This window comes from Porites lutea, chromosome 8 (genome assembly GCF_958299795.1).
Source record: "Porites lutea chromosome 8, jaPorLute2.1, whole genome shotgun sequence".
Lineage (NCBI taxonomy): Eukaryota > Metazoa > Cnidaria > Anthozoa > Scleractinia > Poritidae > Porites > Porites lutea.
Window position 1 is genome coordinate 26,894,980 of NC_133208.1, and position 60,948 is coordinate 26,955,927.

At 38.9% G+C, this 60,948-nt stretch overlaps 1 protein-coding gene and 1 pseudogene across 1 annotated transcript; both read left to right on the forward strand.

Moving 5' to 3' along the window:
- The first annotated feature begins 17,344 nt into the window (after positions 1–17,344).
- On the forward strand, positions 17,345–36,526 carry LOC140945449 (zinc finger MYM-type protein 1-like; annotated as a pseudogene).
- Positions 36,527–40,389: 3,863 nt separating this feature from the next.
- Positions 40,390–56,372, forward strand: LOC140945450 (uncharacterized). The gene is made up of 6 exons (XM_073394473.1): positions 40,390–41,925; positions 42,028–42,403; positions 53,714–53,903; positions 54,947–55,293; positions 55,580–55,815; positions 56,079–56,372. The coding sequence occupies exons 1-6, from the start codon at positions 40,390–40,392 to the stop codon at positions 56,370–56,372; spliced, it is 2,979 nt and encodes a 992-aa protein (XP_073250574.1).
- Positions 56,373–60,948: the final 4,576 nt, after the last annotated feature.

Genomic DNA, 60,948 nt, shown 5'->3' on the forward strand with positions numbered 1-60,948 from the left:
TTTTTTGCAGTCTTGCAGTTACTATTAGGCCCCAATGCCCCCTTTCTCACAGGCTTATTATGTGAACTACCTCCTCCGGGCATTAACATTAATACACAATCAAGAGAATAGGTTGTGAGAATTAATACTATAACACCTGAGGGAAAATTCTCTGATCTTTTATCAAATTCTCTCAACTTATTCTTCATAGAAATGTATGGAGATCAGTTTGGAGAATTTGTATGTGAATATTGGGGCTTAAAGGGGTCATGACCTTAGTACAGTAACACAAGACAGATGAAATGGTGACAAATGAAATTAATCAGGAAATTGAGTAATTTTAATTTTCAGAGGACAAAAACCTTGTACCAGAATAATTTAAAGTGTATTGCATTCTTTTTTACATTTTCACAATTAGTCATCTTTAATAACACCAAAGAAAATTTCTCACGGGAGCCCGGGAAAATAAATGTCAAATATTCACAAAATGACATCTTGAAGATGAAATTTTACAATTATTTTACCTGTGTTTTCACAATTCTTGTGAAATTTGGCATTCTTTAGTCCTTGAAAAATGTAAAAAAGAACGCAATATTCTTTAAATTATTCTGGTACAAAGTTTTTGTCCACTGAAAAATTAAATTATTCAATTTCCTGATGGATTTTGTCTTAAGATGGGTTGAAACTGCGACAGCGATGAGGAAAATATCAAAAACAATAGTAGAATATAAACAGGAAATGGTCTCCTCCTCAATAAGTGAAACGATGGATTTTGACATTCAGGGACGGGACGTGCATACCCCCTATTAAAGAGGGCCTCAATAATGGGCTCTCGGTGTTACATAACAAAGTTGCTGGTGACTCCCTCCTTTTCAAATGAAAAAGGAATACTGAATAGGATGAACAAGACAACTTTTATTGTTACACATTGTTCTGCCTTTTCATTACAACACCAACTTCCTCAATCTCCCATCTCCCCCCCCCCCCCTCCCCACTTGAGGAAAAATTATTTAACTTTTACACAGGCTATCCTGTAAAAGTTTGGGAGTGTCTTCAATTAATTCAGTGGCTTTAATTCTGCACAATCCCATGATATTCCTCCACACCAGTATGGCACTCGTCCTATGATCTCCACGCGTACTTTACACAAAGCAGTGACATTGAATTCTCCTATGGTGTATAAGAACCATTTTTGAGTTCCATGGCGACGTTCTGCTCGTCTAAAGTCATTCTCCGACCACTTTGAACAGAGTTCGTTTCCACAGCCTTGCTCTGGCCTTGCTCGAAATTCGATGACCTTCCCATTTCCATTCACATACACCTCATCGAATTTCATGCGCCACTTCAACGCATATTTTCCCGGAAGTACGCCTGAGAAGAACTGATCAATTTGCAACCAACAAACTGTGTTGAGTTGGATGACTTCTCCAAATTCGCTCTCATCATCTTTGACTTTTTCCAGGTAGCGATCACCCAAATGCTCTACTGCAAAAGCAGTTGCAGGTTTCCTGCTTGTTGCCAGTTTAAAATAGAGCTTTTTGAAATCCACGGGCGAACTTGACCCGGCTTCGAGATCTGCTTGCTTCCCAAACCTTTTCTCGACAAGTAATTTCCACACGAAGTTCTTTCGAGATACATCGTTCCAGAATTTACAAGTTTTCCCCAGATTTATAAGATCTTTCCCGTGTAAAAACGTGGCGATGCGTTCTGCTGCAACGTCTGGAAGAGTCGCGCCATCAAATGGGATAGACTGAGATCTTGCAAGCTTTTTTCCATTTCCTTCACATTTGAATGCTGTTCCAGTAAAAGCCATTGCCGAAGAAGCTTGCTTCACCAGAAAGGGTTCCACTCATTTCATTTCCACGACGAATGGAGTGAAACGCTTTTTTCAGGAAATGCCATGTTTCAGTTTCGGTGCGTGACTCGAAAATTGTACTCGAGGATGTAATACTCGCAATAGTCCTTAGCCTGCGCCACAGACGAACCTCTGGGGTCCCTAGCTGTGTACCAGTTTGTACACACGAATGACCACGAATGATCTGGAGTGACCACGAGTGAGAATACATCAAAATATTTTTCTAACGTCACGATCACGTGAGTATTTTAACAAAAGCCCCTTTTTCTATGAACCACTAAGGGCCTGTTTACATGGAGTGGGGGACCCCGGTCTAGTGGGGTTGGTTTCCACGCTCTGGGGGACACAAAACAAAAGAAACTTACCCCACTAGACCGGGGTCCCCCACTCCATGTAAACAGGGTCTAAGTACTAAACTGATAGCTACGGTGGCTCACAACTGTCACGGCAAAAACAAAATACCTCACGGCAAAACCGAAAACCTCACGGCAAAAACAAAAACGTCACGGCAAAACCAAAAACCTCACTGCTGTGAGGTTTTTGGTTTTGCCGTGATGTTTTTGTTTTTGCCGTGAGGTTTTCGGTTTTGACAGTTGTGGGCCACCGTAGATAGCCACAAAAATATGTAAATAAGTTATTTTTCCCCGGACAGCTTGGAATATGCTACGCCAAACGTGACAAAATATCAAAGATGCAACTTTATCATTCAAATTCACCAATTCACTATCAAGATCGATAAAATTAACACCAATTTGCTTTTTGAATGTGTCAAGATTGTAGAATTTAATTTCAATTCCCACGTGTTTCATGTCATGTATCAAGAGACACGTTTTCTAAATCAAGATGCATGTTTTTTAAATCAAGAAGGGAGACTACAATTTTTGATCAGTTTTGTTTCCGAGAGGGACTGAAACCGAAAAATCTGCCATGCTCCATGGACTGCTCCATGAAGAATCCCGCCCATTCTTGCCCATTCCCGCCCTCCCGCGTTAGACACGGTGGAGGAAGGAATCGAAGAACTTGTCAGAAGAATCATTCGAGCAGCACAAGGAGTTAACACATCTCTAACACATCTCAAACGAGTCAACACCTGACGAAGAACTGAGGCGGCGATTTAAGAACGAGATAGGCTCGATCAGAAAGAAAGCGGGAACAGGCTCTCGTAGAAGCGCTGGTGAAATATCACTACAGGCGCGCAGAACGATTAACAAACAAGCTTCGTAAACTCGAACAATATAAATCTTGCAGGAATACTGTAAGGAATAATATAGGAATACTAAGCAGACGTCTCACCGGAAAACGCAATCACCAGCCAGAAAGAAAACTGCCAACAAAGATGACAATGTAAATTGAAGACCAAGATTAGCGAAGTCGATGTATTCAGTAGAACAAATGAGATCACAAGTGTGTGCGAATAAACAAAGTGAATCTTACTCTTGTCTCTTATCAGACTCCTTAGAAGTAAGGGGAAAGGGAAAGCAAACCGCAGAGATAACAAAGCGGCCAAAAACCGCAAAAGAAAAGAGCGGAGAAGAATCAAAGACAAAAAGCGCTTTTTTAACGCCATTGAGTCACGCAAACAGTATATCAAAAAGCTGTCAAATGAACAACTGACAGATAAGCAAATTACTCTACTATTGCGTGGTCTAAAGTTTATCCCTACACCTGTGACAAAAGAAAATCTTATCAGGCGCCAGCTTCTCGCTGATTTCAATCAATTTGCGAGACGAATGAGACTACAATATATTTTTCAAGAGGAAGAAAACGAACCTCATCCTTTCCATGTGAAGTCGGACTGTGAACCACCAGTCCAGCTATCTGTAGCTCTGGAGACCTTCCTAGAGGAGGTAAAATTAGAGCTCGCAAGTATTGAATTTGACAAGCCAGAAGATAATATATCTACGGGAGAGCGCCAAGCTGTCAAAGAGTTATCGCGCAACAAAAGCATTATTCTTAAGAAATCTGATAAAGGTAAACACCACCGTATTGATGAGCAGACAGGACAAACTAACGAACGTCAGGTTCTGCTTGATGGTTTAAATAACTACCGACCTCTAGACAAACCAATGGTTGAAACTACGACCAAAAAAGCTCAACCACTTATTAAAACACTGCTCTCAGAAGGCCACGTTGATAAAACGACGGCTAAATGGCTCTCCCTTACGCCCTGTCCTCCGCGAATCCCCGTGTTTTACACACTTAGTAAAATCCACAAACCGACACCTGTCGGAAGACCTATTATATCAGGGTGTTCCGGACCTACAGAACGGATCTCAGCATTTGTTGACCACCTTATTCAGCCTATAGCACAACTACAAGCTTCGTATCTTAAAGCTACGACAGACTTTATTAACTTCATCGAGAGGATTAAACTGCTTAAAGTGCCATACATGTTTCAATGGACGTCACAATTAAAAAAAAAAACCACAACGAGAGGGTATTACCACTGTATGCCTTGCATACGAAGAATTTCACCAAGGAAACCCTCCAGTCCCTACCAGGTTTTTAAGCCAAACGCTTAGTCTGATACTACAAGAAACTGACTCGTTCCAATTTAACTTGAAAGATTATCTTCAAACCCATGGAACAGCCATGGGCACGAAAATGGCCGTAGCCTTTGGAATTGCTAACATCTTCATGGCCAAAATAGAAAAAGAAATACTCAGACAGAGCAGCATTGATTTTATCTTCATGGCTTTCATGCCACCGTCAAACTGGTAGTTTGGCTGGAAAAGTATTTTACTATTAGCTAAACAGCACTGGCCATTGAAAAAAAAGGCCATTGTCACTTAGAATTATTAACCAAAGAAAATTTGTGCTCAGTACTGCTTTACTGTGCTCTTACGAGAATATTTTTTGTTGTTACGGGGGACAAGAGGAGCCCGCAATCCTAATCTCCAAGTTGTTATAACGCACGCCTGGCATGTATGTAGTCAGCTTTCGTTTGGACTTCCACTAAGAATGAATGGAATGCACAGAACGCAATTTGATCACGTGCATTTGGACCTTCTATCACTCGTAATCTTATCACGTGTGTTTTGACCATCTGTCACGTGAAACGTACGCAAAGCACAGCACTGGAGCAAAAGCGTTTTGACCTTCGATCATTGTCGCCCGCACTCCGTAGCCTTTGGTTATTACTACTTATAACGATCGATCATGATTTAATTAAGGAAATTCTCAATTTTTTAAAGCTATATAATTTGTATCCAGCAACAGCATATGCTTTATTAGATTTCACTAATGTATACGAAACAATTTTGAATCAAAGGTACTCCTTTTCAGTACAAGTACAGAAAGTCATGAAATCCTGTAAGTAAAATTCAGCCGTAAGTGAAATACTGAAAATGACAAGAAGACAGAGGGGGAAAATAATAACAGATTCCACTGGGCTGAAAACTGTTTAGCCTGACATTTTATATAAGCGAACGCGAATGACATATTCATTTGTTCTGGAGTGATGAATTTTTTTAAAAGCACGTTTCATAGCCAGTTATAAATTTGCCAAAACTTAAACCGAGAGCCATTGCTAGATTCTGTGCTATTTTTTCCCGTTCATTTTTTCCTCGTTCCGTTGGTCACATGACCCTTGATGTCAGCCTTGTAAGTTAAGATAACCATGACTGATGTATAGACTGTTGTGGACATGTTTCATATTAATTCAGTCATAACAAATAAGATCTTTATTACACTTGGGTCCAAATGTTGTTACAGATAGGACCTATATTATGCTTGGGTCTAAATGTTATTAAAGATGGGACCTTTATTACACTTGGATCCAGTTATTACACTTGTGCCTTCTACACATCCCCCATCCCGGGCTTTTGTCATTTTTTTTGGCCAGGCAGTTCATACAAAAACCCATGGTGTGGCTTAAAAAAGTGTGCAAATGTCCCACCCACCTAAAGTCCATTTTCCAATAAATAAGCTGCAAATGCCATATTTATTTTATTCAAAAGGGACTCTATAGACTGTTTCACATGACGTCACGGCGGCCATATTGGTGTCCCAAAACAATGAAACGGCGGCCATGTTGGTGTACCAAACCAGTCCTGTGGGAGTTTAACTCTTTTTCTTATGCAAACGCTTTCTTTTAATTGTTCCAATAAATTTGCACAGTTGTTGGCCACGTGAGTAAAAACGCTCTATAATGACATTCAAGTGCATTACTGGACTTGCACCTGATTACCTTGCCTGTAATTTTCTTAAGCGATCAGATACCCACACTCAAAACACCAGGTCTTGCAATAACCTAAACATCCCCAAGTATAGAACAACCAGTGGCCAGCGCTCCTTCACTAGACTCTGACCTCAAAGGCAAAGACATATCTTAGTAAATTCAAGAAAGACATCAAACTAGGTTGCCTAGCAACCTGAGGCATATTACACTGCAGCACCCGCTACACTGTTGTTATGTTGCTTTCCTTATCATATTTATCATTTAGTCAGTCAATCGCATAACTGTTCGTTAGTATTAGCATTAATATTTTTATCCTTTATAGCGGAGCTCCACGCGCACGCGAAGCGCGCGCGTGGGCGAAGCCCCATTGCTAAGGAAATCTACCCATCCCAGAAAATTTGGTAATCACGTGACCGACCGACCCACCGTCCGTCCGCACCACAGGCATACCAATGTTTACTCTCACACTTTCTAGCTACTTTGGGAGCCCAGGAGAAAGCTGATTGCACATCAATGTTGTCATCAATTGACAGCTGTCAAAACAGGGTATCCGCTGACCACTATCACCTGACCGAATCGCGGGCTCAGGTGTCGACCCATCGAGGTCGAGTATTTTTTGAAGTTATCCGCTGACAATTTACTCGTTTTCAAATGATCGCAGGCTCACGTTTACTTTTGTTTTAAATTCATATCAAATATGTTGTGTTTATGTCAGTATCGCCCCGCACTATTACGATTTTGATTTCAAACTGACTTCAGACGCAAAAATTCAGCCAGTGTTTGTAAAATACAGGCGGGGAAGACCTTTTCTTACCATGGGCACGTGTTGGTCACGCTCCACGTCCAATTTTTATGCTCTGATTGGTTAAAATTTGACAGGTGAGTTCATGCGTAAAATTTATGCAGCATCTTGAAAGTTGTTTACTTTGACAGCTGAAGCTGACAGAGTTTTGAGTCAACTTGTGATGTTTTTAACTGTCTTTTTCCACTGGATGTACAAAATGAAATACAGCTGCTATCAAGAGTGTTCTCTTATTCATGGCTGGTTTGTTTATTGGGTTTTTGGTTGAAAAATGCGTCGCTTGTCAAAGCCGATAATCCGCTTTCGGATGGTATCGTTTTTGTTTCTCACCTTGCTGGATGCGTACGAGAATTATAAAGGCTCAAGCGATCCTTGCCTTACTTGATAGCTTTCAGGAGCTGCATCTCGAAATATGGTAAGCCTGAGTAATTATTGTATTTAAATCTAATTTCATGAAGTCCAGCGGCGCAGTTTATGAAGCTAGTTTATGCACGTTTGTATTAAGATTTGACTGAGACACTGATCTGACCTCGTATGAGGTTTGATATAAGCTTAAGCCTACAGAACTTTAAAAAGCCTTTAGTCGATATTAATTCACCTTAAATAGAAAGAAAAAACTTTCCGAAGAATATTTAGTTATAATTTTGGCTGTAGAAAGAAAGCTTTGAAGGATTTTCTTTTCGTGAGTTCATCTTTGAAAACAGCCAACACCGGGAAACGTTGGCTTAAAACATACACTTTAAGCTTACTAGTAAAGACTTGAGGATTCTTAGACACACTTAAATACTCATTTGTTTTCGTGAATGAAAATTGTTGTCTCTGTAAATGTTCTATCGAATTATTTTTCTTTATTGATTTTTGGTAGTCTCAAAAGTGTAATTTTCATCGCTTTGCCGTTTGTTTTCAGGCGTTCATAAACATCGCTTGCAGGAATACTCAAAATGCCAAGCGTATCAAACGCTTTTTAAGATTACACATCGTTATAAAACCGTTAATAAAAAATAGACTCAGTAAATTCTTTATCACGTTGAAGCGTAACTCTTTTAAAATTTCTTCGCAAATTTGGCGCTTGTCAAAAGTTAGAACCGGCTGGCCGTATAGGTGATTTTGGAAATTTTTTGAACGGTTTCGCTAATTAAAAGTCCATGCGTGCCTCTATGGTCCTGAATATTGAATGAATGCAATTTGTCTTGAAAAATTGTGAAATACTGCATTTTGTACGAGGTCTGTATGATAAAAACAGCGCCTCATAGTACTCTTTCTCCTCAGATGTGGTGTATAAAAAAAAATAAAAGATTGGTGTGCACGCACCCAGATTTATTGGCAAGAATTTGTAAACTTGTCGAACGCAAAAAAATCGGTCTGATTTGTTTTCCAAGAATTTGTTTTCCACGCCTTATCTACTGTGATCAAGAGCCATCATTGCTCTTAAATGTGACCGAAGACTATTTTTTGGGTGTACATATAAGGCTATATCAACTCGATACAAAATTTGTTAAACACTCCAAAATCACTTAGCTTTTCCCTCAAAAGTCACATGAATGTGCCCCTAAGTTAACTGATTTGTGGAATACAAAATTATTGTTTGATTTAAGTCATGAATTTATCAATGGGAGCTTCGCTTTTAGCTGTGGCTAAATATATATATTATTTGTAAATAGTCGTTGAATTAGCCCTCTTGGGATCGGAACTTCTATTATGTATAGGAAATCTGTGATAATCTGATCAGAATGTTTTTCTAGGCCTTCTGTCTCAACCATTCGCTTACAAAGAAAGTTTCTTTTCCTTTAAACTCTTCAAATGATGCTTTGATTGGTTTTCCTCCATGCGCGAACTGATCATGATGGCGGGAAGCAATTTTTTTAGATGGATACAAAAAAAGGTGTGGGGTATATATATATATATAGAAAGTAAACTTCTGAAGTGAATGAAGATCCTAAAAATAATGAAAAACGAAAGTCTTCTTTGCTTTTGCGCTACGCGTTTCACCGCTGTTGCGGCTCTTCAGGCATAGCAAAGTGTTTTTATTAACTTATTACGTCACATGCGTAATTGTAATTACAATTATAATGGCTCTTGTAATTCGTAGCACGCGCGAGCAATTAGCGTAATTTCAAATCATTAAGAACGGGTTTATATTTCAAAATAAAAAACCTCTCCTTGTTTTTTCTCATGCCCTGGGAGGGGCTGAGAATCTTGTAAAACGGAAAGATAGTAAACTGAGGAGTCAATCCCGCCGCACATTCATCGATATGCTTACTGACTCCCAGCATACGTGTGTGCGGGTCTCTGATTTGTTGTTTATGAACTGTCACTCTATTTCTCAGGACATCACCCGTTTCTCCTATATAATTATGTCCACATCCTGCACATGTTATTACGTAAATCAAGTTCGTTGAGGTGCAGTTCATCGAGTGTTATATATATATATATATATATATATATATATATATATATATATATATATAGAAAGTAAACTTCTGTGTCGAATGAAGATACTAAAAATAATGAAAAACGAAAGTCTTCTTTGCTTTTGCGCTACGCGTTTCACCGCTGTTGCGGCTCTTCAGGCATAGCAAAGTGTTTTTATTAACTTATTACGTCACAGACGTAATTGTAATTACAATTATAATGGCTCTTGTAATTCGTAGCACGCGCGAGCAATTAGCGTAATTTCAAATCATTAAGAACGGGTTTATATTTCAAAATAAAAAACCTCTCCTTGTTTTTTCTCATGCCCTCTCATTTTCTCATGTAAAAAAACCACATGTATCTCTTTAAAGCATCTGTATTAAAAATATTCTTTATGGAAATATCTATAGCAATGTAAATGGGCATATTTTTTAAGTGAAATATTCAAAAAGGAATAATGTTAACCAATTCTAGAAGAATTGACACAAATGGCCTACCCCCGGACAGACTTTTTCTGACAAATTCCCCACTGCCCGACCAACAAGATTACAAATGCCAGACAAAATTTAATGCTCAGGGGTAGGGGGGGGGGGGGTAGGTACGCTTGGAATTTACCGAGGCATGGTAATTAAGCTAAATTTTGAACAATTATATCAGATTTGGCAGTTGTAAAATTACTCAAGTTAGAGGACAAATTGGAGTTCATTTTCATTTATTAGGACTTGGATACAAGGCATATAAATTTCATTCGATACATATATATTTCCCCAGTCTGCATGGATGAAATGTTTTTCCGAATTTCCTCTATGAGTTAAGTCCGTCAGCATATTTTCTTGCATCCTGCTGGGAATGTTTTCCACTTACAAAGTTAAACAAATTTTTATCTGTTAATGTGCAATGTAATAATAATTGCTTTCAAACTCAAGCAAAACAGTTATATGTGAATAAGAGTTATAAACTTCCCAACACAACAAGAGCAAGAGAAGGTCGAGGTTGGAATGGATGGATTCAGAAGGAAGAAAGAACCATGAGAATGAGCTTGAACAATAGATACCTTGTCACTTTTAATTTTCATCACATTCATCTCTTCTCCTCCTTGCACATGTGTTTAATAAGATACCCACAGATCCTTATGGGAACTATATGGCTGCCATCTTTGGTTCTCAATTCCCTTGATTTATGCAACTGGGTTAGTCTTTCTCAGCTTCCATTCTAAAATGGTATCCCTGGTCAGAGAAAATTCAACGTCGATCCGATCCCAGCAATTGGCGATAGTCAAAAGTCTCAACCACATGCTGACTTCCTTTATGTTAAATCCCCCAGATGTGCCTCTGGCTTTCCCCCATCCAGATAAACATTCATAGCTAGGTGCATTACTTCTGTAACCATGTAATATGAAGGATTAAACCATATTTAGACAGTAATTCTTGTAAATCACACTCTTGCTTTAAACATTTATCAGTAATTTATTACTAGAACCACTTTCATTATAACTGAATGGTAGATGTGTGTGTGAATTATTAACATAGCACTACAGAGGAAATCGCCATGGAATCATGAACATGGAAATTGAATTGAACAACACAGTATAAATAGCATACTTGAGGGTGATTAAGACATTTAAAAATAAGAAGTCATCTACACAGAGAGCATGTATAATTCAGTAGAAAAAATGTTTTTTTTTTCAAATTTCATGACCTTTACCCTATTTCAAAATAATACTCAACAGTGAATCTAAGGAAACTTGAATGCACTCACTATTTGCTGCGGAGCGACCGAAGGGAGCGAGCAGCAACATAATCAGGATTTAAAGGAAATATATAAGGGGCGACGAATTCACGAATTCATCACTTTTTACCACAATGCATTGCATTTAACCACATTTTTTTACTACAATGCATTGCATTTAACCAGAGTGCATGGCGCCACGAACAACTCAAATAAAAACACGGGGAAGTTCGGTGGGTGAGAGACTGCATCGTTCGCTGCCCAGACTTAGAGTTTCCTTTCTGTCAAATTTTCTACAGCACGGTTAGAGGTCTTACCAAATTTTAAGACACGCAGGAGTCTTTCAGATGAGTACGATGGTTAACTTGGGGATTGGATTTCAATTCAAGAGCCTTTGACTCGTCCAGGTGTTAAACCTGACGAGAAGATGAGCATTTGCTCTTCGACTCCGCAACACGGGGGATATACAAATTCCAGCTTGCTAGAAGGTGATGTGAAAGTGAGAAAATGTCATGCAATGCTATTCTTAAGAAACTGTATGAGCCGAAACGGATGTGATTTTGACCATTCGCTTCAAAATAACAGCGGAAATCGATATAACAAAACATATGTTTTGTTTCCTACTTTGCAGACGAGGACGTGTATCGGCGTTTTGAAAAGCATAATTATGTTCTTTCATTCATTCATTGCCGTGGAATATGCATTTACGTTGTTTTTTTCACTGTGAATAGCTCGGTTAATGCGGCTGGCGATCATCTTGCCGGCGGAAGTTTCATGGAAAAGGAATAAAATAAAAGACTTTTCTTAAGGATACGCCATCAGCCTCTGTGGTGTAGTGGTTAGGTGTAGTCGCGTCGAGTCGATGGTGCCGGGTTCGAGTCCTACCGACTTATTTATTCCTACTTCCTTTTTTTTCCTTTTTTTGTGTTGTTGTTTTCTATAAATATATAGCTAAATAACTGTTACTTAATAAAGTGCAACAAACAGCAAGAAAAGTATTGTGTTTCCAGAGAAAATATCATGCACCGTATATTAAATATATGGATAAACAATCTGAATTTACATTATTTCCTACAATTTACTGTGGGAAAACCAGAGTTGATAACCACTTGATCATTTTCTAAACAACGTTCCCACGAGTTCTTTGTATAGACTGATAGTAATTATTCTAGTACTTTCCAACATGTAAATAGGACATTCAATGTCATTTTTTATTCTTTTAAGTCTCACTGCCTAACTAATGCCAGTATCAACAGAATGTGCCGCAGCATTACTATCTTTTAGATACCCTAGTCTATGATTACTTAATTAGCTAGTACTTATTACCTTAAATGGAGCAAATCACTGATACTCCACCTGGGACATTCTACCCAGTGGTTAACTGTTGCATTCGACGAAGGGGATGCACACTTTTCGACTCGTTTTTCGTCACAGGATTACAATGTCAGTGTAGTTATCATTTTGGATGCCGTATGATTTCATAGTTTGGAGGCAATCTTGGGCTGACTGGCTGGGTTTCACATCATGTCGGTCATGACAAAATAACATTGACCTACAGGAGGTCATCTTCATAGAGTTGATCGAGTTGAATTATAAAAATAATTCACGATGAATGCCTGATGGGACTGGATGTGCGTTCGCAGTTTACTCATTAACTGGATACTCTTCAGTTGTTGTGTGAAAATGGTGGTAAACTTTGATTTCAACTTGTCAGAAACTTACAGTGCGACTACTATAACTGGGGCCACATTAGACAAATATGTTGACCAATCGGATTTTATTACAGAGAAAAAAAATACAATCCGAGAAAGTTAGTTATCAATCATAATTACCATGAAACAAAATTAACAACATGGATCCAAATCAACCAATTACAACCTACAGATGTGACCTTTTGAACCTGCTGAAGAAAGCACGTGTTTCCCCATGCCAGAGCTAAGTTAGAGTGAGTGGCAGAGGCAAAAAACATACACGATATTATAGTTGTATTTTAGACTTGCAGTGGCCTGTTATTGCAAAGCGTGGTAATAGTATATCAAAGAAATAAGCCACTTGCACTAAGAGGTCACGTGACCAATGCTTCCCTTAAACAATGAGTTGGAATCTTGCTGATGCCAAAAATTGACGGAGTGCATGAAAATTATTTTGAGAGGAAATTTGAGAGGAAACGCGTTTAAGGGAGATATTTTATGGCACTTTGATTTTTCGACAAAGTAGTATGATTTGTATTGGCCACCATGTTGGAGGGCATACTCTTGCCCTCCAACATGGCAGCCAAAACTACTTTTTGCTTGTATATTAATTGTTAAACGTTTGATCGCTATGCTCAGATGTGCTGAAAACAATACCACATCTTTTCAACAATTTCCTTGAAGTTTATAAGTGCAAAATTTCTGTTCAGAAAGAGGTAATTCACAGGTTTAAAAATCACATTTTGGTCACGTGACCAGCTACAAACTTAATCATTTTAGGAAAATGGCGTGGAATTGAAAACTAAATCACTATTATTTTGTTTAAGATATGACCCACTTAAATGGTTTTTTGAAGGCAAAATCATAACTTTCATTTTCATAAAAATGATGTCACATGACCTCTTAGTGCAAATGGCCTATTGCTGGTAGATGACAAAATAACAGCTTGTGCCAAAGAAATATGTCTCCTTGGTGTTGTATGCAAAGTTTTGAAAAGGAGAACATTGTTTGGTGAAACATTTTGCTTTCCTGAAAAACGTTTGCTGTCAATTTTAATGTTTTACTTCAAGTAACTTATTGTTTTTTTACGAGCTGCTGATTGGCCCACAACCAACTTTCTTGAAATGTATTGTTATTTTCATGTAATCCGATTGGTCAGCTTTATCTAAGTGGCCCCAGTTACAGTAGTCAGAATGTAAGGCTATGTGGATAATTTCCAAAAAAGTGAAATGAATAATTTGTGGAAAATTTGACAGAAAGTACAAAATTTGATTATTCAAGACTCCAAAAGGTTTCTGTAGAAACTAAAGGTAACTCTCTAGGAAACTTTCTTATTTTGAATTATTCCTGTCCCAGGCAACCAGAAATAAAAGTTTTGGGGCAGAAAAGTAAAAATAGTGAATCATATAAAACCTTGGAAGTGCAAGGAAGGTGACAGCTGTATTAATTTATTCTTCACTAGTTAAAAGGCAATTCAAAGATGACATGTTTGATTTGCCTAAAGCTAGAGATATACTGTATTTATTTGAATGAGCACCCAACCTTGAATTAGCGCCCACCTCAAATAAGCGCCCATCCTAAAGGCAGAAAAATTTAATGAACACCCAGCCTCGAATAAGTGCCCACCCCCACCCCGCCTCCCTCCCCCTTATACTCAAACTCAAACAAGTGCCCACCCCCACCCCACCCCCTTTCTGGTCCCTCCCACCCAAAAAACATTAATTAAGTACTAATAAGAGACTTGCCCGAAGACGGAGTTTTCTTCAGAGTATTTTACAGAAACCTTATAGGCATTATAAATTTCAGTCAAAGGTGTTAGTAAATGTGAAGCAATTTAAAAACTGAATGCACAGGTGGGTGCAGTGGTATTATTCACCTCTCATTTTTAAGCTGGAAGAGAGGGAGACCAGGCATAGGCTGGAGATTTGAACTAAAAACATTTCTTTGCATCAAACGCCCTACCCCAGGGACATTGTAGATGGTCAAAAGAAAACTAAATTATTCTTTACCCCTCCCCCTAACTACGTGGTCAAGGTAATATCTTTCCAGTCTGCTCGGATGCCAATGTCTTTCAGAATTTCCTTTTTGAGTTCAGTCTGTCAGCACATTTTCGTACATCGTGCTGGGAATGTTTTCAACTAATAAAAGTAAACAAATTTTTATCTGTTAACGTGCAAATTTCCTTGCTTAATTCAAACTCAAGCAAAACAGTCAATAAGCGTTAAACTTCCCAACACAACAAGAGCGAGACGAGGTTGAAATGGATGGATTCACGAGTAGGAAAGAACCCTGAGAATGAGCTCGAACAATAGATACCTAATTGTTGCCTTTAATTTTCAAATCATGCGCATGTTCATCTCTCCTCCTTCCTTCCACGTGTGTTTAATAAGATACCCACAGATCCCCATGGGAACTATGGCTGCCATCTTTGGTTATCACCCCCCTGATTATGCAACTGTTCAGACTGTGGTAACCAGGTGTTTCTCATCTTCAATTCCAAATCCCTGGTCCTCACACCAGCAATTGGCGATAATCAAAAGTGGCACGTCGCCACAGCAGGCTGACTTGTTTATGTCAAATCCGCCACATGTGCCCAGCTTTCCCCCATTCGGACAGAGAACATAGAAAGAATGTTTATTTTTTTAAATTTTTTTGTAACCCGGCCTACTGATAATACCCTATTTTGCTCAACGGTAAAACTAAGAAAGCTTAAATATACTCGCTAATCTATGATGACTTAAATACCCACTACATGTAATTACGTTGAATGATGCAAATCACTGATCCTCCACCTCGGTTGTCAACAAGGTTTACCAATCGGATTACAGGAAAATATCAATACATTCGAAAAAGTCAGTTGTCAAATATAATTACCGTTACCACGAAACGAAATAAACAACATGGATTAAAATCAGCCAATTTCAACCTAGTCAGAGACATGACCTTTTGAACCTGCTGAAGAAAGCATGTGTTTCCTGAGAGGTCTGTTGCAGTGTGTGATGGAGGCAAAAAAAATAAACGATAGTTGTATTTTTGACTTGCAGTGGCATGTTATTGCAATGCATGGCAATAGTAGCGAAGAAATTGGGGGTAGATGCAGACAAAACAACAGCTTTTGTCAAAGAAATTAAGGTCTCCTGGAGTGTTGTATGCAACGTTTTAAATAGGAAAACACAGGTGAAACATTTTGCTATCAAAATTAAATTATGTGCTTTGAGTAACTTTTTGTTTTTGTGAGCTGCTGATTGGCCCACAACCAACCCTCTTGGAATTTATTGTTATTTTCCTGTAATCTGATTGGTCAACTTTGTCTGGCGTGGCCCCGATTACAGTAGTAACACTGTAAGGCTATATGTAGATAATTTCCCAAAAAAGTAAAATGAATAATTCGTGGAATTGACAGCAAGTACAAAATTTCTTCATTCAGGGCTCCAAAAGATTTCTGTAGAAAAGGTAATAATAAGTACTCTCTAGGAAGCTTTCACGTTTTAAATTATTCCTGTCCCAGCTTCAACGTTACCAGGGTGGACACATCTCCTATTTCCTTTTTTGCATGCATAAAAGTTTCCCTTTTCCACGTTTTCGCATGCAACAAAGGAAAGAGCAGACATCTGCATGCATGCAGGCTTGGAGGATGTCACTGACAAAAACTGTTTTCATAACCTTCTCCTTAATGTTAATTGATGGTCTCACTCTGCTGTACAATTGACATTATTGCAGGTACCAGTGTTGTGAAATGTGGGACCTTTCCACACTAGCAGACAAACTTAGAATTGTCTTTAAAACATCTAAGCTGAAACTTGTATGGTGACAATTTTAATTGTTTTTGAAAAGTTGATTCGCACGGAAAACTATTTACTGTCAACAGCTCGTGGCATCTGTCAACTTAATGGAAAGAATAATCAGGCCTTTACAACAAATGATTGATAGGAAAAAGTCATGTTTTCATTTTGTCCAGTAGTTAACCCAGGGCAAATTTTGTCCGCGTGGCCTTTGAAGATTGTCCCTTCTGGGGCAAAATTTCTAAATTTGTGACAAACCATCTGCATTTGTAAAGCATTGGTGATGACAGAAATTTTGTCTTAGACAGCTTTCTCGCCAGTGCAGATATGCCCTTGGTCAATGCCAGCTGGGTGTGAAGAGTTGGGCAGGGGACTCGAGCCAATCACAAATGGAGAAATATTTGAGTATAATAATATGATAAATAATGTTGTCTTGCAAAAACGTTAAATTTACTTGTATATACGCTTTCTGAACCTTAAGATTTCTTTTCCTTTTTGTGCCTGAAAGTTCACCTACCTACACTGTCAGGGGTGATCAATAATAACGTTTATACTACTACATGAGAAATTTCTGCAATTTCATTGGCTTAGAGCAGTGGTATTTCAGCTTAATTTGAAATACCTACATGTGAAAATTACAAACCTTTTGCGGGTAGTAGTATAAACAAATAATAGCATAATTTGTACGTAATATTTAGCCTAAATACCACTCGTGATATTTCAAAATTGTCTCAAATTTCACTCGCCTATCGGCTCGTGAAATTACGTATGATATAAATATCACTCGTGGTATTTATGCAAACATCACCATAAATCATGCTATTTCCTATGCTAATTTGCTAATTACTATTTTTAATATTTTCGTTTTAGATTACAAAGAAAGGACAAGGATACTTTTATTTAATATTTTGAATCATGGCGGATTTTTCCAGTGTAGAACTAAAAGCTTATGTTAAAGATGGAGGTGCAGTGATAAGTTTGAATCTAAGTAGAAAAGGACTCTCCAGGGTACCTGATGCAGTCACTGAACTGACTGAAGTGGAGGAACTCAAACTGAACAACAATAACCTGACTGAATTACCAACAAGTATTAACAAGCTGAAAAATCTTGTCAGACTCTACTTGCATAGAAACAGACTCACAAAACTGCCTTCTGAGATTGATGACTTAAAGGAGCTGAGGACGCTGGATGTGAGTTACAACCTGTTGGTTAGTTTACCTACCAGTATATAGAAGCTGAACCAGCTTGAAGAGCTGGGCTTGTCTGATAACAAACTTACAGAACTGCCATCTGAGATTGGTGACTTAACGGAGCTGAGGAGGCTGTATGTGAGTTTTAACCATTTGGTTAGTTTACCTACCAGTATACAGAAGCTGAACCAGCTTGAGGAGCTGGACTTGTCTGATAACAAACTTACAAAACTGCCATCTGAGATTGGTGACTTAACGGAGCTGAGGAGGCTGTATGTGAGTAACAACTAGTTGGTTAGTTTACCTACCAGTATACAGAAGCTGAACGGGCTTGAGGAGCTGAACGTGTCTGATAACAAACTTACGGAACTGCCATCTGAGATTTCTGACTTAAAGGAGCTGAGGAGGCTGTATGTGAGTAGCAACCAGTTGGTTAGTTTTCCTACCTGCATACAGAAGCTGAACCAGCTTGAGGAGCTGCACTAGTCTGATGGCAAACTTACAGAACTGCCATCTGAGATTGGTGACTTAAAGAAGCTGAGGAAGCTTAATGTGAGTGGTAATCCTTTAACTTCTGATGCAAAAACATTTTCTTGAGACGAACATAAAAGGAAGGACCGGTATGTTTTTTTAACGGTGAAATTGTCGTTAAGTTATTAGAATGCATGGTAATTTTGTTATTTATAGATGCGAAATATTTCAGTAGTTCCATTGTTTTTTATCTTTGTTTTTAATAAGGCTCGAGCAAAATTGGAATGGCCAAATTAAACTTTCCTTTATGCTGAAACTACTCACTGTGCTGAACATTAGTGAGGAAAAGTTTCGTCCAGAATTTAATTTTTTGGGACACTCCTTGAAAATTAGTTCTGTTCAGTAAATATTTGAAATAAATACATGAAGTAAAAATCATTTTTACTTAATAAGGAAATGCCATTCTTTTTCTCAAGAAAAACGTTAATAGTTATCAGTTTTCCTACATTCCCACCCCCCCCCCCCCCCCCCCTCCGTCTACTGATGACCTCTGTTTATTGCCTCTAATTTCTGAACAAAGGTTTTTTCGATCAAAGCTGTAACAGGATGTAGATATTTTACCCGACACCTTTTTGCATTGCAAGCAAATTGAAATGTGTACTTCAGAAAAATAGTCCTTTTTTGCAGCTGCTTTTCGCCGTTAATTTTCTTTTAATGTCACTGGTGCGATGTTAAGTGAGAGTCTTTTAATAGTTTGTACTTTTTAAGTTTTGCAGTCAGTTATTTAACAACCAAAATATTTATCGGATGCACTTTCTTTCTAAAGATCTAGACAAGGTAACTTACTATAAAAACTACTCAAATACTCTGAATAAGCTGAAATGGACCTGTAAGTCATCCTACTATAAGCAGCAATTTGAAGTAAATAAGAACAACCTAAAAAATACATGGAAGTTAATTGGCACCATTATAAACAGGAAACCTAAAGGGCACACTGTACCAGCAAAGTTACACTACAATGGAAAAACCTACACCGATAAACATGACATTGTCAATCAGTTCAATGAGTACTTTATAAATATTGGTCCAAATTGAGGAAAAATTATTCTACTGAGCAAGCAATTCTTGAACTCACTGACAATCTTAAAATGAAAATTGACAACAATGAAGCTATATGCAGTATTTTTCTTGACCTATCTAAAGCCTTTGGTACTGTCAACCATCAGATCCTACTACAGAAATTATACAGATACGGGATCCGTGGTGTCCCTCTGCAGTGGTTTAAAAGCTATCTTGAGAGCAGAACACAGAATGTTGATGTTGAAAATGCTAAATCAAACCCACTCTCTATCCAATGTGGTGTACCACAAGGTTCTACCCTTGGCCCATTTCTGTTTTGATATATATCAATGACATGCCTAATTGTTTAGAAAAGGCAAATATTAGAACATATGCTGATGACACCACTCTCTTCTACTTTTCCACTTCTCTACAGGACCTTGAAAAAACTATAAATGAGGAATTCAACCATCTTCTTAGCTACTGCTCGGCTAATAAACTTTCTGTAAACTTTAAGAAAACCCACTATATGACGGCCTCCTCCCCCCAAAAAGCAAATAAACTTAAGCTTAATTTACACAATATTGAAGAAAAGAACTACATCAAATACCCAGGTATCTATATTGACAAAAATCTTAATTGGGCTTCCCACATTCAGCACATTAACAGCAAAATATCTAATAACTTGGGAATCCTTTTCAGATTACGCCATTTCTTAACTTTAAACACCCTCAAACAAATATATTACTCACTTATCTACCCCTACCTTCATTATGGAATTATGAGTTGGGGAAACACATACCCAAGTAGATTAACTAAAGTTCAAACGAAACAAAATAAATGTATACGCTGCATATTTTTTTAGCCATAATAGAGAAAGTAGTGCACCCTACCTCAAACTTCTAGATATACTTAACATAGCATTTTTAAACTCAAAATCTCCTTGCTAGCTCACAAAATCTCACAAAATGAAGCCAATATCCTTGAAGTGTTTCAAAACTACCTTGTAAAGGTGTCTGATATTCACTCAAACAATACCCTCAAATCTTAACTTTCATGTACCACGTGTAAGGTCAAATTACGGCAAACACACATTTAAGTTGGCCATAACCAAAACTTGGGAAGAGATTCCTACTAAGATAAGAACTTAGCTACCACAAGTTCAAAAAAGAATATACGCGAATTCTAGTTAACTCTCAAAGGCAACAATGGTAATATGACTGTCTCACATAACCTGACTGCTGGCATAATCGTCCATAGTTACCATGGCACCAAGCGCACATTTATTCTGTATTTCCAATCATAATATAGCGGTGGTTAGCTCGAAAGCTAAGCTCCTCTGACCACCGTACACTTCTACCCAAGCCATTATTTTTCCTTTTTTTTTTCCTTCTTCTTCTACTTTATTAGTGTATTCTTACCTTACTATATATAATGTTAATATTTTTATAAAGTGTGAATAATAAAATTGAATTGAATTGAATTGAATATCGAGTAGAATAACGATTATTGGTTTTCAAAAACAGGTCTCGTGGGGTTAGTGGTTGATTTACCCATATATCTGTCCCCAGATAACTTAGCATGATCTAATATGTTTTCCAGCAAAAGAGACTGCTTGGAATGGGCTGCCTAGCAATTACTCAGTGGAACCCAACGACGGTTTTCTCCTACTAACATTGAAGACACTTTCTAGGCTATCCAGAGTACTCTTTGATCTTTAGAAATGCATTCCAATCGGCGGTACAGAATTTGAATCTATTCGGTCATCCTAGGGCAACTTAAGGTGACTCGACCCAGTTATTTTGTGAGGTTCCCATCCTACTTTGAAGCTCTCTGGTATCCCCACTGCCTTTACTTTGATCGTAAGTCTAACATATAGCATGGATAACATATAGATCAATCTACAATACAGCATAAAAGTTTTGGCGATCGGAGTAAATGTCACGTGGTTATAGTGCCAAGCCTCTTTGGGTTCTGAGTCGAAATTCTGCTGTTGCCGGCATTTTTTCGTGAAAATCTCTCGGCTACATATAGTTCGCATTAGTGCCTTGTGTTGAACAGAGTTTAGTTCGCCAAAATTGCAAAGACCCAATGCGAGAAATTCAGCGGTTTCCCAATTTAGGTCATAATTTATGTGAAAATGATAAGCAAACTTTAAACGATTATATCTAATAAACTATGAAATTTACCCCTTTATTTTGGGGATCATTATAACAGATGGGTCCTTGCAAGTCAGTAAAAAGCCTCAGGGCCTTGCTTTTGTAAATGCGCACGATTTCGAGCAATGCAAACATATAGAAATTATAGTTTTAGCTATTTGTTGACGTTTGTCAGCGTTTAAGAGTCCTTCTCACGAAAAAGCATTTTCTTAAAAACTCGTAGTTTTTTTCCTTCAAAATTTTTTCAGGGCCACAATTGATTAACTAACTACCCGGATTCTGAATTTCATGGTCATTGAGAAACTGTGACATTATCTTCTGTAAGCCCAAACTTGAGTAACATTGAAGATTTTTAGCGTTTTGGTTGAGTTTGGGTTTTGGGAGTTTTCTATTGTTTCTAGTCTGTCATGATACAGCATTCTTGTTCAGTACTCGTGCAATGACCGCGCTTGATTGACTTCCGAATGCTAACCGAGATATGATAATTTTGGTACGGTGAGACAGGCGATCGCGTTATACAAATAGGTTTAACTCACGATTTTTAATCAATTCTCGTGCTTCCTGTGCCTTTTGCAAAAAAATCAAGAAATGCGACACAATCTCTTCTCCGTGAACTTCCTCTCTCGCCCGAATAACATTCAACACCCCGGCCATTTTCTTTTTAGAGTTTTTAATTCTCGGCACGATGTACCCTCAGCTGGCTGGAAATTTAACGTTACGTGACGGGAATCCCTTCTATTTTCTCATACTAAATTAGAGTGGTCATCTAGAAATTTTTAGCCTTCCTCAAGCTATAGAAAATGTTAGGTAATTTTTGCTTCTCCAAACAAATATTTTACAGAAAACAATCATTGGGTGCCCCTGATTATTGAATGAGGTTGAGTATGATATGAAGAATTTTGCAGATCAAGGAGGATTTTACATGGATAACAGCCTACGAGATTTGAGGAATTTTTAACATCATATGAAGCCTCTTCTAATTTCGGGCTGACGTACCGTACAAATGTCTAATTACCACTGTAGCTAGGATTACTGCCTCAAGTGGGCAAATGCAAATTGTGTTATTTCAAATTTACCAACTCCTTCTTTGACACCGAGTTCTCAAGGGGGGTACTCCGGATTTCAAGTGACGAGATGATCGAATTGGGACAAAAATCAACCCCCCAAAAAGAAACCAAGGGTTTCCAACGAAACCCAAACAACACTAGGGACACCCAAGAACATTTTCTGTTTCATCAACAACATACAAATGACAACTTCAAATTGTTTTGAGTACGCAAAAAATCCCCGCGTAAATGAAATCGTAGCCAAAAAAATCCCGAAATCGAAAATTTCAAACCCCCAAAAATCTTTCAATTACCTCCTTCACTTGAGATCAGGAGTACCCTCCCCCCCCCCCCCCCTCACCCCACCATCGGGACCCACTCATTTAAGTCGTTAGTGAGGAAAAGGCTTTGTCAATATCCAGTGAAGTTTTTCAAAGCTTCCATTTATTTCACTTGCTAACATAATTTAAAATCTTTAAAAGGTATCGACAGCGAAAAACCAAAAGTAATCCGATCAAGCAAAATTAGTACCATTTAACATTATAATTATGCGAACGTTGTGTTTCGTTTCTCTGAAGATGAAACTGAAATTGTCATCAAAAGGTAAGTAAAGCATGAAGTATAAAAATTCAGTGGAACCTCCGATGGCGGCAACGGCAGTGAAAAGTTACTTACAAATTTCATTTGTGTAAAGGTACCTCCGAGGCGTTGTTTGTCGACCTCTGGTGAGTCGCTTCGATTTTCGAAATTAGTGATTTAAGAACCCCTACCGATAAACTCGTAGTCAGAAATAACAAGCTTGAACATATCACCCAAAAAGAGGGAAGTTAACTTAGATATGCTAAGTTATGCTTGTAAATGTTCTTTTCATGTTAAAAAAAGAAAGCGGCAGTGAAACATTCTTGTTCTGCGCGAGATTAGATCCCGTGAAGTCTTGCTTTAGATAGTTTTCCTTTTTCATCCTTCCACACCAGAATAGTGATGGGGGAAATCGACCTTTCCGTTATTTAAAAAGTTGCGTTTTGGTGCGCGTTTAAGAGTGGCTGTCTGTAAATATCGAGAATTCGCTGTCAAAACTGAAATTTCGAAATACTTCATTTTCAGTGAGAAAGAATCATAGTTTCCAAAGAATTTTCATTTTCGAGAAAACCGCCAAAAAGTGAAATGCTGCCCCACGCCTTATAGTCACCGGTCCAAAACCTTTTGAATTATACCATTTATAAAGCTCTCAGGAAGAAAGGCGGTCCAAGGAAACAAGTTCATCTTTGGCAGGTAAGTAAGGCATTCTAGTTGCCATACTATTTGGTACAAATATTGCAAGATAATGCATTTTTACTCGGTTAAAAATCGCCCGAAGATTCCTATCTTCAGCACTTTCATAAACAGTGAAATTTTGCGAAACGTTGATGGAAAAAATCATGGTTTGGTACATGGAATTTTAGAAGAATTATTATACCTCAGTAAAGCCCTACTGTTGTAGTACATCATATGAAAAATCCAGCTTGGGCAATTAAAAAGCAACCCGTCGAGAGAGGTAAACGCGAAGTTCACTTTCGATGTTTTTGCATAAAATGTTGAAACCGTCACGCAACTGGGGGTAACACAAACTCCATGAAATTATATTTAATGGGCCCAAATATTAATTTTTTTTCGATGAAGATGAATCGATAGTGTTCTATAATGTAGTATCTGATGAATATTTCAGTCTTCTATGAATATCGTTTTTTTAATTTTAACGTATAAATGGAATAAGTCAAAAACCGCCGTGAAGAAGGTCAAGTGCAGACTGTATACGTACCGAAGGAAAGCGGAATGTTAAAAGTACATGTACAGAATCTCAAATCAAGAATTTTCGATAAAGTGCATTTGAAAGGCTGGAAGTTCTTGGGGTTCAAATGGCAGCTAAAATGGGGAACTGAAACTGCGTTTGGCGAACCAAACAACAAAGGTCAACAAATGATATCGACACCACCCTGGGCACTCCTTTTTAAATTTATTTATAGATTTATTTTATGATCATTAAGGAGCTTGCATTCATTATAAACTAGTCCTATTGCTTCAGTGACCCAGGTGGAAGGTCGCCCTTAATGCGCTCTTCTCAACTGGTCGACAAATAGCCTCCCACGCAGACGTTCTTACGGGTTCGTCACGCGTTCCTGCCCCACGAACGTCTGCTGAACCGAAAGATAAATTCCTTTCCCGTTGTTCGCAAGTATCAGCTGGAGATCACAGGCAGATTATCGGAGAACCAATCGACGCTGTTGAAGTCAAAGTGTTGACAAGCCAAACACATACGTACACGCTCTGTAGAGTGTGATACGTGACCAAAGATTTTTGCTCCGGACAAGAATCTAGGAGATAAGCGTTGGGTTTTTGAATATTTCTCTCAGTAAAGGCTGGATTAGATGTCATTTGCTCATAAAGTTCTTCATTGGGTGATGCAACGGCGGGGTTACCTTGTAAGACTGAACAAAAGGCAGAATTTTTTCTCACACTTCCTTGCCGACTTCCGTTCAGCAAATTTAACCTCCGGGGTAATTTTTTTCAATGAGATTGTGAGGGTAGCCACAAGCACGAACGTAAAAACTTTCAAGAGGTGACAGGCCGCACATCTTCACCGGCGTGAAACCTTTGAAAACCTTTTACATATTGCTCCAGTGAGGAGAACTCTTTCAGGGATCTTACACTTTAAAATTTGAACGATGATATAGCTTATATATAGCGGACCAAGATACGGTTCGGTACAGTTTATGTTCCGCAGGGGAAAATTGTGTAAGTTGAGCAGAACCTTTTTAAAAAATGTACAACAGACAATAGCGCTTTCCACGAATGACGTCACAAATTTCTGGTCCCTGCTGTGACTCAGACATTAAACCTGACCAGTAGAAGAGTTTAGTATGGGAAAGTCACGTTCGGCAACAAAATTTCGTCGTCTTTGAAGATTTTTATCGCTAAAGGAAGCAAAATCCAGCTTGGTTTCGATAATAAATATCCTGAAAATAATCAACGCTTCCAGGCAGAATTTGTCCTCGGGTAATAGCCTGCGACTAAAAAAGCGCTTCCTCTTCCGTCATTTTCGAAAGTTGTGCGCTATTGCAATTTGAATCGCTTGATCACTGCAATGGCTGAAATCAATATCCAGCTGAATATCCGGGTAAAATTTCACAGTGAAAACGTAGGTAGAAAACAGATGTCACGTTTGCCTAGTTTTGTAAAGAAAAACCTAGAAAGAACGTCAGCTAGTATTTTGGCCTAGTGAAACCGGCAGCCAGTAATACACTTTGATCGCGTCCAAAACAGGAAAGTCCTCACTTTGTTAAATTTAGTCAGGGCGGCGGAATGCATTTGCAACACCTCGCAGTTCTACATTATCGTGCCTGATTCCTGCTGTATTAGCATTGGTGACTTGACAAGGGACTGTCTCGTGTTTTTAAAGGGCAGACAGGTTTCGAGTTTTGGGTGCTTCGTTTTCGAGTTTTGGGTGCTTCGTTTTCGAGATTTGGGTGCTTCGTTTTCGAGTTTACAGGTACAGGACGAGCGATCGATTAGCCCGATCAAATTCCGGCGAAGGTGATTTTCACAATCCTCTTACAAGTAGATGTGAAACGTTTGATGGACCAAAATTAATTGTTAGCTATCCTTTAGTTTTCTAACAAGTAACGGATTATCGTTAGTGTATGTTTTCCCAAAGAAGGTCACATTACTGATCACAGCAAAGCAGAACATACAGTACCGACCTGCTGCATCGTTGCGTTACTCCACAACTCAGTTTATTGTTGTTTCGCTTTGTTGCGTTTCATTACGACATGAAATTTACTGCGGCGTTCTTTTTCTTTAAAGGGTTTAGTGCAAAGCAGCGAAAAAAGCCAAAGAAAAAAGAAATCATTACAGCGTTATACAGCAAAGTGCATTAAGCAACAACTATTTGGGAAATATTACAAAATGTTCGACAATGTTCGCATCCAAAAATGACCAGTCAAAGTGGAGCCTATCTTTTTGTCGAGGGTCGAGGGTCGAGGGTACCGTGTCGAGGGTAATTTTCTTTTTCAATTTTTCTATAAAGAAAATGTGGTGTTGTTGTTGTTGTTATTTAATTAAAATAGTACGTGGACATTCGAATTCGCTTAAAAGCAAAGAACCTTCTCCCTTCCTGTGAAGATAGACAGGTTGTGCCTAAACAAATATCATAGAGCCTAGGCAGGGGCACCCAACGACTGTTTTATTTCTGTAAAATATCTGTTCGGAGAAGCAAAACTTGCCTACAATTTTCTATTACTTGAGGAAGGCTAAAAATTTCTAGATGGCCGTTCCGTTTCATGTACACTTTTCGTAACTTATCTAATAAATTCCCTACGATTTTCTAAAGTTTAGTTTTTCGCATTTCAGTCCCTAAGTTAGCCTATTTTTCGTAGAAAAAGGAAATCTAAAATTTTTGGATTCGAAAATGCGATGGAGAGAGGAATCAGAAAAATTCTCACTTTCGTAAAACCTAAAATTGCATCTAAAACTTTCAGGAAAATAATACTGAGGCCCTAAGTAATTTCGAAAAGAGTCAAGTTGCCATAGGGCGACCGAACAGATACAACTCAATTTTATAGCGCCGCTTTTTTTAGAATGCATTTCTAGAGATTTGATAGTACTCTTGATAAGCGAAAAAGTGTTTTAATGCATTTAGGAGGAAACCGTCGTTAGGTGCCCCTGCTTTGGCTTATATTTCAGTCACGTCTGCCTCTTCTCTGCCTTGCTTGGCTGTTCAGTGGGGTAGTTTGAATATGGATATTTCACCGATTCTTGTTTTTTAAGCTATCCCACTGTATGCGACCGAATTGTCGTGCTTTCAATGAAGTAGAAACTCGCCATGATAAGTCATCGATAATCACCGACACTGGAAATCGTGACCTAGGCACGTATAAGGTGCGTAGCTAGAGTGATAATCTAGATGGTTGATGCTATCGTCCGAGTCGCGCCGCAATAAAAGATTCCTTCAATTACCAACGTTAATGTTCTGCAGCTTAAAAAGTATATCACTGCAGAAATTTGAAACACCTAGAAAAAAGGAACGCAAAACCAACACTTATCGGCGCAGTTGATGGCGGCAGTGGGATAATAGGAAGTCATGTGGCGAAACTAATTTTGTACCCATCTTTATCCCTAGTGTGCATTTCAAACAGAAATCAGAGGTGTCTGCGCAAAAATTTTCTTCACAACGGCTTCAGCGATTATTTCCTATCTTGCACGAAAAGGGGAGCTTTTATTCACGAACAGCGATCAGATCGAAGCAGACGATTATGCTAACTTTCAATAAAGTAATATGTTTCGGTTTTCATCGCCTCCATCTCAGTGAAGATGGGTCGGTCCGCCTAGCCAAAAACTGGGAAAAGTTGAAAGGGTCAGGTTAGGGCCTAGCCTTTATCACTAATTTAGCCGCATATCCTTTATTTGTTATTTTTAAATTCCTGCTTCCACAGGCGGCCAAACTCATTTTGACAGTAATATATCAGTTAAATGAGTTTTTTTAAACTTCTTTTACGACATTTTTTACTATATGGTGGCTCGTCAACAGAGCAGAAGACGTTCTTAGGCAGTCGCTCATATTGAGAAACCTGTTATCAAGTAACGTGTGCTGTTCCCCTCTCCCTCCCCACCCAACAAGTAGAACTAATATGAATGGAGATGTCCACGCGCCGTTTGTTTCTTAAAATTAAATTTTTAAATTCGAGGATTCCATGTAGACGGTTAAGGGTAACAATTTTTTAAAATTTTTTTTTTTGAAAAATGGAAAACAAATAAAAAACAAACAAGAAGAATTTAAAAAACAAATGGCGCGTGGACATCTCCATCCATTTTAGTTCTTACTTGTTTGGTGGGGAATCGTAGGGAATTTATTAGATAAGTTACAAACTGTACGTGAATGGAACGGCCATCTAGAAATTTTTAGCCTTCCTCAAGTAATAGAAAATTGGAGGCAGTTTTTGCTTCTCCGAACAGATATTTTACAGAAAACAGTCGTTGGGTGCCCCTGCCTAAGCTCTATGATATTTTTTTTAGGCACCACCTGTCTACCTTTACAGGAAGGGAGAAGGTTCTTTGCTTTTAAGCGAATTCGAATGTCCACGTACTATTTTAATTAAACAACAACACATTTTCTCTATAAGAAAAATTAAAAAAAAAGATTACCCTCGACATGGTTCCCTCGACCCTCGACATGGAACCCTCGACCGTCAACCCTCGACAAAAAGATAGGAAAAGATACAAATGCCCCACGGTGGGGCCAGGCAGCTCATACAAAAACTCCATGGTGGGGCTTAAAAAAGTGTGCAAATTCCTAGCCTGTGAGCAGACGTCTTTGATCCTCTAGATCTCTCATAAAAAATCTGGAGAAAAGATGTCTGTGAATCGCTGTCGTCAATCGTGTTCTGCTAAACATTCTCTTTTTGTTTTTTTCTCTGACAGTTAAAAAGGTGTTGACAAACAACCCGACTCTGTGGTAAGCTGTCCACAAAGGATGAGGTTTTCCGGGAAATCTTTTCTGAGATTCATTCACCAATCACAACACCGGAAATTATTTATGGCAACCAATGAGAAGCTTTCCCCAACATTCCGGGGAAATGAGAACACGATTAACGACAACGATTCACAGACGTCTCTTCTCCCGATTTTTTCTGAGGGACGGATCGAGGACGTCTGTACGCCGGTTAGCAAATTCCCTACCCACCCAAATTCCATTTTCTTGTAAAGCTGCAAATGCCATATTTATAGGAAATCTGTGACAATCTCATCAAAATGCGTAAAGCACCCTTCGCAAATTGCTCCTAGCCGCTAGAGTTTTTCTAGGCCAATCTGCTTACAAAGAATGTGTCTTTTCCTTTAAAATCTTCAAATGATGCATTGATTGTTTTCCTTTCATGTGCGAACTGATCATGATGGTGGGGGCAATTTTTTTGAAGGATACAAAAAATACTGTGGGGCCGCCAGGGTGGTCAATGAGACAGAAACCACACGTATCTTTTAAAGCATATGTACTAAAAATATTCTTTATAGAAATATCTAAAGCAATCTAAATAGGCGTATTTTTTAAGTGAAATAATATTTCGCTTAAAACATATAATTTATTGAAAAAGGAACAATGTTAACTGCTTCTAGAAGAATTGATTGACAACATGGTAAATAAATAGTGACAGGCCATTCACAGATCCCGCAAGCGTGTAGCATGAATGTAATTACTTATCTACACGTAGTGTTAAAGAGATTATTAATAATGATTAAAAATTAATTTTAAACATTACCCACACCCACACCCACACCCACGACCCACGACTTGTACCCACGAGCCACGAGCCACGATCATTAGACAAACTCGAAGATACCAAATGCCCGATAAAATTTAATGCCCTAGGGATTGGGTGGGGGCGGATGGACACGCTTGGATTTACCAAGGCTTAATAATTAAGCTTTCTTTGAACAATTATCTCAGATTTGACAGTTGTAAAATTGCTCATTACAAGTTAGAGGACAAATTGAAGTTCATTTTCATTTAAGGACTTTGATACGAGGCATATGAATTTCAACCAAAGGTGTTAGTAAATGTGAAGCAATTTAAAAACTAAATGCATACATGTAGGTCGGTGTGATATTATTCACCTCTCATTTTTAAGCTGGAGGAGGGGAGACCAGGCATAGGCATCAATTACTGCCCTACCCCAGGGACATCATAGTTGGTCAAAACTAACTACGTGGTCAAAGTAATATCTTCCCAGTCTGCTCAGATGCCAATGTCTTTCAGAATTTCCTTTCTGAGTTCAGTCTGTCAGCACATTTTCTTGCATCCTGCTGGAAATGTTTTCCACTTATAAAGGTAAACAAAATTTTATCTGTTAATGTTCAAATTTACTTGCTTTCAAACTCAAGCAAAACAGTCAATAAGAGTTAAACTTCCTGACACAACAAGAGCGAGACGAGGTTGAAATGGATGGATTCACGAGTAGGAAAGAACCTTGAGAATGAGCTTGAACAATAGATACCTTGTTGCTTTTAATTTTCACATCATGTTCATCTCTCTTCCTCCTCCTTGCACGTGTGTTTAATAAGATACCCACAGATTATTATGGAAACGGCTACATTGCTGCCATCTTTGCTTATATCACCCCCCTGCTTATGCAACTGGAGTGGTAACCAGGTCTTTCTCAACTTCCATTCCAAATCGCCGCCTAGTCCTCACACCAGCAATTGGCGATAATCAAAAGTGGTCACCACAGGCTGACTTGCTTTATGTCAAACCCGCCCAGCTTTCCCACATCCAGACAGAGAACATAGAAAGAATGTTTATTTTTAATTTTTTTTTTTCATAACCCTTACCCTGCTCAACGGTAAAGCTAAGAAAACTTAAATGCACTCGCTGAGCTATGAGTACCAAGAGACTAATATATATATTTAGCCACAGCTAAAAGCGAAGCTCTCATTGATAAATTTGTAACTTAAATCAAACAATAATTTTGTATTCCACAAATCAGTTAACTTAGGGGCACATTCATGTGACTTTTGAGGGAAAAGCTAAGTGATTTTGGAGTGAAACAAATTTTGTATCGAGTTGATATAGCCTTATATGTACACCCAAAAATAGTCTTCGGTCACATTTAAGAGCAATGATGGCTCTTGATCACAGTAGATAAGGCGTGGAAAACAAATTCTTGGAAAACAAAACAGACCGAATTTTTTTACGTTCGACAAGTTTACAAATTCTTGCCAATAAATCTGGGTGCGTGCAAACCAATCTTTTATTTTTTTTATACACCACATCCGAGGAGAAAGAGTACTATGAGACGCTGTTTTTATCATACAGACCTCGTACAAAATGCATTATTTCACAATTTTTCAAGACAAATTGCATTCATTCAATATTCTGAACCATCGAAGCACGTGTGGACTTTTAATTAGCGAAACCGTTCAAAAAATTTCCAAATCACCTATACGGCCAGCCGGTTCTAACTTTTGACAAGCACCAAATTTGCGAAGAAATTTTAAAAGAGTTACGCTTCAATGTGATAAATAATTTATTGAGTCTGTTTTTTATTTACGGTTTTATAACGATGTGTTCTCTTAAAAAGCGTTTGATACGCTTGGCATTTTAAGTACTCCTGCAAGCGATGTTTATGAACGGCTGAAAACAACGGCAAAGCGATGAAAATTACACTTTTGAGACTACCAAAAATCAATAAAGAAAAATAATTCGATAGAACATTGTCAGAGACAACAATTTTCACTCACGAAAACAAATGAGTATTTAAGTGTGTCTAAGAATCCTCAAGTCTTTACTAGTAAGCTTAAAGTTTATGTCTTAAGCCGCCGGTTTCCCGGTGTTGGCTGTTTTCAAAGATGAACTCACGACAAGAAAATCGTTCAAAGCTTTCTTTCTACAGCCAAAATTATAACTAAATATTCTTCGGAAAGTTTTTTCTTTCTATTTACGGTGAATTAATGTCGACTAAAGGCTTTTTAAAGTTCTGCAAGCTTTAGCTTATATCAAACCTCATATGAGGTCAGATCAGTGTCTCAGTCAAATCTTAATACAAACGTGCATAAACTACCTTCATAAACTGCGCCGCTGGACTTCATGAAATTAGATTTAAATATAATAATTACTCAGGCTTACCATCTTTCGAGATGCAGGTCCTGAAAGCTATCAAGTAAGGCAAGGATCGCTTGAGCCTTTATAATTCTCGTACGCATCCAGCAAAGGTGAAAAACAAAAACGATGCCATCCGAAATCGGATTATCGGCTTTGACAAGCGACTCATTTCACAACCAAAAACCCAATAAACAAACCAGCCATGAATAACAGGGGCCGCGGAGGGGGAGGGGCTGGTAGGACCGCGGCCCCACCACTTTTTGGCACCCCCGCCCCCACTTTTTGCTCTAAAAAGAAAAATAATTAAAATAAAAAAAAGACTTGAAACAAGTTTTTTCCGTCTATATTCCGCTACATTCTCTGTATTTTCTTTAATTTCAAACGCCAGGCTTTTTGTGGGGCTCCTGTGCTTTTCGCGGTAATTGTGCGGCGCCTGGGGCCGACTTGCCCCTTGATCAAACGCCATGCCTTGGCCACCCCTTCGCTTCGTTCGGCAGCGTGTTTTTGTACTTCCAGCTCTTGCAGAGTTTTTTTTATCAGACGAAATGCTGAAAATTACTAGCTTTTTCAAGCCAAACGAAGGTGAGTAGTTGTTTTGAGTTGATAAAAGTTTTATATTTTGTCTTTCTCCTTTCGAATCAATGAAATATTCGATGGCAAGAAGAATTACATAACTTGAACAGTGAACGGCCATAGTTAGAAATGTTTCAGATCACTTCACTGTAGGATTTTCTATACTAAAATTGTAATCGCGTCTTTTCTTGCATTGAATCTGAACTGACTGTGTATGTTGGTCGTTTATTAGAGTTATCTGCAAGCTCTTCAACTACTTGCAGTGAAAATGGTGAGTTTGAGTTTGTCCAGTAAACATTTCAATATATTGTTAAAAGTGTCATTTTTTGGAAGTGCGAGTTGTTTGACTAATATTCGTTAAGTGTAATTGGATTTTTGGTGATGGGTTATATATTTATTCTATTTATAATATTCTACTTATTGTCAGCAATCCTGTAATTTAGCATTAGCTATAACAAAAGAATAATAAACACATTATTTATTTATTTATAAATAAAGTTGAATTTCATAGACTGTATAATAACTATGATATAATAACTATGCGTTTAATTTTGTCAGATGATTGTTTACCCGAGAGTGAGACCTGCGTTGATCAATCTGTTTCCATTGAGGGTAAGTTTATTTTTTCATTCATCCTTTTCGTTATTTCCATTGGTTTATAGGGTAGGGCACTTGTGAGAAAACACTTTATGTAATAAAACATCCTCATATATTTGTTATTTTAAAGATTTTGAGATACATATATGGTGTGTTTATTTACTCTTTAAACACGCCCAGCAATTGAGGTTCTAAGGCATTTGAAGCACGGTCTAAATTACTGTTTTGTGATTTCATTCAGCGCTACCCGATGAAGTTCTGATCGAGATCTTGAAATACACTTCTCTGGGGGAGATTATGAGCTCATTGTGCAGAGTTTCTAAAAGATGGATGAGGCTATGCGACACAGATTGTTTGTGGCAGATTGTCGCCATTGATGAGTGGATGATCCAGAAAATTGATCAACACCCAATGGCAATAATAATGTCCCATGCAGAAGCTTTCACCTATTTTTCCATGAGGAATGTCACCATAAAGTATTCGGCTGTGGCACTTTTACGTCACTTAGCCAATTCTTCAAAACTAGTTTATCTAGATCTAAGTTGGCAAGATGTGTTGAGAGATATCAATTTTTTGGGAAAAACTGTGTGTTCAAATTTAGAGTACTTACTCCTTGACAACTGCAAAAATTTGAATGCATATAGTGTCATTCAGGTAGTACAGCTGTCGTCTAAACTTAAACTGCTGTCTTTAAATGGCTTAGCCCTTTCGCCAGATAATGTTCAAGCTATCGCTCATTTAGAGCTATCCAGGCTTTTTAGTATAGGTTTAACAGGTGCAGTGCTGTCTTTAGAAACTGCCGAAATATTCTTTCAAAATCACCCAAGTCTACTATTTTTACAGCTTTCAAACCGTACTATTGACAAGCCAGGTTTTAGGAGGCTGGGTGCAAAATACGATGTTAGCATTTTTTTTATTCAATAAGCTATATATTGTGTATGCCATTATTGTTATCGGATATTTAGGGCATGTTTTGTAGTAGCTGTGATTAAAATAATCATGTATAATAGAACAACTACCTTATATGTATTCTTTTATTGGTTTATAATAAAAAATACATCAATTATTATCTTAGTTCCTTTTTACGAAAAAGACATTTCGAATGCGTCCAAAATTAACGTTATTTTTTGCATTTTCAATATTGTAGTTGTACACAATTCTACACCAAGTAATGCTGCGACCATCGAGTTGTCAAGTAAATGCATTGACCCTGTGGGTAAACCTCATCAACCACATAACTTCAGTTTCCCTAAAAAGAAAATCGGACAATGGAATCGCTCATTTAAAGCGAACTGGTTTAACGATTTTCCATGGTTGCATTATGTCGAAGAAAGTGATTCTGTCATTTGTTACGTCTGTGCACATCAAAATAAAAAAGGCAACCTTTCAACTGCAAAAAACAAAGAACTGACTTTCATCAAGGGTGGTTATTCAAATTGGAAAAATGCTATTGCCCGCTTTCAAGAGCACCAGAAGTCCAATTGTCACATTTTGGCATGTGAGCACCAAGTTGGTGTTATAGCGTCAAGTGGAAACATAATTGAGATGTGTAGCAATGCAGCCGACACGACCATGAAACAAAACCGTGCATGTTTCTTAAAAATAATTGAGAGCGTCCGATTTCTTGACCGGCAGGGCCTTGCTATGCAAGGACACACAGATGCTGAATCCAATTTTAACCAGCTCCTTAAATTGAGAGCTAATGATGTACCGTTGCTTACTGATTGGCTTCAGCGAAAAAATGACAAGTACACCTGTCATGAAATACAGACGGAGCTGGTGTCAATCATGGCAGACATTGTATCGAGACAACTAGTTACTAGCTTAGACAACTCCTTTTTTTCAATCCTTTGTGATGAATACACAGATGTCAGTAATAAGGAACAATTGACACTCTGTGTTAGATGGATTGACAAAGAACTAGAAGCGCATGAAGATTTCCTAGGGTTTGTGAATATTCCAAATATTCGTGCAGACACTATTGAAGCAGTCATTAAAGACGTGTTCATAAGGCTTGGGTTATCTTTTAGCAACTGCCGAGGGCAATGCTATGATGGCGCCAGTAACATGCTTGGTAGTAAATCTGGCGTAGCAACTAGAATTTTACAGATACAGCCAAAGCCCATCCCACTCACTGCCATGGCCACTCACTAAGTCTTGGTATAAAAGATGTCACCAAAGCCTCTAAAATATTATCAAACACCATGGATACTGCAAAAGAGATTACAACACTAATCAAGTATTCCCCAAAGCGTGAATGCAGTCTCGGACAAATCAAGGAAAATTTGGAGCAAGAAGATGAAAGCGACTCTGCTGCTTTTGGTGGTATTGTATCTCTCTGTCCAACAAGGTGGACTGTAAGAGCAGCCTGCTTTAGGCGCATCCTCGGCAACTATTCTGCTCTAATGGAAGAATGGAGGGTGTCCCTAGAAGATAAGCTGCAACCAGATGTTAGAGGAAGAATAGTTGGTTGTCAAGCACAAATGCAAACCTTCGACTTTTTCTTTGGGCTAAGTCTTGGAGAGAGGTTATTTTCTCACTCTGATAACCTATCTAAAACCTTGCAGTCGACGAGGATGTCTGCAGTCAGTGGACAACGTTTAGCGCAACTCACTAAGTCAGTACTAGAGAGCATCCGAAATGATGATAGCTTTTCAGCATTCTACTCAATAGTCCTTCGCAAAAGCAAAGATCACGCCATTTCTGATCCGCTTCTTCCACGAAAGCGTCGAGCACCTGCAAGGATCGAGGTCGGAAGTGGACAGCCAACCTTTCCCGAAACACCGAAGGACCACTATCGGCGCATCTACTTTGAGGCTATTGATCTGATAGTTAATGCCATAGAACAGCGTTTCAGTCAACCAAGCTTTACAGCCTATGAAAAGATGGAGTCCCTCTTACTAAAAGGTATCAATGGGGAATCCTACACAGCAGAGCTCGACTACATGAAAGTGTCATACAAGGACGACATCAATTTTGACTCGCTGAAGGCCCAACTTCATGTCCTGCGTCAGATTCTGAAGGATAAAGGTGCGATGGAATGCTTTGATGATGTTCTCTGCGAAGTTAAGAAGCTACCTAAAGAAGAACGAAGCCTAATTGGTGAAGCAGTAATACTATGTAAGCTTTTGGCGGTCAACCCAGCAACCAGTGCTTGCTGTGAAAGATCTTTTTCAGCGGCACGTCGCCTGAAGACGTGGCTGAGATCGAACATGAAACAGCAGCGATTCAGCAACTTGACAGTACTTAATTGTCATAAGAAATTAACGGAAAGCTTGGACGTGATTCAGATCGCAAACACATTTGCTGGACGGAATGAAAATCGTATGAAGAATTTCGGTATCTTCACTAATGCCGACCTATAAAGAGCAACAAATACTGGATAAAGTATGCAAACTCACGCGACAGAAACAAATCAATTACTATGATTTTATTCCTTTTTTCGATTTTCAATATGAAAAACTTATTTTCAATTGTCAGCCCTCCCACTTTTCACCTTGCTCCGCGGCCCCTGAATAAGAGAACACTCTTGATAGCAGCTGTATTTCATTTTGTACATCCAGTGGAGAAAGACAGTTAAAAACATCACAAGTTGACTCAAAACTCTGTAAGCTTCAGCTGTCAAAGTAAACAACTTTCAAGATGCCGCATAAATTTTACGCATGAACTCACCTGTCAAATTTTAACCAATCTGGGCCCAGTTGTTCGAATGCCTATTAGAGCTAACCCAGGGTTAAATTTTAACCCGGGTTTCTTTTTCTTTTGTTTAAAAGCATTTTTCGGATAATTCTCTCTCTTCTTTTTACAGCATCCAATCATCAATTGTAGGCAAAAAGAATACAACTGAATTTACTTCTCAAGCTTTCATGTATGAAATCAAATTTCGCACTAACACTGGCTTAACTTAACCCTGCTTTGAACAACCCGGCCCAGAGCAAAAAAATTGGACGTGGAGCGTGACCAACATGTGACCGTGGCAGGAAAAGGTCTTCCCCGCCTGTATTTTAAAAAAACTGGCTGAATTTTTGCGTCTTAGGTCAGTTTGAAATCAAAATCGTAATAGTGCGGGGCGATACTGACATAAATACAACATATTTGTTGTGAATTTAAAACAAAAGTAAACGTGAGCCTGCGATTATTTAAATTGTCAGCGGATAACTTCAAAAAATACTCGACCTTGATGGGTCGACACCTGAGCCCGCGACACGGTCAGGTGATAGTGGTCAGCGGATACCCTGTTTTGACAGCTGTCAGTTGATGACAACGTTGATGTGCAATCAGCTTTCTCAATCAGCTTTCTCCTGGGCTCCCAAAAGTAGCTAGAAAGTGTGAGAGTAAACATTGGTATACCTGTGGTGCGGACGGACGGTCGGTCGGTCGGTCACGTGATTACCAAATTTTCTGAGATGGGTAGATTTCCTTAGCTATGGGGCTCCCCCCACGAGCGCTTCGCACGCGCGTGGAGATCCGCTATAAAGGGGACAGAGAGGGTATCCCCCATATACACCCTATTCCATAGGTAATTCGTCTCGAGTTATTTTTAGAATTGGGATAAAGTTACCTCGCGCGAGGCGTGGATGTTTCGTAGAGGTTTCGCATGACCAAACGCCGTGCAAAACATGTCGGGCGAGAGGCAATGAAAGCGTAAAAAGGTCGAGAGCATTCCTGAATATTGAAGCGAAATGAGTCGGCGCTCACTTGGGAAAAAGGAATTGCTGGACTCTTTGACAACCCGTGAAATCAGTTTAACTCGAAGTTGTCGTAACCTCAGTGTTTTAATAAAATGAGAAATTTCGCCGGTCTATTGAAACCGGTCGGTTGTACAATTTAGGGAGTTTAAGATCCAACGACGCGGACGACAACTAGAACGTCAAAAAAACAATAGGTTTAATTAGCAAAACAACAACTTCGCACGTGCAACACACTTTTTTGTTCATTTCTTTCCCGTTTTTGCACGACTACGACGTGAAAATGCCTAATTTCGCGTTTTATGGAGGACGTAAATAAGCAACGACGAAATTTTATTTCTCTTTCTGAGCTTGAATTTGGTCCCTTGAAATTCAGCTTTAGGAGGGTTCGCCTACAATTGACAAAGTAAGTGGGTAGGAATAATCGCTATAAAGACTGAAAAAAATAAACATCAAACCAGAAATTGCTCTCTTCAAACTGTAAATTATAAATGATCCGGAGAGAATATTCAGTGTGTTAAGGATTTCCCTGCTCTACTGTTAGCTCTATACAAGAGAGGAAGGGCGATCCTTTTTTAATTTCGGTTTCGCTGACACAGCTTTCGCAGAAATCTCGCTGTAGTCGTTTTCGTCGACAAAAGGAATAGCAAAATCGCTCTCCGCGTCTTCCCCCATTTTGTTCTGCGTCATTTCGTGAAGGACGCGTGGCTCTCAGCGTGGGTCATCCACGCGGAACACATTCGCGCTATGTGATTGGCTGTTGTCTAATCCCCCTTGAGATCTGTGGTGTTAAAAATAACTCGAGACGAATTACCTATGGAATAGGGTGTATATGGGGGATGCCCTCTCTGTCCCCTTTATAGTCTCTTGCGTGTACTTATTATGCTTACTACATATAATTACCTTTAAATTGATGCAAATCACTGATACTCCTCCTCGGTTGTCAACAAAGCTGACCAATCGGATTACAGGAAAATAACAATACATTCAAGAAAGTTAGTTGCTAAATATTAAATTTAACCACGAAATGAAATAAACAACATGGATCAAAACCAGCCAATTACAACCTAGAGACGTGACCTTTTGAACCTGCTGAAGAAAGCATGTGTTTCCTGAGAGGCCTATTACAGTGTACTGTGATGGAGGCAATTTAACAAAAACGATAGTTGTATTTTTGACTTGCAGCGTGGCATGTTATTGCAAAGCGCGGCAATAGTAGGGAAGAAATTGTAGGTAGATGACAAAATAACAGCTTTACGTCAAAGAAATGTCTCCTGGGTGTTGTATGCAAAGTTTTGAATAGGAAAACATTGTCTGGTGAAACATTTTGCTATCAAAATTATATTTTGTGCTTTGAGTAACTTATTGTTTTTCATAATGAGCTGCTGATTGGCCCACAACCAATCTCCTTGGAATGTATTGTTATTTTCCTGTAATCTGATTGGTCAACTTTGTCTGAAGTGGCCCCGATTACAGTAGTGACACTGTTAAAGGCTATGTGGCTAATTTCCAAAAAAGTGAAATGAATAATAATGAATAATTAAGTACAAAATTTCTTTATTCAAAGCTCCAAAAGATTTCTGTAGAAGAGTTAATTCGCTCTAGGAAGCTTTCACGTTTTAAATTATTCCTGTCCCAGCTTCAATGTTACTGGGTGCACAAATCTCCTATTTCCTTTTTTGCATGCAGAAAAGTTTCCCTTTTCCACCTTTTCGCATGCAACAAAGGAAATAGCAGACATCTGCATGCAGGCTTGGAGCATATGTCACTAACAAAAACTGTTTGCCAAACCTTGTCCTTAATGTTAATTGATTGTCTCACTCTGCTCTATAATTGACATCATTGCAGGTACCAATGTTGTGAAATTTGGGACCTAATTTCCACACTATAATCAGACAAACTTTGAAACATCGAAACTGAAACTTGCATGGTGACAAGTTGTTGTTGAAAAATTGATTCGCACTGAAAACTATTTACAGCGCGTCGTATCTACTGATCTGTCAACTTAATGGTAAAAATAATTTGCTCTACAATGCAACAAATATTATTATGATCGATAAGAAAAAGTCATGTTTTCATTTTCTTAGGTGATTTTGTCCAGTAATTAACCCGGGACAAATTTTGTCTGTATCGCCTTTGAAGATTGTCCCTTCTGGGGCAAAATCCGCATTTGTAAAGCATTATTGGTGGTGACAAAAAATTTGTTTAAGACAGCTTTTTTGCTCATAGTGCAGATAGGCCCTTGGTCAATGCCAGCTGGTTGTGAAGAGTTAGCCAGGGGATTCGAGCCAATCAGAAACGGAAAAATATTTTGAGTAAAATAATTAATAATGATAAATAACGCTGTCTTGCAAAGACGTTAAATTTACATGTATACGCACTTTCTGAACCTTAAGATTTCTTTTCCTCTTTGTTCTTTAAAGTTCACCTATTTAAGATACACTGTCAGAGGGGATCAATAATAACGTTTATTTGCTAATTATTATTTTTATTATTTTCATTTTAGATTACAAAGAAAGGACAAGGATACTTTTATTTAATATTTTGAAACATGGAGGATTATTCCAGTGCAAAGTTAAAAGCCTGTGTTCAAGATGTAGGTGGAGTGGTAAGTTTGAATCTAAGTGGAAAAGGACTCTCCAGGGTACCTGATGCAGTCACTGAACTGACTGAAGTGGAGGAACTTTGGCTGGATGACAATAACCTGACTGAATTACCAACAAGTATTAACAAGCTGAAGAATCTTATCACGCTCCATTTGAATGGTAACAAATTTACAGAACTTCCTTCTGAGATTGGTGACTTAAAGGAGCTAAGGAGGCTAGATGTGAGTTATAACCAGTTGGTTAGTTTACCTCCCAGTGTACAGAAGCTGAACCAGCTTAAGGAGCTGTACTTGTATGGTAACAAATTTACAGAACTTCCTTCTGATATTGGTGACTTAAAGGAGCTATTGTCGCTGGATGTGAGTAACAACCAGTTGATTAGTTTACCTACCAGTGTACAGAGGCTGCACCAACTTGAGGAGCTGCACTTGTCTGATAACAAACTTACAGAACTGCCTTCTGAGATTGGTGACTTAAAGAAGCTGAGGAGGCTGAGTGTGAGTGACAACCAGTTGGTTAGTTTACCTACCAGTATACAGAAGCTGAACCAGCTTGAGGTGCTGAAGTTGTATCATAACAAACTTACAGAACTGCCTTCTGCGATTGGTGACTTCAAGAAGCTGAGGAGGCTGGATGTGACTAATAACCAGTTGGTTAGTTTACCTACCAGTATACAGAAGCTGAACCAGCTTGAGGTGCTGCTGTTGTATCATAACAGACTTACAGAACTGCCTTCTGGGATTTGTGACTTAAAGAAGCTGAAGAGGATGTTTGTGATTGACAACCAGTTGGCTAGTTTACCTACCAGTATTCACAATCTGAACCAGCTTGAGGAGCTGTACTTGTCTGGTAACAGACTTACAGAACTGCCATCTGAGATTGGTGACTTAAAGGAGCTGAGGAAGCTGGATGTGAGTAATAACCAGTTGGTTAGTTTACCTACCAGTGTACAGAGGCTGCACCAACTTGAGGAGCTGCACTTGTCTGATAACAAACTTACAGAACTGCTATCTGAGATTGGTGACTTAAAGAAGCTGAGGAGCCTGGATGTGAATAACAACCAGTTGGTTAGTTTACCTACCAGTATACAGACGCTGAACCAGCTTGAGATGCTGCTGTTGCATTATAACAGACTTACAGAACTGCCTTCTGGGATTTTTGACTTAAAGAAGCTGAACATCCTGTTTGTGAGCCACAACCAGTTGGTTAGTTTACCTACCAGTATACAGAATCTGAACCAGCTTGTGGATCTGTTCATGAACGATAACAAACTTACAGAACTGCCATCTGAGATTGGTGACTTAAAGAAGCTGAAGAGGATGTTTGTGATTGACAACCAGTTGGCTAGTTTACCTACCAGTATTCACAATCTGAACCAGCTTGAGGAGCTGTACTTGTCTGGTAACAGACTTACAGAACTGCCATCTGAGATTGGTGACTTAAAGGAGCTGAGGAAGCTGAATGTGAGTAATAACCAGTTGGTTAGTTTACCTACCAGTGTACAGAGGCTGCACCAACTTGAGGAGCTGCACTTGTCTGATAACAAACTTACAGAACTGCAATCTGAGATTGGTGACTTAAAGGAGCTGAAGAAGCTGAATGTGAGTATCAACCAGTTGGTTAGTTTACCTACCAGTGTACAGAGGCTGCACCACCTTGAGGATCTGCGCTTGTCTGATAACAAACTTACAGAACTGCCATCTGAGATTGGTGACTTAAAGAAGCTGAAGAAGCTGTATGTGACTGACAACCAGTTGGTTAGTTTACCTACCAGTATACAGAAACTGAACCAGCTTGAGGAGCTGTACTTGTCTGGTAACAGACTTACAGAACTGCCTTCTGAGATTGGTGACTTAAAGGAGCTGAGGAGCCTGGATGTGAGTGGTAATCCTTTATCTATGGATGCAATACATGTGCTAGAGATGAAGAAAAAGGGAAGGACCAGTTCGGTTATTACAGGTGGGTGTGGGGATAATTTTCAATGAAATTGTCATCGGTAAGTCAGTTTTTAGAATGGTGCTTTTCATAGATGTGAAATATTTCAATTTAAAAAAAGTGCCTTTATTTTTGTCTTTGGTCTTAACAAGGCTCGAGCAAAATTAGGAATGGCCAAACTAACCTTCCTTCATACTTTGTATAGCTAGTTGTTGATAGTTTCAAATGAAATTCACTCACTGTGGCATTCGTTTGACTGCTAACATCAACCTACCCCCTCCCCCCCCCCCCCTCCGCCCACTAATGACTTCTGTTTATTGTCATTTACAAAAGGAACGGAAAATGTTTGTTGAAAAGGCTTAAAAAAACGTTTCTGAAGGAATGTTTTTTTCGTTCGAAGTTGTGACAGGATGTAATTATTTTACCCGACACCTTTTTGAAATGGCAAGCAAATTCTTATTTATGGTTCGATGCCATGATGAAGGCAACTTGGCAGTGTTCCTTAACCTTAGCATCTATATCTAAGGTCCTTTACTGAACAATGTACCATACGCCCCACGAGAATATTTGACCACTAGAGTTGCAAACACGGCAAGAAAATGGACTATATATTTTGTATTGTAAACATAAACATTTATTTGAGTTAGGTAACAAAACTTTCATAAAAAGTAGTTTCATGAGATCATAACCATATGAGTTACAGATATTTTCTGTAGGCTTTACAATCGAAAGCTTACGCGAGTGTTGTACAATCAGCTAATCCTTGCGGGTAAAAAATTTCGATTCATTAGAAACCTGTCGATACAAATCATTTCGATACGAACTCAAGCCGTGAAACTACACAACAATTTCGACCACTTCTAATATTGTTAATCCCGGCAATTATTACTCGTCATTCAAGTCAAGTACCCGAAACTAGTTACATCTCGTCTGAATCATTTTGCATCGAAAAGACTTTGTATCGAAACGACCGAAAACAGAACAAGCATCAAAAATTTGATTATTTTTTTACTTGAACATTTTATTAGAAATAGATGTTTTCATATTCGCTAATAAAGAAAACGGTTGGTTCTGATCCCTTTTGCCTATCAGTATTGAAAGGAAATTTGTTGTTCAAAATCTACTCAAACTAGTCGCGCGCGCGGGAACATTGTCAAACTGTTCGCTTCGCTTCTATGTCCACTGAACAATGTTCAATTGATGTGCTGTGACTAATAAGATCAAAGGATGTAGTTCATTTTCAGTCACTATGGATGAACACCGAACATAAGTGCAACAATTACTGCACGTATCTGATTGTAGCGCAGATCGTTTGAGTCAAAAATTTCTCGAAGTGTTACGTTGCGGCGAGTTAGATGCTCCTCTACGCGGGCGAACGGCTCCTCGTCGATCTCCAGTTCCTTTAGAAGCCTGTTGACCATGGTAACTTCCCCACGGCCACTTGCAATCATGTCGAGTGTATAAATCTCAGCAAAAATTACTGAAACTACCATGGGGTAATCGTTACTTTTTAGCACATAACAGCAAACCAACAAGTTTTATTTTTTTAAAAGAAAAGTAGAATGTTGATCACATTGATCTATTTTTTCTTCTAAATATTTGTGCTTACATGAGATGCCTTGGTGTATTTCCACTCGGCATGAGAGCATTCTCCTTCTTCAGCTGGTCTCTTCAAGCTCCTACAATGGCACAAAAAAGCGTGATAAGTAAAGAAAAATTCAACATTTTGCTTGAAAATTTTAAGACCAATCGCCACTTACTTTCTCTCCATCTTGACGGGTAATTGTTGGCGTCTTTGCCGGTACGCGTGCTCTTCGTGAATGAAATCGAAGCGCGTCTCATATGAGAATAAAATGTTCTCACATGTAAGTTATAGAGGTGACAAATTGTGTAGGACAATAGCCAGTTATGAATCTCCTTTGTCTAGAATAAACAAAGGTCAATTGAGAACAAGTCCTTTTCATTCAGAAAGTAAAAAGACAACAGCTGATTTCTCACTCTTCATTTGAATGGACAAGCCCGCAGTGAAAGTGGTTTGTCAGATATATCCATCCCAGTTGCTACTTCGAGATCTCAGAGAAATAAGGTTGAAATTGTGTACTTTCGGAAAACAACGTCGGGATAAAATTTGGCTGAATTAGAAACGACAGTGTGAATTGAGTTGTGAATACTACTGGACTGATAGGGCATCCCTAAACTTTTTACCCGGTGACAAGACCAGAATGAAAGTTTCATCGAAGCTTTGGATTTATGTCTTTTTTTCTGGACGAAAAGGACTTAGTGAGTGCTGCTGGCGTGTGTTAGGAGTGGTGGGAAATGATCTTCAGAATCAGAGAGTCCTTTCAGATGGATTTAGAGTGGGAGCAACTGGATCTTTCGCGACGAGGGAGTTTGTATCGTTTCGTCCCACTGAGGATGTTTACTGCTTTGATCAACCTAAATTTGTCTTCCACAGCGATCTCAAATCGTCATTTGCAGCAAATAATACGGGTTGCTGCGACTTTGGATAGTCTGAACATTTCTAACTGTCCTGGTTTGGACCAAAGTTGCATCTTCCAAATCAGGCAAGCTTTGAACCAGCTAAGACACGTGGATATCTCCGGAAACCCACAATTTACAGTTCTTGCGGTTGCATGTCTTTGCTCTTGCAAAAATCTTCAAATCATTGTAACTTATGGAGGAATTGCTTTTCCCAACGAAAATATTTGACTCAGTTTCTAACGGAACATTGGAGATAGAAACAGAGGATGGCTACGATGCCGCGAACGCGATGAATAGCTTTTTTTTATTTTCGTTTTGCTTGGTTTTCGTTTCCGTTTCCGTTTTTGTGATTGGTGATTGGAATTTTGTTGTAGACTGCCTAAGGTATACCAGAAGAACTAAACAATGTTTTTAGAAGTCTGTTTGCTTCTATTACGGCGAAATGCGATACGTTGTTAAAAAAAACAATAACCATGCATATAGCCATGTTTTGAGTGTCATGTTTCTTTACGCGCCCCATCTTGCAGCAAAAATGTGTCAGAAATGATACTTCCCCATTTCATATTTTAATGCAACTCGGCAAGCTTATAGGTTTTGGCTTACTTAACAGAAAGGCACTTCAGAAAATTTCGAAAATAAGCGTGTTTAACTTTCTGGAGTGAAAGAAAATTTAAATTTCGCGCGCTCAACGTGGATAGCCAATCATAAGGACCGATTCTCATTTAATTAAAAAGTTATCACCTTTTATTTCAACGGTGTATTTTGCGCTACTCCCGCTGGTTTTGGCCTAGTTCTTGTGTGAAACATTACTTAAAATGTTTTCTTGAGGAAATATAGTGTTTTTTTGAATTATTTTTTGCCGTTAACTTTCTTTGGATGTCATTGGGGCGATATCAAGTGAGAGCCCATTAATAATTTGTATTTTTTTAAGTTTTACAGTCAGTTATCGGCAGCACTAAAACATGGAATCCGGCATCCGGACTGACGGAAACGGAATCACGGAAGCGGAAGCGGAAGCGGAAACGGAAACGGAAACGGAATACGGAATCAAATATCAATGATAGAAAATTAAACAATTTCACATTGCATAATTTAGTACAATCCAAAGAGAATTTGTTTTAGTTTTCTTGGCAGTTCCCTTAAATATATTCTTGTTATTGTGTCTTAATAAGATTTGCCGTAGTGTGGTTATTGCACTGCAAGGCCGATGAAAGTAAATTTACGAGTAATTTTTATTCACGAGTTTATGGGTTGAATAATACAGTTAAATATTACCTCTGTAGCTAAATGTCAAGAATAGTAGTAATTAGCCTTAGACCACACCTCGTGATTGTCCCCAAACTGAATACTCAACGCATGACCGACCCTTGATGTGACCACAGTTCCGGTGTTTTGGCAATAAGTTCAACTTTTTCGCCAAGGTGAATACTGATGGAATACAGTAAAAACCCGCGAGTAAGAACCTGAAAATTAAGAACCTGTTAGCCTAAAATTTGCCATTTCAATTAACCCGTATAAACAAGAACCTGTTTAACCTAGAAAATGAAAGACAGGTTCTTATTTTTTGAAATCATATAAGTGAAATGCAGCTGCAAAGCTGTGCAAGAATCCTGTTTGGAGAAATAGGAGCTTGGCATTGCTGTGCAATTAAAAGTGCTAATTTATTGACATAATAGAAAAATAAAGTGCAAGAGGTTACATGTAATATTGTTGTATCGCATTTTGAAATACTATACATCAATAAAACACAGCAATACATGTAAATCAGCACATTATGCAGTCTGAGGTACAGTGGGAAGTGAACAATATAAAAAGGATCCCTCTTTTGATCTTGGAAGCAGTTTCTCTGTCAGCCTCAAAGTTTTTGTTACAGTTAAGGCTAGGCAGCTAGGCAAAATATCTAAAATGTATACGTTACTGTTCTTGAGGGTGGTAGTGCTGGTGGTGGAGGCGGGGAGGGGATGACTGAAAAATAGACTGATTACCATCTTGTTTTGCTTGTTTGTTTGTTTGTGATTTTTTTTTTTTTTACCGAAATAAGAACCTATTTAAGAACCTAAATAGCCTAAAATTGTGTTAACTACCATTTAAATAAGAACCTGTTTAGGCTAACTCCAGAAAATAGAGGTTCCGACTCGTGGGTTTTTACTGTACTGGTGAACCGGTAATTGAGTTTACGTTGACGTCCGTATTTTTGTTGAAGAGGCTTATTAAACATGGGGCATTATTTTGATGTAATCAGTTGCGGAATGAAGCAAATGCATGCACAATTCTCTCTTCTCTTTGGACTCCACAATGCCATGGTTCTTTTGAGTAAGTTGCCTTGATAAATAAAACTGAACACTGTTGAAGACAACCCAGAAAAGACACTGAGAAAAACTTGACGGCGACGCCTTTCAGTTATATAAACGACGCCTCTGTCGATTTAAACAAAGTCTGTCTCCATATAACTTACCTTTTTTCTTAAGGAACTAGCTTTTGTCAGTGATGTTTTTGTCCTCGCTTTGCTGTCCCATGAGAATTGCATCCATTGCCGGAAGTGGTATCAAGAGTCTTTTCACCGGAATCGACTCCCGTGATACAGCAGTATTAGCAGTCTCCTCTACTCACCTAATTTATTCATTTACGTCTTTTTTTTTTTATCTGTTTATTTATTTTTTTGTCATTGCTAACTTTTTTTTTTTCAAATCAATCGCTTGGAACCTTCTTTCACGGATTCCGTGTTCCGTTTCCGTTTCCGTTTCCGTTTCCGTTTCCGAATTCCGGATTCCGTGTTTTAGTGCTGCCGAAAAAACTGTCCCCGGATAACTTAGCAAGATCTAATATGTTTTCCAGCAAAAAAACTGCATCGAATTGACTATTTAGCAATTATTGAATGATGTTGAGTATTATTTGAAAATATTATGCAGATCGAGGAGTATTTTAGGTGGATAACCTCCTCCGAGATCTGCATTATTCTTCGCATCATATGGAAGCCGAATTCAGTAATTGTTAATATTATTCATTCAAAATATATCTAAGTTCTTAGCAAATTTTTCCTCCTCCCAGACTTTCTTCTAAACTTAGGTCTATTTCTTGGCACGGTTTCAGGATATTAACAGATGTCTTCTCGTAGATACTCCTCAAAACATAGAAAACATCCGATGAGCAATATGTTTTGCGTAATCTTGAATTTCTTCCGTTCAGTTTTAGTCAGAAATTCAGCTATTTCGTCTTCGGATAGCCGTGAACGCCATTTTTTAGTTCACTCGTGAATAAATAGCTAGGTACTCTGGGTACAATGGTTTGTCTCTAGTAACACGTCTTTTGCCGAAGGGTCACTAGAAAGACTTGACAGAAACCGCAAAACTGCGCATGAAAAGTCTCTTGCATTTGGTCCAGGGATAAGGGAATAAGCCTACTGGGAGGTTAGTCTCCTTCGCAGCCGTTATTAGGGTCGTCTCGCAACGCTCCTCCCCGCGGGGAGGTAAGATTGTTAAAAATTTTAAAATATTTTGAATGACTAAAAAGTCATTATTGAATAAGACTGAGAATCATGTGCAGATCAGGCTCTGCGGCTGTTATAATTCCACTGATAACATTGTCCTCGAATTCATTCAAAAAGGGTTAAATATTCCATAGCGCTTGCGTTGGTTATGAGATTTCAGTTAGCCAACGAAGCGCGTGATATGCGAACGTTCTGTTTCATTTCTCAGGGGCTGTTCACACTGCCCGGAAACCACTGCATAGGTACCGGCCAAAATGGTTTTCCGATCACGCCATAAGTAATCGACACGCAACTGTGTACATATATATGGTTACTCCATTTCTCCCTGTCTGACGCCATTTTTTAAAAACATGAGCTTTGCAATGATTAATATATATATTTAGCCAGGGCTAAAAGCGAAGCTCCTATTAACTCGAATTTATAATTCAAATCAAACAATAAACTTGTATTCCACAAATCAGTTAACTTTAGAGCACATTCATGTGACTTTTGAGGGAAAGGCTACCTGATTTTAGAGAAAAATAATTTGCAAACAGTCCATCTAAGAGTGAACTTAATCTTACATCGAGTTGCTGGCCTTTATATACACACCCAAAAAATAGCAATCATCTTCGATCACATTTAAGAGCCATAATGGCTCTTGATCACAGTAGATTAGGCCTGGAAAACAAATCCGGCCGAATTTTTTGGGTTCGACAAGTTTACTTTAGAAAATCCTGCCAACAAGTCTGGGGACGTGTAAACCAACCTTTTATACTTTTTGTATATCACATCTGAGGTGAAACACTACCATGAGGCGCCGTTTTCATCGTACAGACCTCGGACAGAATGCAGTGTTTCACAATTTTGCAATACAAATTGCACTCATTCAATATTCAGGACGATCGAAGCACGCGTGGGCTTTTAGCGAAACCGTCAAAAAAATTTCCAAAATCACCTATACGGCTAGCCGGTTCTCACTTTTGACAAGTCTACTGTTTAAATAAAGATTAATATAGTTATACGCTTCAACACAATAAAGAATTTATTGTGTTTATTTTTTATTTAATGATTTTATAACGATCTGGAATCTTCAAAAGCGTTTGATACGCGCGGCATTTTGACTACTCCTGCAAGCGATGTTCATGAGCGACTGAAAACAAACGGCACAGCGATTAAAATTGCAAAAGAGACTACTAACAATCAATAAAAGGAAAATAATTCAGTGAAACATATACAGAGACCACAATTTTCATTCACGAAGACAAGTATTAAAGTGTCTCTGAAAATCCTTGTTTACATTTTAAGCCGGCCTCCCGGTGTTTGCTTTTTTCAAAGGTGAACTCGAGGCAAGAAAATCGCGCAAACCTTTCTTTTACAGCCAGAATTAAAACCAAATATTCTTTGGAACGATTACTTTCTATTTGTGGTGAGAAAATGTCTAAAGGCTTTTTAAAGTTCCATAAGCTTATAATCAAACCTGATACTCGGTCACTCTCGGTCAGATCATTGTCTCAAATCTTACAAACGTGCATAAACCAAATAGCCGCGTAAACTACGTTCGAGTTCATTAAATTAGATATAAAAAACAAACGTCAAATACAATAATTACTCAGGCTTACCTTTCGAGATGCACTGAAAACTATCAAGTAAGGCAAAAATCGCTTCAGACTTTTCAACCGTCTAACACATCAAGCAATGTGTAAAACGAAAACGATGTCATCCGAAATCGGATTTCCGACTTTGCCAAAGCGACGTATTTCTCAACCAAAAACCCAATAAACAAACTAGCCATGAATAACAGAAGACTCTTGATAGCAGCTGAATTTCACTTTGTACATTCAGTGGAAAAAGACAGTTAAAAACATCACAAGTTGACACAAAACTCTGTCAGCTTCAGCTGTCAAAGTAACAAGTTTCAAGATGCCGCATAAATTTTCCGCGTGAACTCACCTGTCAAATTTTGACCAATCAGAGTATAAAAATTAGAGGTTGAACGTGACCAACGCGTGATCTTGGTGAGAAAAGTCAAAAGCAACTGGCATGTCTTCCCTGCCTGTAAAAACTGGCTTAATTTTTAGCTTCCGAGGTCAGTTTGAAATCAAAATTTTAATTGTGCGGCACATATAAAACACAACATATTTCATATGAATTAAAAAAAAATAAACTTGAGCCTGCAATCATTTGAAAACTAGTAACTTGTCAGCGGATAACTTCAAAAAGATACTCGACCTCGATGGGTCGACACCTGAGCCCGCGATACGGTCAGGTGATACTGGTCAGCGGATACCCTGTTTTGACAGCTGTCAATTGATCACAACATTGATGTGCAATATGTCTGCAATATCAGTCTTCCTGTGCTCCCAAACCAGCTAGAAAGTGTGAGATTGAACATTGGTTCCCCTGTGGTGCGGACGGACGGGCGGGCGGGCGGGCGGTGTACGGTTACGTGATTACCAAATTTTCTGAGATGGGTAGATTTACTTACCCATGGTGCTCCGCAGGCGCGCTTCGCGCGCCAGAGCTCCGCTATAAAGCCGTGGATGGCCACAGAACTAACAAAAACTGTGTGCGCACGGGCCCGATGCCCAAATAAGTGCCCCGGTACAAGGTCGAGTCCTTGTACTCGGGCACCGGCACTTTGCCCAAATTCTAGCGTGAGTACGCTTGAAAAAAGGGTGTGTTCACATTAGTGCCCAGTGAGTACCGTACTCAGGCACCGTGTCTGTGAACGCTGCCTTAATTTTTCGCGTGCAACAAAGGAAATAGGACACGTCTGCCGGCAAGCAGGCTATTTGATCCATTGATGTCAAATTCAGCTTTTAACAAGAATCGCCGAAAGGCGGTTTTTAACTGGGCTGCCAAGGGGCTATTTTTCCTGAGGGGAGGGGGCGGCTATACACTTTCAGGCTACCATAAAACCTTGTCGCCGACCATTGCGTGAAACAGAATCTCTTGTGAGACTGAAACATAAACTCATTCAGAACATTGTACCCTTATGAAAGACCTTCGTACCCAAAAAAATGAGTACCATTTTTAAGTGAGGGCTGTATAATAACTTTTAATTTCCACCATTATGATCAAACAAGTTAGCCATTAATTTCAAGCAGGAAACAATTTTCATTATTTTCACGCCCTCCTCCACCCCCCCCCCCCCCCCCCCCATCCCTCAGTGTCCCAAAACATAGCGTGACAGTATAAAGAGACTAATTTATGTAACCGGAAATTCCAAAAATTTTTATACTCTAAGAGTATAAAATGCGACAGGGTCAGCTACTCGCCACTGGGCTGATTTACATTAGACAGAAATATTGTATTGTATGAAAACCAGAAGTTTACTAAAACAGACAGCCAACTGCCCATTGATTTGATTGGTATACTACATCCTCGCGAGCAGAATTTCCACCCCGCAAAATGCTCCACGATATTTAACCGGTTAAATATTTGGGAGCAAGCTCCCGGGGCAAATTGAGCGAACTTGAAAACGCTCCCTCGTGTGTACTGACACTTTTTGTTGCGCGCGGATTAACACGGCAAATGTAAAACATTAATCAATCAAATTAGCCAATATTTTCAACCACAATTCCTTTGGAACCCTTGACTCGTGCTCAAAATTCAACATGGCGTCGACCTAAAGTGTAGAAGTTGATGATCTCGAAGTTTGCGTATGGCATTCTCATGTATTCACCAAATCCGTCTGAATATTCCACGGACAGTTCTCGAAAAATAGTATAAAAAGCCCCTTTCTCCTGTCTTCTCAGAAGCTACAAGCGAGCCCAAGTTTCCCTGGCATTTTTACTAACTGATGAGACATCTTCAAGAATCATCATCATCAAAAGAATCAACTTTTTCTGTTTTGATCTGGATGGCAAGGAAGTCGCCTTGTTTAATTTTATACTAGTTCCCAAACCCTCATCTGGTGAATATCAGCTATCCCACACGAAGTTTCTTTCGTTTGCTCCCACGTGTGTACCATAACAAGGAGCTAGCTCCCGCAGTATAACCCCTCGTGTATACTGGCAGTACAAAATGAGACTGGAGCATGTTCCGGGAGCAAAACCCCTCGAATGTATCGGCCTTAAAATCCTCCCTCGCATGTTGCTTTCATCAGCACGCACTTTTTAAATTGTTTAAAAACAATGTAAATAGATAAAACGATCGCTAACATATTTTTTACCTGATACCGATATGAGTTAAAAATTCGCTCGAGTTCGCTGTTTGTCTCACCCGTGACTAGCTTTTCTTCACGGCAGATAACTATGCCGCTTCATAACTCGTCCGAAGTTTTTGTGCCAGCTAAACAATATGTAAACGCTATTCACAGTCCTTGGATATTAAAAAGACTGAACGTAACGCACTATGCCCTTGTTTACTGCCTTCTGATCACATCTGCAAGCGAACTCTTTCTCTGCAAGCGAACTCTTTCTCTTCAAGCGATACATCTCAATGCACAATAATTGACCTTTATATTAATTAAAATCCTATGGTTCATTCATATGAAGACTGTTTTTGCCGCTTACATTTACTGTGTTCGTTCCTATTCAAAACACCTTTAGGAAAATAAAGGTCGTATAAGTTATGTGTATTATGTTTCGAGATAAATGGATTATACTCTTTTTTAAGTTCCAGTCATTTCGAGGTGACTTCAGTTTCCATCTCCTTAAAGTGGTAGAAGAAACATTAAGAAACATCACGCGAGCTGAAAATTTACAAAGGCATGTTTTTTGAAACTCGCTAATGCTGACATCAATACATCTGATATATCGTGCTTGCTGAATGGGCGAAAACACAGAATTGTGATCACAAGATCATGTACAAATTTAATGATAAAAGCCGTAGCAAGATACAGATACAAACAAAAGCAAACCCCCTGAAACCTCGACCTGGGCTACACTTGTATGCTCTACTCAGTCACCAAACCTTGTCAGTAATAGCTCCTATTTTCCTCAAGTTGGTCTTTGTGAAGCTCCCAGATGGGATGTCCAGGTGAAGCTTTGATCTTGAGTGCGAAATTTTCAAAGTTCCTATTTTTGTCTGTGTCTTCTTTATCCTCAGTATCCGAAATTCAAACCTCCAAAGTGGCGTGTGTTACATTAAATAGAAGGAAATATTAAAAGGAAAAGCCAGTCGTTTAATATGGCAAAGTTGTCACGTCCCTCTCGCTCCTGGACGTCCATTTCGTAACATCAGGATTCAACTGACATTCATCGGCAACTGAGGTGTTCAGTTCACTGAGTACGAGAGCTTACAATCAAGTCTTTAGCCATAGTGTCGTCAACTGGTGAAATACTTTGCTAATAAATTCCGCTTTTAAAACTGTACAGGTAGACATACAGTACTTTAGTTTTATGCTAATTTATTTTATTTTCGCATCTTATCTTCCCAAGGAGGAAAGAGTACGCCTTCGATCGAACAAACAGCTGAAACTGGAATGCTTTTGAGTGCTGGCGAAAAGGAAGAAGTGGCCGAGACTGTGTTACCTGTGAAACTCGCAAATGAAGAGGTTGTCGTAGAGCCTGGTGAAACTGAAGTTAAAGACAGTACTTATATCGGTGAAAGCAGAAGTGTCATTACAAGGTAAGCACCGTGGAACCTTAGATATTCTACACTTGTTGAAAAAAGAAAGTGGCATTGAAACATTCTTGTTTTGCTCGAGATTAGTTTCGATAGTTTTCCTTTTTCATCCTTCCACCCCAGAACAGTGATCGGGGAAATCGACCTTTCGTCTCTGGGGAGCGTTTTTCAAAACGTTGCGTTTTAGTGAGTTTTTTTATTTCTGATACGAATTATATCTGTAGACGGAAGACTAATTCCACGAAAAAAGATGCTTTTTCAAAGAGCTGTAAAAGGCGTCTGCTCTCGCAGGCTTGGATACGTTTGGACGGGGCCAAATGTTTTTAATGTCTTTTATTGTTTGCACGGGTTGAGTGCACCGTGTGCACTCTACATCTACAACATACGTTTTGCGTAAAGTTCAAAAAGTCTATATTTTACCCGGCGTTTTGAATTTCTCCATGTGCGAAACTTGTTAGGAGTTCAAATTCCGTTCTTTTCAGTATGCTTTTTTTCTTTTTTTTTTTTAAAAAAGATGACCCTACTAGTCACATCAAAGACCCCCTTTGTAAAGTGTTTCGCTCACGGTAAAAGTAAGCATAATTATACATCGTAGACGAGCATCCGGCTGAACGTCGCAGTCAAAATTTATTAAAGGTTCTGTTTTATCAATAGAATATTGTTTGAAATCCGACAACGACAGACTTTGTTTAGTTTCTTTGCTGAAGGCTAAGGGTAGGGTAATCTAATTTTGGAGGATAAAAGTAGCTAAGAGTTGATGTTAAATAATATAGTTAACATTATATTATATTTATATTCTAGTACGACGATTTTTTTGTCTTGAACTCGTCAGAAAGAAGAAGACTAACATTGACCCCTGTACTGCATGGAACAAAACCATTATTGTCCAGTCTCTGTCATCTATCCCCTCCCCCCCCCCCCCCCAAAAAAAATAAGCTTTAAAAATTTTGTTCTTCATTGATTGTAGATTTTACTTATTTTACTTACTTTTTACTTTTAGCTATGTTTTGATAACAACCGACTATTAAAATTTTGGCTCATTGCAGAGAAATAGTGACCAGTGAAGGTACCCGCTGGGCCCTCAAACTAGGGGCTGTCCATCTTATATTCCATCCAAATGCTGTGTCTGAGCCTACGTCAATAGTGGTCTACAGATGGAAATCCAGTGTCTGCTCACCCCCGCTGCAGGAACACGAGGCCATTGTCAGCAATGTTATTGAACTATCTTCCCACGATGGCCAACGCCTGCAATTCAATACCATGGTGACTTTGTCGCTTTCTCACAGCGCACCGGAACTACGGGGCTACGAAGTGGTGATAAAACGGCAGATCAACAAGGAGACCAATGAATGGGAAGACGTGAGTGGAACCAAGGACTTATGCTGTCGCCAAGGTGATGTAGTAGACTTATGGCAACTATAGAGAACCGTTTGGCAGACTCTGCTTCCCTAAGCGGTAACGGTGTACGTCATCCGTATTGCTGAAGGGTTTGTCTTGTTTTGTTTTTTTGAGATAGTGTTCATATCAAGTGTTGCAGTTGCGATTGCGCTCTCGATCTGAATCTTGTTTCCAGTCTTGATTTCTATAACGTCAGTCTTTTTTAGATGGCAAAGGAAGTAAAAAAAAGAGCATAATTATTATGATACTTACATTTTACTTGTATTTTTTGTCGGTAGCAGATATCGAAGATGAGCGCCCTTCTCACAAGGATATACCAGACCTTTTCTTCCCCGTTGCTCAAGCTGACATAAATGAGTGCTCAACATATGCAGTGGTTTGCCGTCTCAAATCTTCTCCGCCTTACACCATCACATCTACTGGCGGCTTATTCATTCATCCTGATTATCCAGGCGTGACGGTTACAATCCCCAAGAATGCTGTTGCACCCGAGTCACTGTTTACCCTGGAGTTAAAGGTTGGTGTGATCCAAAAGGTCAAAAGGTCCATTTATAAAGAAAGTATTATTAAAGTGATACGGTTTTTTAAAAAAATGACGATCTAATAATGACTAGTCTAGAGGGCTTGACTGAAAAATCGTTTACTGAATATTTGTAGAGGTCTTTTTGTTACTTAAATTACGTTAACGTTTTATTTAACTTGTGGGGAATCCACGTCAATTTTAAAGCCTAAAGAATACATGGAATTAACTGCTGATGATTACTCTTTTAAATGATACAGGTGCAAGAAGTTCCAAATGAAGAATTTGAAGAGGAAGGTGTATTTCTTGGACCTATTCTGCGAATTAAATGCTCTGAGGTTGTCCACTTCTTTAGGCCTGTAACCATTCAGCTGCCAGTTTCTCTTCGAGACCGGCAAGACTTTAAACCAGATCCCACTAAATGCCATGTGAGAGTGTTGTTCCTGAATTGCGAGGAGGAAGAAAAGGAATGGACTGAACTGACTGATCTGGTAGAACCGACACAGTTTGATTCAAAGTTTGTTAGGATCCAAGTCCAACGATTTTCTCGGTAAGGAAGCTTAGAAAAATCATTAGTATCTTTTGTATTTACCCGAGAGATGGACAGTTGAACCCTTTTTAATCCAAAATGTTGATTAAACTTCATTCAACGTTACTGAAAACAACATTTTCGGAGCCGTTTGAACAACATGTTGAACGGTAGTGTTGTTGCTCAACATAGTCAGACATTCCTTTTGTTCAGGTGTGTGATGGCCTCAATGTTGAATGGGCGAACGCTCAATTAAACTTTGTTTGCATCAGTAATGGTCTGGAGGGGAGGGGTGGGGAGGGGTGCTGATCCCTCGTTCGCTCTCCTTTTCCACGAAAATCTGGCATCCCGCGCTTTTTTCATCGCTTTCCCGAATCCCGTTTTTTGTTTTTGCTATTAACTTAAGATATGGCGAACAGTAAAATGATCCCAGCTCTTGAATCAATATGTAGATTTGCCCTTTCGATTGATATTTTGAATTATACCTTAGTATGACGAAGCGGAGGGAAAACAGGAGCGGAAGGAACCAAGTAACCTGGGACCAAGCTCCGCATTGGGGGAAAAAGAAAAAAATCGGCGAGCGAAGCGAGCGGAGAGGCCGTTCTAGGGAAGGGAAAGGGTGGCGTTTTTTCTCCTTCCCCAGGCCACCGCTCGGCTCCCTTCGCTCGCCAATATTTTTCCTATTTGACCCCGTTTTTTACCTTCTTCCCCCACTGCTAGAAACGAAGAGGGAGAGGGGAGGGTTTCTTCCCTCTCTCTTTCCCAGCCGTGACTCCCTTCCTTCTTTTTCCTGCTCACTTTTCTTTGGGCCTTTGAACGACTGGAGTCGTTGTCTGTGACCGCAAGAATAGAGGACTGACCAAACTATGACTGTCTGATTCAAGAGCTGGGATCATTTTACTGTTCGCCATATCTTAAGTTAAATGTATTTCGGTCAAATCGCGGATCCCGAATACACCCTTCCAGACCATGATTATTGTTTAGTAAGCAATACCTGTTCTTTCTTTCTTTCTACTCAAGCCCCTATTCAACGAAGTTAGATGACCACTTCATTGCATCCCTCAGGTTCTTGAAATGCGTCCAAGTAATTAACAAAAATGCCGGTACTTCTTTCAAAGCATCCCTGGGTCAACTTATAAAAACAATACCCATGCAAGGCGATATTAGCTACCATGCTGCCTGTCTTTCAGGTGGGTAGCAAAAATATCAACGCAAAAAGTAAGAAACTGGCGTTTTTCCTTTTCAATCTACTGGAAACTTTTTCTTCCGCTCGGCGATTTACTTAGAATCATCCAAGATTCGACCTTTACCATTTCAAGGCTCCTAACAAATCCATCCACCCTGGTTGACATTAATTTTTTCGATTATTTCGTTCTAGATATTCGTATCTTTTTAAGCGGCTTGAAGAAAAGTCCAGGGCTTATTGGCTGTGGATCTTAAGTTACCTTACCCGCTTCACTAGAACGCAGCCCCGAGCAGCAAGTTTCGTCGCTCACTTTCGTCCAGATATTCCAAACATTTTGTCCCTTATTTGTTGCTCTGCTCACCTTAAACAAGAGGTAACACAAGATCTTGAAAAAAGAGACGTAAAGTTTGCTGATGGCATTTCGATGAAAGATATGATGCCTGGAAAGGACGGCGACAAAGCATTTGTGTTTTTGTCAGGAAGAATACGCCCATTTAATGAGGAGGACGTAAATAACATTCATCTCAGGTAAGCTCATTTATTATTTATTGAAAATATTTCCCCGTTTCTGCTTGGCTCAAATCCCACGGCTAATTCTTGACAACCAGCTAGCGTTGACCAAATTTGGAAGATGTTTACGATATCCAGAAAATGACGTCAATAGTTCAGCGTAGTGATGAGAGTTTGAGTCGTTTTGGAAGAAGCAGTACAAAATGGCGGAACTTTCATCACTGTGGGTACTTTTAAAGAACAGACCGATCTGAACAGTCATCATTTATAGTTGAATTCTCTCCGGTGACTGGACAGTTCTGGTTTCAAGGTTACAAAGTTACGCGGCACTAGTATCATGCATGTTTCTCTCTTACATTTAAACAGGTTATTAGAAAGCGATATTCCGTTTAATACTGAATTGCGAGTTCGTTTCGTTGATGGCGAAGACCTAGCACAAGTGGAATTTCGAAACACCTTCAAACACATTGACAGAACGCGTTTGTTGTGTAAATTTCACTTAAAGTTGCCCTCCCACAAAATGCCCAGCGCGGTAAGTATAACTTATCACTTTAAGCTTGAGCATTTCAACTGTTCAAATCTCTTACCAGTTGAAAAACTCTGTGTCAGTTATTTAACGGAGTTTAGCCAATGTTTAATTAAATATAACAAATCCACCAGTACCTCGTTCTAAGTCATTTTCAGTTTGCCCAACGCTATTATCAGGCTAAACACCGTCTACGTGAACAATTTCGTGAAAGCATATAGTGTAGACTAGAAAAGTATTTATCTGGAGATTCCAAGATTTCTTAAACCGTGGCCTAAGTTAGATTTCGTTTAAATAACCAACCCTTTGCATTGCAACTTAAGAGTGAACGAGCAGATTGCTCAAGATACACTGTACTTGTAAGTTGCTTCTTGTAGAATTTAAGCCTCTCCAAGCAATGAAAAAGTTTACTCAAATTGTTACAAGTATTGAAATTAAAATCATGCCATTTGAAAGACAATCAAGACTTTCCTCTTAATTAATAATGAAAACATTAACATTTTCAGTGGGTAGCGTGAGAAAACAGACGACATTTCGCGACGCAACCATTGGTTCCCCGGCGAAATGAAGTCTGAGAAACGAGTGTAGAAGTTCCATACTGATGAGGTGCTTCTACCTAGACCTGGGTAGTGCTTCTGATCGGTTGAAGAAAATTTCCATCCAATAAGAAGCACTACCCAGTCTGTAAAACCTATTAGTTCCTCGTGTCTTTCTGACCCTGATTCGCAATCAAGGTCACGGTCTGTATGCTATTCAATAATTATAATTTTCTACCTTTTATGCCTATTGTTTCCAGGCAGATCAGGATTTGAGGGAGCTTAAGCGACAGCCTGGCAAGTTTTCAGTTTTTCTTTATATATTTCCACTTCTTTTCCTCAAATTTCATTCAGTTTAGGTTTTAAGATATTGCCCTATTATCCTCAATAAACTGTGTCTGCAATGTTAGCTTGTCTTAGCTCATCCTGCAGAGCCTTTCTCTCGCTTGCTTAATTTTGGCGTCCTGGAGAAAGACTCCTCATGAATGGAGTAAGATCTTTGTTGAACATGCGCGGCATGTTGCTTCAGTGTGCTTGGTTAGCCAGACGATCGGTTTATCAATAAACGGATGCTCGCACTTGAAAAAACCGGTTTGACGAGAGAGAACTAGATTAATTAGTGGGCTCGGTTGTGACCATCGGTTTGACAAATAGCGGGTACTCGCAGTCGAATAAACCTGTTTGAAAAAAGATTGATTAGTCCAGAAGTTTGAGCTGCGGTGACTTCAAAGGTTTGACGTGATTCAGGAAGAGCCTCCTTTTCTCCTCCTCACTCAAAAAGACAAAAGGAGGAGGCTCTGCTCGCAGGGTGGTCTTAGAAGAAGTCTTTCTCTTTTGTGCGAAATTGGGTATTGCTTTACATTAATGAATACGAGAATCGCTCTGTACAGAAGCAAAACGTCAAGGTTGAAGCCTTTTGTATAAAATGACGACAATCAAGAAGTACGGTTATGTTCTCGAACTTTCGACCGGACTCATCAGGGTACCTAACAATTTCGGATGAGACGAAAAAGCCACCTGAAACTTTCGAGGTGACCAAAGTTCCCCTAAGACGTCCGAACAGATAAATAGTTTTTAGGGCAGTTCTACTTTAAATTAACCAATATTTATAGTCTTCTTAAGGTGACTCGACCCAGTTTTTTTGGGGGGGTACCATCCTACTTTGAAGCTCTCTGGTATCCCCACCTTTACTTTTATCGTAAGTCTAACACATAGAATGCATAACATATAGATCAATCTACAATATAACATAAAAATTTTGGCGATCGGAGTAAATGTCACGTGGTTATAATGCCACGCCCCTTTGAGGTCTGAGTCGAAAATCTGCTGTTGCCGGCATTTTTTCGTGAAAATCTCTCGGCTACACATAGTGCGCATTAGTGCCTTGCGCTGAACAGAGTTTCACCAAAATCGCAAAGACCCAATTCGAGAAATTCAGCGGTTTCCAAATTTAGGTCATAATTTATGCGAAAATGATAAGCAAACTTTACACGGATTATATCTAATAAACTATGAGATTTATCTCTTTGTTTTGGGCATCGTTATAACAGATGGGTCCTTGCAAGTCAGCAAAACGCTTTAGGGCCTTGTAAATGCGCGCGATTTCGAGCAAAGCAAACATATAGATATTATAGTTTTCGCTATTTGTTGACGTTTGTCAGCGTTTAAGAGTCCTTCTCACGAAAAAAGCATTTTCTTAAAAATTCGTAGTTTTTTTTCCTTCAAATTTTTTCAGGGCCACAATTGATTAACTAAATACCCGGACTCTGAATTTCATGGTCATTGAAAAACTGTGACATTATCTTCTTTAAGCCCAAACTTGAGTAAACATTGAAGATTTTTA

Coding starts and splice junctions, on each gene's coding strand:
- LOC140945450 (XM_073394473.1), top strand. CDS start 40,390: ATGGAGGATTATTCCAGTGCAAAGTTAAAAGCCTGTGTTCAAGATGTA. Junction 41,926..42,027: donor ATGTGAGTAATAACCAGTTG/GTTAGTTTACCT, acceptor GGTGACTTAAAG/GAGCTGAAGAAGCTGAATGT. Junction 55,816..56,078: donor TGTTTACCCTGGAGTTAAAG/GTTGGTGTGATC, acceptor TAAATGATACAG/GTGCAAGAAGTTCCAAATGA.